Raw genomic sequence first — 66,430 nt, forward strand, 5'->3', positions numbered from 1 at the left:
ACGTAAATCCCCATTGGTATGTGCATAAACATTGCACGTAGGCATACACACAACGTGTAGTGTATTAGCGGTTCAGCAGAGTCACGCTCCAGTGATCATCCATAGAGCGCGAAAAAGCTTCATGAAGAATAGTCTTCGTTCAAGGCGGTTAACACATACATGCCCCTTACAGTCTTTTCTACAGTCGTCAATATTTCCTAAGTTCATATTTCCTAAACTACATAAGCTATTTTGACAATCTATACATCATATGAAAGGGCTTTACGTACTTTACAGAAATGGATATGTTTGTGAACTTTCGTTGACCTTTTGACCTGTTTAAACCGGAAGTGACTGTGAAATGATTTGAAAGGGCGTTGTTTGTTGCCTTTTAGGTTGAAATATACATCCTTTGATGCTTTACCACCACAGCATACATGTCTGGCAAAGGTCTGGTTTAAAACAAATATTACCGATGACGTAACCAAACATACAGTTTTACAAGATGACGTAATCATGTTGTTTTGACAGTTTTTGCAATTTGAATCATTTATTACAAATCTTGAGAACAAAGCAAGGTGTAATAATTGTTTTTTATTCCAAGCTTTTACTCCCGGAAACCGAACACCTTGAGTTTGTTCACAAACTCTCAATCTCTAGTTTTTAATAAAATAGCTGAGGTTTCGCGTTAAATTCAAGGCATCTGAAAGCACACAACTTGGGGTGTTTTTTCTTTCATTATTCCCTACCGCAATCGCAACTTCGACGACCAATTAAGTACATTTTCACAGCTTTGTTTTATGTTGAGATACACCAAGAGAGAAGACTGTGCCCAATTTCATAGAGCTGCTTAACGGTCGATGTTGTGCTTATCGGGCGCACCTAGCAATTTGTTCATTTCATAGCCTTGATTAAGCAATGTTATTTGCTTATAGCGGCAGGCAAACAAGCAAAAAGGGTCCTTAAAGCCCCATTTCTGCTTAAGCACTCTGTTTAAGCAGAGAGCCAAATTTCATAGAGCTGCCTGTAACGGTCGATTTTGTGCTTATTGGGCGCGGTTACACACCTATATTCTGACACCCCTATGTTCCGACACCCCTATGTTCCGACAACTCAGCCTATATTCCGACATCCCTATATTCCGACACCCCTATATTCCGACACCCCTATATTCCGACACCCCTATGTTCCGACAACTGAACCTATATTCCGACACCCCTATGTTCCGACACCCCTATGTTCCGACAACTGAACCTATATTCCGACACCCCTATGTTCCGACAACTCAGCCTATATTCCGACACCCTATGTTTCGACAACCCTATGTTCCGACACCCCTATGTTGGGACAACTGAACCTATATTCCGACACCCCTATGTTCCGACACCCCTATGTTCCGACAACTCAGCCTATATTCCGACACCCTATGTTTCGACACCCCTATGTTCCGACACCCCTATATTCCGACACCCCTATGTTCCGACAACTGAACCTATATTCCGACTCCCCTATGTTCCAACACCCCTATGTTCCAACACCCCTATATTCCGACACCCCTATGTTCCGACACCCCTATGTTCCGACAAGTTATATTCGCACATTATTACTCTGTTGACCAACAACAAAAACACCAGTTGTATTACATGTTTCCCGGCGTATTTCGGCCGGTAATAAGTTTGAACATTAATAAGTTGAATTTTTTTTAAAGTGATTGAATCAAATTAAGATGATTGAATCACACATGAATTTGGTGCTTTTGTTTTGTGGTTATAAACATGAGTTATGGCTCCCCGAGTAAGCTTACAAGAAAATGCTCGGTACTTTACAATTTACTTTAGAAGTTTCCTTGTTATGCGTGTCCGTGACCTTCAATTTATAAAAATTACAACTGTAATTTCTTGCATTTGCCCCCCCCCCCAAAAAAATAATAATAATAATAAAAGTAATAATGATGTTAACAATTAATAATAACAAATAATCAAGTCCTACCCCGCCCCGCCAGCCCCCCCCCCCCCCCCCCCATTTACTCAGCCCTTCTTACTAAACCAAAGTTGCAGAATAACACTTTTAATATAAATTATACTCGCACCGTTTTTCTTGAAAAATTGCTAACACGTTGGTGCAGGTTGTCGGAACATAGGGGTGTCGGAACATAGGGGTGTTTTGGTTGTCGGAATAAATGGGTGTCGGAACATAGGGGTGTCGGAATATAGGGGTGTCGGAACATAGGGGTGTCGGATTATAAGTTCAGTTGTCGGAACATAGGGGTGTCGGAACATAGGGGTGTCGGAACATAGGGGTGTCGGAACATAGGGATGTCGGAACATAGGGATGTCGGAATATAGAGCAGTCACCATTGGGCGCACCTAGCACATTTTTATTTCATAGCCTTGGTTAAGCAAGGTTTTTTGCCTAAAGCGGTAATCAAACAAAAAGGGTCCTTAAAGCCTCTATTTTGCTTGAACACCCCATTCACACAGCGCATAGTGCAACGATCATTGCAAACGTTGTTATTGTGCCGGCGCAGCGGTGTGTATTGTACGTGTTTGAATGGTAGGTGTAGCGACCAAAATGAGTGTCTAAAATGCTACAGAAATGTTCGTACAATGTATTATCTTCTTGTTTACTTTCAAGTTAGTGTGTAAAACCTTTCGAGGGGCACTTTAAACCATTAAACAATAATACATAATAATACATAATAACAGACACAGAAGGTAATGACTTGTTTTTATCGCCACTCCGCATTTATTTCGCCAGCCATTTTGTCATCACCTTCCTTCTTTTTGCTGAAGCAAACATCTAAAATGTTGCTTGCGCAGTTTGTTTACGTGTTGAAGATAGCAACCGCTCGTGTTGCTACGTTAAAATGTCCTTACCGTTAAGCAGCCCTATGCAAATCCTTCACAACATAATTGCAATACGTTGTTTAGTGTGGCGGTGTGTATTTCACGTGTGTTTGTATGGTAGGTGTAGCGAAGTAAGCGAGTCTCTGAAATGCTTCAGAAATGTTGTACAATGTATTACCTTCTTATTTACTCTCAAGTTAGTATGTAAACCTTTCAAGGGGCGCGCCCAGGCGCTTTGAACCATTACAAATAGTACTTGTAAAAGGCGATGTTTTTTTTTTCCGCCACTCTGCATTTGTATCGCCCGCCATTTTGTCAGTAGGGGGCCTACCTTCTTCTTTTTTGCTTAAGCAAACGATCTAAAATCTTGTGCGCGCTGTTTGTTTACGTGCTTAACCTCGTGAAATATATGTACATTCCTCCATGGTTTGAGCAATTAATTTTGCAACGTTAAGCCAAAAAAATTGCTAACCTTTAAGCAGCGCTATGAAATTTGGCCCTGGTCTTTGACAATTACCAGGTGTCTGGGGTGGGTTTCACAAAGAGTTAGGACTAGTCTTCTCTCGAGTTAGGACCAGTTACTCGTCCTAACTTAGGATTATCCATGCAATTTGTATGTCTCCTACTAGGACGAGTCCTAAGTTAGGACTGGTCCTAACTCTTTGTGAAATCGACCCCTATGCCTAACTGTGCGAGAGTTTTTAATGCAATCGTGGAGGTCGGGATTCCCACAGCCTCATCACACGCACAGCACCACATCACCTTCATGACAAAGGACGCACTGACCTGGTTTAAAGTTTGGTTCAGTGACAATTGTTCCCAGACTATTTTCAGTTGAATGAACTTGTTGGCCGAATTGGTTGAGCATAACACTGGTCTCCGCATTGGTCTTTGTTACCCGTAGGAGCACTGCATGACCGCTTTACTTAAATATGGCTTTATTTGCTTAAAGGCAGTGGAAACTATTACTCAAAATAATTATTAGTATAAAACATCACTTGGTAACGAGTAATGGGGAGAGGTTGGTAGTATAAAACATTGTGAGAAACGGCTCCCTCTTGAGTGACGTAGTGTTCGGGAGTATTTTTCCACGAATTTGATTTCGAGACCTCAGATTTAGAATTTGAGGTCTCGAAATCAAACATCTGAAAGCACACAACTTTGTGTGACCAAGGTGCGACAAGGGTGTTTTTCTTTCATTAATATCTCGTAACTTCGATGACCAATTGAGCTCAAATTTTCACAGGTTTGTTATTTTATGCATATGTTGAGATACACAAGCTGTGGAGACTAGTCTTTGACAATTACCAATAGTGTCCACTGCCTTTAATTCCCACAACACCGAACTCGTTCCCATACGTTCTGATAAATCCAATCGAAGGGGCTGCTAAACTGTATGTACACGGAGTGTGCGTTGTTGCAACCTTGTACGGTCTGTGTCTACGAAATGGACGGCCGCTCGGACAGGTTGGATCGGAATGGTGCTCCGGAACTTTTGAGCCTGCTCAACTTCTTCGAGCAACCACGTCCTGCAATTAGACGGAGTGGCAACGTACATTTAAAAACGAGGACGTACTGTACTGCGAAATGAACTGCCGTACTTGGATCATACTGGACGTCCTAAACATGGCACAGTTGATCGTCATTTAGATGTTTGTGTGCACAGGCCAGAACTCATTACCAGTATGTAAATGACCTTAGGGTGACATGAAGACATTTTTTCGGCCAAAGTTCCAGCCATACTAAAACCCGTATCATAATTATGTTTTAGGACTGGCTCTGACGTTTTGAGACATGGCTTGATGCGGCCCAGCCTTTACAAAAAGAAAGAACACAATCCAGCTTCCATATATTGGTGGTTTAGGAATAACGTATGTGTGCAGTGTTTCTGGTGAGGTTCTTTGCCTTTTAGCATGGATAAGACTGAAGAACAAGACGGTGGTTGGCCTGGAAGGATAGCAGTCGTATCGGTCTGGACCAAGGGTTTCATTTGGGTTGCTATTTTGAAAGGACTTGGAATACTTCTGCCTACATTTCAAGAGGAGTTTCTGGTACAAACTTGGATTCTTGGATGGATGAGCTCCTTGCTTCTGGCTACGATTGGACTCATTGGTAATGAATTTGTGTTGTTTTATTTTATCCTTCAGAGGCCTGCGCTAAACGTCGCACTTTTGCTGTGTCGAACTCAAATAGTTTTAATTTTTTTAGCGCAATCTTTTGAGTTCGACACTGCCGTGTAGCACAGCAAGCTCTGCCGTGCTACACGGCAGAGCTTGCTGTGCTACACGGTAGTTGCACGACGTGTTGACAAGCCGTGTCGAACTGATTTAAATTCTAAATTGGGCGACGCTATTTTAGAAATATTTTGAAACACGTTTTATGTGCAATATCTAATCAGTGAAGTGTATTCGGGATTGGATGGGATACTAATTCTTTAACGAACATTTTGTGAGAATTAAGTTGAATATCTTGTTCGAAACTCTTAAAAAACGATGATGAACGCCAGTCACCAGGCAATGGTAACAATAAAGCCAGTACTTGAGGTGACAAAACAATATTTATAAATGTGTCAATATTTCAGTGTCACAGCTCTAAATGCCACCTTGTCACTGCGCTAAACGTCGCTCTTTTGCAGGGTCGAACTCAAAATGATTTTGGCACTACAAAATTGCATAGACATTGAACCCGTATAATGCTGAGCATCTACACCGCCCATTGTGTCATCTGTGTAGGCGGCTTTTCGCACTTGGTGTATACCCCAACATATGCATAAAATAACAAACCTGTGAACATTTTAGCTCGATTGGTCGTCGGAGTTGCGAGATAACTATGAAAGAAAAGAAAAAACATTATCACACGATGTTGTGTACTTTTAGATGCTTGATTTTCGAGACCTCAAATTCTAAACTTGAGGCCTCGAAACCAAATTCGTGGAAAATTACTTCTTTCTCAAAAGCTACGACACTCAGAGGGAGCCGTTTCTCACACTGTTTTATATTATATAACACCCAAGTAGATCCTTGCCATTTAATTGGAGGATTGTCCGTCACGTGATTGCAAATAAAAGTACCATTGCACGCTGAGTCACTCATCGTGCTTTTTCGTTCCATCCGAAAAGTACCATTGCACGCTGGCAGCGTTTTTCATTCGTGCAATGGTGCGAACGCAAAAACGTTGGTCAAATCATTTGTTGGGCAAAGTAACTTCAACAATTATTGGTCGATAGTTGCCCAAAAAAACAAATAGTTGGTCTTGTTGGGCAAACATTTTGTTTGCCCATTCTTTGTTTAAAAAGCGGAACAAAAGTTGGGCAAGTGTTGGGAAAATATTTCGTAATCTGAATTCATCAAAACTGTTGGTTACACTTTTGCTTATTTATTGGGCAACTTTTTGGTAATTTTAATTAATCTCGATTGTTGGTTAAAATTATGCACATTAGTTGGTCAAAATCGTCCGATCATGCACACTACGATTAAAGAGTTGCCAAAAAGTTGTGCATTAAACAGTAGAACAAAGATATTTTCCAACATGGCGAGTGGAGGAGTGGCTGTGACGAGCGGGGTTGTCCAGTGGATATAGATCCAATTTGAAGGTGAGTTTTTAACTAAATATGAAGTTGTGTTTTCTATTCAGTCGTACATATAGTCGTGACAATTGCAGAGCGAGCAACACATTGACACTACTGTGATAGTTTCAGTTTTATCATGCCATTATGTGCAACGCCGGTTGTGGAATGTATGCGTGGTTGTTGTGTTGCTTTGTGTATGAAATACTACCAATTGAGCTCAAATTTTCGCAGGTTTGTTATTGTATGCATAAGTTGAGATACACCAAGTGATACGACTGGTCTTTGACAATTACCAATAGTGTACAGCGTATGTAAGGCAAGTATGTAGACATTGTGTTGTGTGTTTAAAAAGTAACCAAGACCCTTCTTCACAGTCATTTAAATTATTATGTGCATTAATCGTATTCAGCTCGTGGCAATCCTTAACTATATTATAAGCAACTCAGTGAAAATGACAGTTTTATTTCCTACACCACATTTATTTTGTAAAATGTAAGAAAATATAGTTTCCCATAATTTTATAAGTCAGCTCTTACAGCAAGCAATTAAAACAAATTACACCAAAACATGTCGAACAAAAAAAATATCTGCACTACTTACATGAGATTAAACATTGGTTAACAAACTCCAACATACAATAATCATTAAAAAGAATCCACCCCCCCCCCCCCCCCCAGAAAAAAAATATATATCCTACGGGGCAGAAACATGGACAACAACTAAGATATTGGAAAAGAAACTGAGAGTCACAGAAAAAGCAATGGAGAGGATCATGGTTGGAATTACAAGAAAGGACAGGGTCAGAAATGAGGACTTATGAAAGAAAACATGCCAGGGACATCATACAGGAAATAAAAATAAAAAATGGAGGTCGGCAGGCCACTTTGCAAGACGCCATGACAAAAAAAGGACACATTGCATTACGGAATGGACGTTGGATGGACGACATCATAGAATTCGGGAGAAGACACACAAACATGAATGAACCAGCAACACTAATTAAAATGTATAATACAAACAATATGTGTTCTACCAAACAATTTCCAAATCTAGGTGACAGGATATTTACATGCTTAGCTATTGTCTAACATTATTGGGGTGCTGTATTCTTTCTCTATTTAAGTATATCAAAACAATGCTTTTATTACATTATATTTACATACATTTATTATTCCTTTGATGTTCATATCCATCTATTTTATTTATAGTACATTACTTTTAAACACACTGTGACATGAAAATATGTCAATCCTAACATAAGATGGGAGCATATTATCCTACCATCTCAAGTTTGGATTGACAGGCTTTCAAGTCACTGTGTCCTAGGACACTTTTGTTAATCCTGTACTCAATCTACCCTCATCTCTCATCTATTCCCCACATGTTGCGTGTTGTATCCGAACCTTGCTGTCAGTCATCTTCATTCAAGACCCTGGCCCAGTTTAATAGAGCTGCTAAGCACAAAAATTTGCTTAGCATGAAATTTCTTCCTTGATAAAAACAGGATAACCAACCAATAATGTGTTGCATATTGCTTATTACTGGTATTCAGCTGTTGTATGCTTATCCTGAAAATCACATGAAAATTTGGTTGGTAATCCGGTTTTTATCAAGGAAGAAATTTCATGCTTAACCATTTTTTTCTGCTTAGCAGCTCTATGAGATTTAGGCCCTGTACTGTATTAGTTGATTAGTCTGTGCGACTAAATGTGTGACTACATGTAGTTCTTTACAACATGGTGTTTTTTTGTTCTGTAGCTAAACCTTTGTTTTGCAAATTGTGTTACTGCACTTTGGACAATGGTCGAATAAATAAATAATAATACAAATAATAATAATTTCCAAAGCTCAGCTCTAAGGGCGTGACAATCCCGACCCCCGACTATCCCGACGATCAAAAAGGCCAAAGTTTCATACAAACCATCCAATACAAATATATAAATTAAATATTTACTCTCTTTTTTTCTTTCTTCTTTACATCGAAGGTACTTTTTAACATACCCAACAATTATCTGGAATATCTGTTGAGTCAGTAATTGATATGAGTTATGTAAACTCCGACCGGCATGGCAACACCTAGACTTTGTACAACGCGCACAAGTTAAAGGAACACGTTGCCTTGGATCGCTCGAGTTGGTCTTTGAAAAGCGTTTGTAACCGTTTATTATAAAATGCACATGGTTAAAAAGATGTTTTAAAAGTAGAATACAATGATCAACACAAATATGCCTCGAAATTGCGTGGTTTTCCTTTTACTTTGCGAACTAACACGGTCGGCCATTTATGGGAGTCAAAAATTTGACTGCCATAAATGGCGACCGTGTTAGTCGACGAGGTAAAAAGAAAACCACGCAATTTCGAGTGATACTTGTGTGGATCATTATATTTTACTTTTAAAATATCTTACTAATCATAATTATTATGCGTTTTATAACAAACGGTTGCAAACGCTTTTCAAAGACCAACTCGACCGATCCAAGACAACGTGTTCCTTTAAAGTAAACTATACCAGACTTTCAAATTTATTTTGAAAAATTCTAATTATAAGTATGGATAAACTGGTACATCAACGGCCATACACAAACTTACACATCACTGGTGCTACAATCACACTGAGACGTTGTGAAAGTGAAGATGTAGGTAGAAAAAAAAAAAAAAAAAAAACTCGGCTTTTAATTCATGTCTATGTTTTAATCTGACATTTTCGGAGCAGCGCGTATTGCACGCGGTGGTTCGTACGTCAGCAGACCTTTTAGACAGAAGTCACGTGACAGTATTGTCAAGTTACCGGAGTGGCGCGTTCGCATTGGACTTCTTGTCCCTGTTAAGTTAAAGGCACCTGGAAATAGGATTTTTTTTCTGTTAAACATAAGAGTATATGTTTATTAACAATAAAACAATTTTTTGAGTAATTGTTTGTCACGATTTATATGTTAAAACAATTAATTAAGTGACTGGGGGTTGACTCCGCCTACCCCTTTTGTGACGTAGGAAAAGGAAGACTTTGCCTCGATCAAACATAGACCCCCCTCGATGCGTAGATAAACACACGTGCAAAAGTACATGTAGTTCTAAGACGTGAGTTTGTACGCTGCGAAAAAGGTTTTTTTCTGACATTTTTCCGGCAATGCCGACCAGGTGTATTGCTGCTGGATGCAGCAAAACAACTAAAGATGGGGTCAGTCTTCATCTGTTTCCTGCAGATCCCAAGTATAGGCGGTTGTGGGCTGCAAAAGTCAGATTAACTAGAGCAAAGTGGTCCGGTCCGACGTCTTTTTCAGCGCTGCAGCGAACACTTTGAGCCGTCGTGCTTCGAATCCTGGATACACAACTCATTTGACATGACGAGAAGAGCCATTCTTAAACACGACGCCGTCCCAACAATTTTTCTAGCTAGTAGGAAGTCGAAGAAGGTATTTGAAAGACGTGACGAACTCAGAGGAGCATTTGCTAAACGTGAAAAAATTCGGGTAAGTTTGAACTTTGAGGGTATGTTTTTAGCTTTTGCCAAGTGACACGATTCTTTGTTGGAACCGCATGCGATTCACCGTGCGTGCAGGTCCTAGACGACTTCGGCTACAGCTACGTCTAGATCAGCGCGTCTACCAGTGTTGAAGAATAGCAGACGCGCGCGATCTAGCCGTAGCTGTAGCCGAAGTCGCCGTTTCGGACACGGCCTAAATTTGTTTTGATGTGCCATGTTCCCAGACGTAATGTACGGGGGCCCGACTACAAATTTTTCTCTCCAAATATCGCGCCTTGAAATACGTCACGAACAGCGCCCTCTCGGGTCGGGGCCTACTCGTAAATTCAATCAAAACTAAGATTTTTAAACCTTAGTTAATTTTTTATTCACATTCCTCTCATAAAAACACATATTTTAGTGACAAAAGCTTTAATTAAAAAAAATACCACTTCCAGGTGACTTTAATGATAAGTAACCGCGGCTCAATTTCGGCCTGTTAAGTTAACAGCGCCGTGGCTGTAACTTACCAACAGTTTGTTGTCTGCGAAGATTTTGATCTCCCTTATACTTGTCTTCTTTTTGTTCAGACCACGCAATGTGTCTGACCGTGATTCACACTGAGTTTTATATGCAAGTTGTGTACGTCATTGGGGGGCTAGACTCAGTTCCGGGCTTGATGACGAAGTTGCTTTCATATACGGGGTCGATGTGATTTTCATATGCAAGTGGGTTGGAGTAATGGTTATCATCGTAATGACTACTGGTGTTGGTGGTGTTGGAACTTCGCGATCGCGACCTTTATTAAGAAGAAACAAAATACATTAATCAATATTATTGTTTGTACTGTTTTCATGAAGTATGAAAACAAATGTTTGAATTGAATAAGCACTCTATACAGTAGCCCCCTATTTCACACGTTTTTTTCCATGAACTTTTCAACAGATGAACATAACAGATCTTAATAGATGACAGATCTTGTTAATAATCAATAAGTTAATTCATTCATAAAGTATTGTTTGTCATTTTTTTCATGAGATATGAAAATAAATACATTAAGTTTAAATTGAATATTGAAGCACTATCCGTGTATATATCATGTTAGGGTAAGCACTGTGAGAGTCAAATACTTTGGAGCTTACAAAATTCACCGCAAGATGTCGGCTACCTATTCTTCAGTGAGCAGTGCTCACCAAGTATGAATTACTTTCGGACTTTTTGGTATCATATTAAAGTTGAATCCATAGGCTGTCCAAACATCTAAACCTTAATTTCCCACACAATCATATTTTTTTTTATTTGGCAGCCATGTCAAAAGTGTAGAGGTTTTTTTTAGACACACTGGTACAGTTTCGTCCTAAATCAAACGTTTTTCTGCTTGAACTTCTGAGCAGAAATGAAAAATCTTGTTAAAGTTACTGTCAGAAGCAAACTCGGGTCTGCTTTTAATGGGTGAATTGCGAGTTGTGTTACAAGTGTTTGTTTGCTGTACTCAACTTTAATAATTATTTGGCGTCAACAATAAATGCACGCAGCAGCTTAACCTTTTTGTGCATGAGTGTACTTCATGCCTACTTATATGAAGAACACTGTTAGGAGTGATGGTTTTTTAAGCTTACTTAGTGCAAAAACAACATCTTCATTTGCACACTAACTAAAATGTCCACATATTATGTGTACATCGGGTGCTTATGGGAACACGTTGACTTGGATCGGTCGAGTTGGTCGTTGAAAAGCGTTTGTAACCGTTTGTTATAAAATGCATATGGGTAGAAAGATGTTGTAAAAGTAGAATACAATGATCCACACAAACATGCCTCGAAATTGCACGGGTTTCCTTTTACCTCGTCGACTAACACGGTCGGCCATTTATGGGAGTCAAATTTTTGACTCCCAGAATGGACGACCGTGTTAGTTCGCAAAGTAAAAGGAAAACCACGCAATTTCGAGGCAAATTTGTGTGGAGCATTGTATTCTACTCGTAAAACATGTTTCCAACCATATTATGCATTTTATAACAAACGGTTACAAACGCTTTTTATAATATAGCAACTCGTCCGATCCAAGGCAACGTGTTCCTTTAAGGTACTAAGAGCCAAGATTGATCTTAACAGCAAATCAATTGGAGTTACTAAGTAAAGTATGATGTCACAATACACATCAATTTGATAATACTGAAAATACTGCTTTGTGAAATCAACCCCAGGTTAGGCCTACTCAATGTAAACACACCCAGTCAATAGAAATAGTGCATACTTCACTGGGCCCAAATTCATAGAGCTACTAAGCACACAAATTTGCTTAGCTTGAAAGTTCTTCCTTCGCTAAAAATAGAATAACCAACTAAATTTCCATTTGTTGCATATTGCTTGTTACTGGTATTCTGCTGTTGTTTGCTTATCCTGAAAATCTCTTGGAAATTTGATTGGTAATCCTGTTTTTATCAAGCAAGAAGTTTCATCCTAAGCAAATCTTTTATGCTTCGCAGATCTATGAATTTGGGCCCTGGTTTGTTTGTGCCAGAAACCATAAGGAACAATTTTAATTTACCTTTCCCGTAAATGCTGCCTGCCAAGCTAGCTATGTTCTTACAATTCCCAGTTTGTATTTTACACTATTAATTTGAAGCTTTTACGTACCTGCTTATACAAATGATGAAAACAACTATCAAGATGATGATGATGATGAACAACCCGGCACCTCCGCCGATAACGACAACCAAAGGAAATTCTAAAGAAACAATTTTAAAAGCAACAGCAGAAAGTTATAACTAGAATGCACAGAATCACTCTGGAGACTAGGTCTAACCAAACTAACGTTATTAATTGTTGGTTTTTACCCCTACACCGATGTGTGTTAGCACTGCATACTCAGTACTTTCCCAATCCTGTGGAAACAAATATGATAGGCATTGTTGTTTTCTTACAACAATTGGCCTAATTTGTCTATATCGTGACCCTATATAGACCGTATCGAGTATGACGTCACCATTCAAATACCTGCTCTACAACATGGGCACTTTTATAGCAACAAGGGGTTATTTATTCGACGGTCTATAGTCAGTTAAAATTCTGATAAGAGTTGGGTCGTCTGTGAACAAGACAACAATGCGCTACAAATGGACCTAGTCTAGTGTGCACCTCGTCTGTTTGTACACCGTCTATAGCACAGTACTTCCGTTTAGTACGTCCTCGTTTTAAGTACTTTCTATTTACTTCGAGTGCAATAGCAAGGCTGCATAGACCGTCGGGCTTATACATGCATTGTATACAGAAACAGATTGAGAGAAATAACATCAGTTTGTATCTTGAATAAAAAAAAGGATTATTAAAGGAACACGTTGCCTTGGATCGGTCGAGTTGGTCTTTGAAAAGCGTTTGTAACCGTTTGTTGTAAAATGCATAATATGGTTAAAAAGATGTAAAAGTAGAATACAATGATTCACACAAACATGCCTCGAAATTGCATGGTTTTCCTTTTACCTCGTCGACTAACACGGTCGGCCATTTATGGGAGTCAAATTTTGGACTCCCATAAATGGCCGACCGTGTTAGTTCGCAAAGTGAAAGGAAAACCACGCAATTTCGAGGCAAATTTGTGTGGATCATTGTATTCTACTTTTACAACATCTTTCCACCCATATGATTTTATAACAAACGATTACAAACGCTTTTTATGGACCAACTCGTCCGATCCAAGGCAACGTGTTCCTTTAAAATGGATATATTTTCCCAAATAAAGTGAGAATGCTTGCTCCATAGCTTTGAGGACAGATAGACATACATGTAACTTACCTTCACCTTCACTTTCTGGATCTACAACACAGTGTGGTTGTTCTCCAGACCATGTCGAGTTCGAAAGACAAATCTGTTCGGCTGATGAGCTAAGCAGAAACCCGTTGGGGCAGCTAAACTTAACACGGTCGCCTGTTAAGTAATTATCCTTATCTGGTATGACGTCAATATCGCTTGAATCGTCCCGAGGACGTGTACATCCAGATTCTGCAGAGCGGGAAACATGATTATGAACTACAAGTTTCATGGTAAATGTGCCACCAGTGTGTCCGACCTAGTTCCTCCTATCAGAAAGTTTGAGCGTGTAACGAAACTTTCTGCTTTTTCGCACCCAATAAACACAGAGAGAACAGGGAGCCATTCCAACAGTTTTACAATGTTGAAAATGTCCGATGGAGGGGAACATGCACCAGGCAAAGAGTTCCAAAGAGATGCAGTACGTGGAATAACGCCGTTAAAAAATGTCCGTAAATTTACGGATTCCGTGAAGTGAATTTTCGCCTTGATTATAATGTCTTTCCGGCAAATATAAATTGTGCTAATTAACGTAATTACACTCAACCACATTTTGCCCAAACTTCTACACATAAAAAAGTACATATTACTTCTTTGTTATTTCAGCCAAAACCGTCCGTGTACACCCATACAAACCCAAGTTGAAGAACTTTATACTTTTCCGGTAATTTTGCAGTAGAACTACGGGGTTTTGGGTTTTGTTTTTGTTTTTTTCGTGCAGCAAAGTTACTGTAAAGATTATTTCATTCCGTAAAAATGAAGTCCTTTAAAGACACTGGACACTTTTGTAAGTGTCAAAGACCAGTCGTCTCACTTGGTGTATCTCAACATATGCATAAAATAACAAACCTGTGAAAATTTGAGCTCAATCGTTCGTCGAAGTTGCGAGATAATAAAAGACTAAAACACCCTTGTCACACGAAGTTGTGTGCTTTCAGATGCTTGATTTCGAGACCTCAAATTCTAAATCTGAGGTCTCGAAATCAAATTCGTGGAAAATTACTTCTTTTTCGACAAGTTCAGAAAACGTCACTTCAGAGGGAGCCGTTTCTCACAATGTTTTATACCATCAACCTCTCCCCATTACTCGTTACCAAGTAAGGTTTTATGCTAATAATTATTTTGAGTAATTACCAATAGTGTACACTGCCCTCAACTTGGGTCTGTACATTATGTACACGGTCAAGCGACTGATAGTTGCAGCCGTCTGCGTCAGGTAAATGACGATTGCATTTTTCCAACGACATCTGCGGAATCAGAACACCTGTTTTTGCCGTCACAAAATTTCCAACACTTGTCGACGAACGGGTCTGATAATTTCGGCCGTCTGCGGTCGCTAGCGGGTTCGTTAGCGACAATTGACGGCAACGCACGATGGTTGGCGGTGATTCGAAATTGTTATTCGCAGCTTAACGTAGTTACCGTTCCCCATAACGTGGTCATAGTGTGAGCCAGCCCAGTGAGAAATCTTGCACTAGGAGCCCGATCCCGTTCCCAACTATCCACTGCCTTCTCTTCATTGTTTATTGTAGTCTACCTCCATCTTTTGAAGGCAGTGATGGACACTATTGGTAATTACTCAAAATAATTTTTAGCATAAAACTTAATTGGTAACAAACAACGGAGAGCTGTTGATAGTATAAAACATTGTGGGAAACGGCTCCCTCTGAAGTAACGTAGTTTTCGAGAAAGAAGTAATTTTCCACGAATTTGATTTCGAGACCTCAGAATTAGATTTTGAGGTCCCGAATTCAAGCGTCTGCCAGCACATAACTTCGTGTGACAATGGTGTTGTTTTCTTCCATTATCTCGCAACTTCGATGACCAATTGAGTTCAAATGTTCACAGGTTTGTTGTTTTATGCATATGTTGAGATACGCCAAGTAAATAATAATAATAATGAACCATTTTTGTAGAGCGGATATCACAATCAGAGAAGTCTCTATGCGCTTTGAGATGAAAACAAAAGAGAAGTAAAAGTTAATACACTCAGAAAAAGAATGGTAAAAAAAAGTTATGTTAAATGTGTTAAGTAAAAAAATACTTAACATAAGTAAAAATTAATGAAAAATTTAAACAAAATGTTTGTGTAAATAAAAAACTACTCAAAAAGTTAGTAAAACTAATAGTTTACATAACTTAGCAACTTTAAACACATATTATGTAAATTTTACTGAACTGGTTGTAAAAGTTTACATGGTGTTTAGTAAACCACAATGTTTTACTCAAGTGTTGTGCAAAATACGCAGCGTGTGACTTGTCTGCTGGGGTCGCGCTCTGCAGTACCACAGTGTAACCACACACACATTCAAATGGATCTCATGAAGGAAAAACTTCTTGAGTGGAACTTCCCTCATTTAGTTGAGACGTTTGAAGGTAAGTACTATAACAGATTTCTGTATTGATGTTATTATCTGTAGTGATAGACTATACACGACTCGTTAGCACAGATAAAGGGACAGTTGAACGTCATATTTAGACTGACAAAACTTTTGAACAGTGACTTGAATATCACAAATACATACGTAGGTCTGATCAATGGTCCCCGTATTGTGCACACATGCATCGTTGGAGACCATTGTACACATGTACATCGCCACTGTGTTAAAGCACCACCACTGCATACAGCCACGGTGCATCAGGCCAATGATTGGGCCAACTTTTTGTTCAGAAGTACAATCAAATAACTTTTCAACATTTTGTCTTTACAAGATACTGACAAATGATACAATTGACTTAAAATGCAAATTCTGGGAGAGGGGAATCGTACAAACACATCTACCCTTTGTTTATTTTAACCTTTTAAAGGAATTATTCAAGAAATCTCACACCCCCCCCCCCCCACACACACACAAAAAGAAAGAAAGAAAAAGAACAAAAAGAAAAATCAGATAAAGATCAAGAAAAATCAAAGTTTTCAGGTAGTCTACTGTTATGTGGGATTGAATATTCAGCACCAAAATTATCTCTCCTCCTTGGATCCTATCACCTTATTCCAGAACTGCAAGTATCCATCCTTGAACACTTTGTTAATTTGTTTAATTTTAGGCCCCTATGTGTTTGTTTATTTATTTTATTTTATTTCAATTTTTATTTGTACTTTTTTAAATTTATGTGCATGTACATCATGTACAACTTGTATTGCGCATACATTGCAGTACTGGAACATTGTCTCTATTGATCTCAAAGTGTTGTAATATGATAATTAAACCACTATTGATATCAAATAATGATTTAATCTGACATTGTGTGTACCCCATCCTTAAGACAATCAGATTAAATCATTATTTTACAGCAAAATTGGTTTAATTGTACAACACTTTGAGTTCATTACACACAATATACACGTGTAATACAATTTGTACTGCACCCCCATTGAAATTTAACCTATTGTGTTTAATATTATTCCCCTTTATGCAGGAAAACACAAGTTTGGACCAGTATTTGAAAGACATCAACAGGGACACCAGATCGCAGCCATATATGCTGATACTAGGTGGGTCTGCACTGGCTCCACAGCAAGTGTTCGTAATTTTTGAGCACAGTATGCATTTGAACAGTCATCTCTTGTGAAAGCACTGGATGTGTGTTTCAAAACACACTTTGTCTTCGACTTGAGCTACCAGGAGAAGTGTTCTGGCGTTTGGGAGTTCATTGAGTTGGTTGTGTTTGAACTCAAAGGCAGTGTGAAAGCAGCACTATTCGAGAGTTCAGGGCTTACTGTTCATCTCATGATTCATCTGCACAAAATGTTTGCAAATACGTATCAAAATCATAAGAGATGTGATAGTTGTGATAGTTTGGATTTATGGACCAACCTTACAGTTTAAAGAGGATCTCAAAGGTCAAATTTAAATGTGTATTCAATACCCTTCCAGTTTTGTCAAATTTGTGAAAATGTCAAATTCAACGCCGTTTTAATTGCTTAGCGACAATTAGGCTAAACCAACAATTCCCCATACAAATTGTTCAAACCCAAAATTGAATTTGACCTTGGAGTTCTTCTTTAAGCTGTGTTAGCCTGGAAGTATTTATTCTGACCTTGCCAATTAATGTTGACCATTCCAGAAGCATTGTAGTTAAAGAAGTTTTTGCACGTATTGTTTGCAAATAAGTATCAAAATCATAAGAGATGTGATAGTTGTAACAATGTTGATTTATGGAACAACCTTACAGTAGCTGTTTTAGCCTGGAAGTATTTATTCCGAACTTGCCAATTAGGTACATTTTTTTTTTATTTTTTAAATTCACTGAAATTGTTGATTGATTATGAAACATACAGAACACCCCATTTTGCACATGTGATGTTTTGGATTGTTAATGTTGTTACCATTAAATTTTTATTAAAAAGTTGTTATCTTGAAATTCATGTTGTGGTCGCCAAGTCTCAGTATTTATGATGTGTCCATTTATTACAGCCCCAAACTCCATGAAAGAACACTTTGCTAGTATTCAACCCAAGCATTGTGTATATTATTACCAGTTTTAAAGGCAAACAGTTTACATTAAAAATCGGTAAATATTTTACTTCAAAATTAAGTAATTATTTTACATGAGTGGGTTTATACCCAGCAATTCAGTAAAGAAAACTACCTAATATTTATGTAAACTTTTACACAGCTATTAAGCAAGATATTACCCAACGCCTGTTGGGTAAAGTTTTACCTAATAGTTATGGTGTTCGCCCACTACATCTAAAACAGGTAATATTTTTACTACCCAATATTGATGTAAAGTTTTACACAACTATTTACATTGTAAAGCGGTAAAGTCTTTACTTCAAAATTAAGTAATATTTTACATGAGTGGGTTTACCCAACAATTCAGTAAAGAAAACTACCCAATATTTATGTAAACTTTTACACAGCTATTAAGCAAGATATTACCCAACGCCTGTTGGGTAAAGTTTTACCTAATAGTTATGGTGTTCGCCCACTACATCTAAAACAGGTAATATTTTACACAAGTTGTGTAATCTTTTCTCTGTGTGTAGAGATGTGAATGTAAATACAAAAGCAAAATTAAGTAAAGTGAGAAGACTGGTCTTCGACAATTACCTATAATTCCAGGGGCGCACCGCGGGGTCGACACAGGGAGACTAATCGAACGCACCCCAAATTTTTAAAGAACAAATCTGTATCAGCCCAAAGATTAGTCTTGGCCCAAGACTATGGTGCTTGATATTGGATAGTGTACGCGCAGTTGTAAATCGCTTGCCAGTATAGTCTAGATAACAAGCCGTCCAATAAACTAAATCATACCGTGGCGGGCGCGCTTTGGCCTATTACAACTGCGCGCAGTACACTATTCAGTATCAAGCACCATAGTCTTGGGCCAAGACTACCCAAAGATACGCGTTTGGAGTTTCATTTTACATGACAGTTATTACTTTTATAGTGACACAGATTATCTGTGTTACAATATATTTGTTTTTGTATTGTAGCAATACCTTCAGCATTGCACATAGTTGCTTCTCCCGACCATGTCAAATCCGATCTGCAAATCCGTTCGATAGATCCACTGACTCTGTATCCACTTGGGCATGAGATCTGCACTTGGTCACCCGGTAGGTAGACATCTTTTTCCGGTACAACAGTTACAATACCTCGTTGGTCACTGATAAGTATACAACCAGAATCTGAAAGAAACAAATAAAACAATTGATTTGGAAAGTGTCGTGGCTGAGCGGTTAAGAGCACCGAAGTCTGGTGTGTTTGATCAGTAGAGTTTTGGTTCGAGTCCAAGTCGTGACACATGTGTCCTTAAGCCAGACACTATTGATTCGTCCTTCGGATGGGACGTAAAATCGTTGGTCCTTGTTTTGTGTAACGCGCGTAAATGAACCACGAGCACTTATCGAACAGAGAAGGGGGTTCACCCTGGTGTTTTTTGGCAGCATATTGCACCACAGCACCTTGCAAACAAATTATTACATGAACATCATGCAGAACAAAAGGAGTATATATCATAATCCAAACGTAGTCCTACCTACCTTGCGGGAAAATACTGAATGTCAAAGGCAGTGTACACTGTTGGCAATTACTCAAAATAATGAATGGTATAAAACCTTACTTTGTAACGAGTAATGGGGAGAGTTTAATGGTATAAAACATTGTGAGAAACGGCTCCCTCTGAAGTGACGTAGTTTTCGAGAAAGAAGTAATTTCCACGAATTTGATTTCGAGACCTCAGAATTAGATTTTGAGGTCTCGAAATCAAGCATATGAAAGCACCCAACTTCGTGTAACAAGGGTGTTGTTTTTTTTTCTTTCATAGTTATCCCGCAATTTCGACGACCAATTGAGCTCAAATTGTCACAGGTTTGTTATTTTATGCATATGTTGAGATACACCAAGTGACAAGATTGGTCTTTGACAATTACCAATAGTGTCCAACATTTTTAAAGCGCATTGAGCGTCACTGGGTGACGGCAGTGCGCGCTGCTTAAGAAGCTAGCCACTAATATTATCATAGTACTAGTATATCATATTACTCGTATATTGTAGCAATACCTTCGGCAATGCACATAGTTGCTTCTCCCGACCATGTCAAATCCGATCTGCAAATCCGTTCGATAGATCCACTGACTCTGTATCCACTTGGGCATGAGATCTCCACTTGTTCCCCGGGTTGGTAGATATCTTTATCCGGTACAATAGTTACGCTATCTTTTTGGTCACTGGTAAACATACAGCCAGCATCTGAAGGATCTGTGACAAATAATAAAAACCATGCATTGATTGCGGAAGTGTCGTGGCCGAGCGGTTAAGAGCACCGATTTCACAATACTGTGTTTCTGATCGGCAGAGTGTGGGTTCGAGTCCAAGTTGTGACACTTATGTCCTCAAGCAAATCACTGAACTTTTGCTTCGTCCTTCGGATGGGACAGAAAACCGTCAGACCCGTGTGTTGTGTAACGCACGTAAAAGAACTCAACTGTTGTTTCGTACCATTGGGGGAGGTTTTTCTGTCTGCTCTTCCTGGCAGGCTTCTGAAGGATGTTTCCCAAGCCTACATCGGTATGGACTTTGAAGGGGGTAACCCTGTTTCAGCCCTACTGTATGTGGCAATGGCCACAAAAAGTGATTGTTGCCAACACCTTGAAGTGACTTTCAGGCCTTGTGTGTTTGGCGACTTGTGAAAAAAGGTAAAAATAATTATCAACGTTTACATACCTTGAGAACATATTGCAGATCCGGGAGGACACAAACATTGAAACCCGTTGATGATGTCCACACATGTCGCTCCAGTCTCACACGGGGAACTTTCACAATAGTCGGGTTCTAGTTATCACAAAATGAATCATTATTTTGAAAAAGTGAAAACCAATTTATAACAGCAATTTTATCTTAGATAGGCAGCATCGGGCTAAGTGTGTTTTGTCAAATCACTGCAAGTCACTGACAAGATTTCAGTTATATCACTGCAAGATTTCAGCTAAATCACTGCAAGATTTCAGTCAAATCACTGCAAGTCTTCTGTCAAATCGCTGCAAGATTACTGCCAAATCATTGCAAGATTACTGCCAAATCATTGCAAGATTTCAGTCAAATCACTGCAAGATTTCAGCTAAATCACTGCAATATGTCAGTCAAATCACTGCGAGATTTCAGTCAAATCACTGCAAGATTTCTGCCAAATATCGCAAGAGTTCGTTCAAATCACTACAATATATCTGCCAAATTATTGTAAGATTTTGTTCAAATCACTGCAAGATTGCAGTCAAATCGGTGCAGTCAAAAATAAAGTTAAACCTCTGCAAAATTTCAGTCAAATCACTGCAAAATCTCCGTTAAACGACTGCAAGATTTCAGTTAAATCACTACAAGATGTCTGTCAAATCGTTGCAAGATTTCCGCCAATTTGTTGCAAGATTTTTCTGCAAAAAAATGTCAGAGGTTTGTTATTTTACACATTATGCTATGAAACTCCAAGTGAAAATACTGGTCTTTGACAGTTTCCAAGTGTGTCAATTGTGCCCCTAAAGAGTTGAACCAATGTTAACGGTCATCAAAACTCCTCGATAATTATGGGCAACTAACCTAATTGAATGTGTAGTCCTGCAGCCCGTTCGAATACGAGTGGCCCAAAGACCTGCTCCCCTAGACCATTTATGTTCACCCTAAGAAGAGCTACATAGTTCCAATCAGTCCAATATATTTCATCTTTGTAAACAGCCAAATCAAAAGGATGGAAAGGGAGATTAAGCTCCGTCAAATTTTTGACGAACTGCCGATTTTCTCCAAGAAGGTCACTTCGTTCTATCTTGTCGAGGCTGGCGTCGCACCAATACAACATGTTATCTGTAAGATGGCAAAGAAGAAACGAGGAACATTACAAAAGTGGTAATAAAAATCGTGTCTGTGGATCACAGATTTACATAAAACTTACACGGTCTATAGTTGATGTTAGTAGAAAACATCCCTTGAAGTATTGCTGTCTGGAACGTCATATTTGAGGAGCAGCGCTTTTTGTTTTTAATCGGTGTCATCCAAAATATGGAATCGTTTTTTTCACTATTTTCTCGTGACCCAGATGGCCGATCTCAAACTTCACCAGGTTTGTGAGTTTATATACATGTTGGACTACAGTAAGTGCTCACACTGCCAGCAACTGTTTTGTGAGCAAAGAAAAAAAATGTAATGTTTATATAATGAGATATCAAAGACGGGGTAAAAATCCTTACTTTCGTGATCGACTAATATTCCGTTTGGCCAGCCCAACTCTCCTTCAATCAGGGTTATCCTATTTCCCCCGTCTAGATCTGCCCTCTCAATCTTAGGGTAATCCCCCCAGTCGGTCCAGTAGATGAACCTGATGAGGACAAAACAATATACTGGTAGTTATTCTAATTGGTGTAAAACTTATACTTAAAGGGCGCAGTGAACACTATTGATAATAACTCAAAATATTTTTTGGGCATATTATATAAAACCTTACTTGATTACGAGTAATGGGAAGAGGTTGAAAGTAAAAAAAACATTGTGAGAAATAGCTCCCTCTGAGGTGACTTTTCGAGAAAGAAGTAATTTTCCACGAACTTGATTTCGAGACCTCAGACTTAGAACTAGTGAAGGAACACTATTGGTAATTGGTAAAGACCTGTCTTCTTACTTGGTGTATCCCATCATAGCATAACATTACAAACCTGTGAAAATTTGGGCTCATCAATCGGTCTTTTATTATTTTAATGTGGAATTACCTCTTTCTAAAAAACAACGTTACTTCAGAGGGAGTTGTTTCCCACAATGTTTTTACTATCAACAGCTCTCCAATGCTCGTTACAAAGTCAGTTTTTAAGTTAATATTTGTTTTAATATAATAATAATAATAATAATAATAATAATAATAATAATAATAATAATAATAATAATAATAATAATACTATTTAAAATTTATATTGCGCCCCTTACATACAAAATTATCAGAGGCGCAGAACACATTTTGAGTAACTACCAAACGTGTACCTTCCCTTTAAAGGCGATAGCTCAGTGTAAAGTAAACCCTTACCCCGATAGATGGTGAACAACGATGGCTCTAGGGGATCCAATATTTTCAACGATAACTTCTTTGTTTTCTCCATCCATAGTGGCTCGCATAATGTGCATATAAACCATATCCGTCCAGTACATCATGCGAGAAGTCAGGTCCAAACTCAAACCATCCGGTACTGTAAGGGGGAGGAGATACAGATTATTGTCATAGAAAACAACAAAGTACCACAAAGGCGCGGTCACACAGGCCTTGACAACGAGAACGAAAACGAAAACGTTAAAAAAATGCACGCCCTCGTATTCCGAATGGAGCAATTCAACCAATCGAATGCGTTCTCTTTGCGCAGTATCGTTATCGTTTTCGTTACCGCTGTATTTTCTGAGTTTTTTCTCAGAACAACGTGCAAACCAATTGTGTTCACTTTTAACCAATGCATAATATAGTCTCACCTCTAAGGCTTTCAACTAGTGTCATTTGATTGCTGCCGTTCAGATGAGCTCTAGCTATCTTTGAAGACGGCACACCTTGAACCTCAGTCCAGTAAACCATTTCCATCACTGGGTCGTAGTCAACGGCCAATGGACCCTTTAAGCCACTGAGAGGGAGCGGTGTCAAATCGACAAGGGCCTTGCCCATGCTTCCCGCATAAATGCTGTTATTAAAAAGATCAGCGATCAATGCAAAATCACCTGCAAGTATAAGCACAGGACAAAAAAAAGGGGGAAATGAAGAAATTAAAATTATGAGCTCCCATCATCGGGCCCTTTAACAAGCACAGTCAAAACCACAAAACAAACAAAAATATAATTGTGTTTTATGAAGTGCAGATATTGCGAGAATCATGTAAGTGCAGATGGCGTGTCATGGCTTAGTAGTTAAGAGCGCCGGATTCAAACTCGTGTGTTTCTGATCATCTGGAACCACTTTCATAGAGCTGCTAAGCACAACAATTTGCTTAGCATGAAATTTCTTCCTTGATTAAAACAGGATTACCAACCAAATTTCCATTTGTTGCATTAAGCTTGTTACTGGTATTCAGCTGTTGTTTGCTGATACTGAAAATCACGTGGAAGTTTGCTTGGTAATCCTTTTTTTTATCAAGGAAGACATTTCATGCTGAGCAAATTGTTTGCGCTTAGGCTGCAGCTCTATGAAATTAGGCATAGGTCTTTACGCTTTGAAGAAATGTATAGCTTTATATTGGTCTTTGGATGATTGCTTTATTGCAGAGTTATGGTCATCCAACGCCTTTGTTTGAGTGTGTACTGCTATCAGTACACGTTGTTAAGGCAAAGTTTATTATTTTTTAATTTCGGAACCATTCTACCGTTTTATTTCTATATGTATGCCATGAAGCTAATACCAGAAATTTGCGTTACAAAAGGTGGTCGCGTTTTTCCTAAAATCCGTAGCTAATATTTTCACGCAGGAAAAGTATCCCTACTATCAATGAATAATCTCAGAAACGTTGTGACAGTAACGCTTTTCACATTCTTTTTTGTTTTTTGTTTTATAAAGACTGATATCTTGTTAAATAACCACATAGTTTCGAAGTGAAATGTTTTCTCAGAGTTTGCTTTGTAGTTATCGAAAGCTGAATATCAGAACTTGTTTTTGCCATAACTTTTAAGGGGTGCTTTGGAGTCATGGTATTTCTCGGACGCATTGCGCGTGAAGGCAGGGTGGCCCGGGGTTTTATGACACAAGTAATAAAGCAAAGGTGTAAGTTTGGTAACCACCCCTTAAAAGTTATGGCAAAAAACTTATTTATTTACAACTATCTACAAGAAAACAATCACAATAACTTTCACTATAACCACTGGCATAAAAATTAAATCAATAAATGAGAAGTATTACACTATTACTAAATCCTTAATTATTTGATATATTGAGTCCTACCCGCCAACAATTAAGTTCCTTTGTTTCCGGCTGTGAGTAGAGTGGATTGGGACCGTCCGGTGTTGTGCCAGCGGAGGTATTATTGATATTAATATTGTTAATGTTAATATTGTTATTCTTATCATCGTTGCCTTTACCATTTCTGTCTTTGTTCTAATTGTCTGTCTGTGCGTTCTTGTTCCTGTTTAGGTTATGTTTGTCTGTCCCTAACTGTAAGCATATCAACACAGGCCTCGGCTTCAAAATTATGTTATTAATTTATTCCCAAAAGCAACAAAGGACATACATATACAACAAAAGATGATGCCTCCATACTTAAATAATCTCTGCCTTGTAAAATAGCGTTTGTTTAATGGGTACTCCTGTATAAATTATTGTTTGTACTGTTTTCATGAAGTATGGTAATAAATGTAAGTTTGAATGTGAATTTAAATACTTACCTGCTAATGTAAAATTGCAGGTAAAAAGCAAAATAACTAGCTTCATCACCTGGCACGTAGCCTGGTAGAGACCACTCATTGTGAACAGCGCTCTCTATCCTCGAGCAACAAATGAGATTCGAGTACACTAAAAAAAAATCATAACAAATAATGATTAGTTTACTTTAAGTGAACGTTGCCTGTGATCGGGCGAGTTGGTCTATGAAAAGTGTTTGAAACCGTTTGTTTTAAAATGCATATGGTTGGGAAGATGTTTTAAAGACACTGGACACTGTTGGTAATTGTCAAAGAATAGTCTTCACACATGGTGTATCTCAACATATGCACAAAATAACAAACCTTTAAAAATTTGAGCTCAATCGGTCCTCGAAGTTGCGAAATATAACGAAAGAAAAAACACCCTTGTGGCACCATGGTCACACGAAGTTGTGTGCTTTCAGATGCTTGATTTCGAAACCTCAAGTTCTAAATCTGAGGTCTCAAAATCAAATTCGTGGAAAATTTCTTCTTTCTCGAAAACTACGTTACTTCAGAGGGAGCCGTTTCTCACAATGTTTTATACTATCAACCTCTCCCCATTACTCGTAATCAAGAAAGGTTTTATGATCATATTTATTTTGAGTAACTACCAATAGTGTCCACTGCCTTTAAAAGTATAATATAATGGCCCACACAAATATGCCTCGAACTTGCACGGTTTTCCTTTTATTTTGCGAACTATTTTGTGTGGAATATTACATTCTATTTTTAAAACATCTTTCCAAACACATAATTTATAACAAATGGTTTCCAAACGCTTTTCATAGACCAACTCGCCCGATCAAAGGCAACGTTACCCTTTAACGTGTATCTTCTTTTTACAATGCGACCCTGAATGGGTCGCATGACAAGAGCTAGCGATGACTAGAGCAAGCTAGTCGAAACGTAGTCTTGGTTCAAGATTCTCCTGGATTTGTCACAACAGGGCGCGCTATCACCCCCAACGCGCTATCAACCACGAACCGCTATAACCCGAGAACCGCTATCACCCGAGAACCGCTATCACAGGAGAGTCTTGGCACATTCGTTAAATCTCCCCCCAAAAAGCGGCGGGCTCTGCGGGAAACCTACGCACACGCATTTTGGGGGGAGATTTAACGAATGTGCCAAAAATCTCCTGTGATAGCGGTTCTCGGGTGATAACGGTTCGTGGTTGATAGCGCGTTGGGGGTGATAGCGCGCTCTCTTGTGACAAATCCAGGAGAGTCTTGAACAAGACTAGTCGAAACGTTGAGACCAATAAATTGGAGAACTCACTTCGTAGTGCAGTTTATAACGATCAAAGCTAAAGTGGGGTGTCGTGGCCGAGTGGATAAGAGCACCGAACTCAAGCTCTGGCGCTTCTGTTCATCAGAGTTTGGGTTCGAATCCCGGTCGTGACACTTGTGTCCTTGATCAAGATACTTAACTATAATTGCTTCTCTCCACCCAGGGGTAAATGGGTTCATGTGAGGGCAGAGATGGTTCTTGTGATTGGATTAGCCGAGTAGCGCATATAATAATTATTGTCGCACAGGCTGTGTACTCCCCAGGGAGTTAAGATGGTTGAGGAATGATTTAAGACCTAGTGACCAGGGATAATAATGTCGGAAGCGCTTTGAGATGCCCTCGGGTGTGAAAAGCGCTATATAAAAACTCTGGTTTTTATTATTATTATTAAGTACTAAATAAGTAGTCGCCATTTTGTTTATACCTTCCGCCCAGGTAGCAGTTAAAAAGCAGGATAGTTCTTTTCAGAACTGAGAAGTCTCCCGAACATCCGATAAATCTACTCTAATCCGCGGTAATAATAATAATAATAATAATAATAATAATAATAATAATAATAATAATAAGACTTGTAATGCGCACATATCCACCCTGCTGGGTGTTCAAGGCGCAGTAAAACCAAAAACAAAACAAAAACAAAACACAACACAAAGAAAAACAGACACAACAAAATTAGTCATTGAAAACCTGTGACATAAGATAAGTTTTGAGAAGAGACTTGAATTTTGCGGTACAAAGACAAGATCGAAGATTAAGTGGTAGAGAGTTTCAGATGCGTGGCGCGGCTGAAGAAAAATACCTGTCACCCCATGAGTGTCGAGACTTAGGTTCAATGAGGAGAAGCAGTGAACTTGATCGAAGATTCCTTGATGGAGTGTAAACTTGAAGCAGTTCAGAAATATAGTGGGAGCCTTGCCATTTAGAGCTTTGTGGACAATGAGCATCAGCTTGAAGATGATTCGTTGAGAGATAGGGAGCCAGTGTAGTTGTTTCAGAATGGGGGTGATAAAACAGGATTTTCTAGACAGTGTCACAATGTGGGCAGCAGTATTTTGGAGCCGTTGAAGTCGGGAAATCTGGTTGTTAGGAAGACTGTAGAGAAGAGCATTGCCGTTGTCAAGACGAGAAGTAACAAATGCGTGAATGACCTTTTCAGTGGCACTTTTGTCCAAGTACTTGCGAATCTTACCTATATTCCTGATGTGATATGATGATAAACGAACAATATTGTTGATGTGTGGCTGAAGTGTCATCGATGAATCAAAAAAGTAGAATAAAGAAAGACAGTTCTCTATTAAAGAACAAACTCTACCTTGCAAGTAGCTACGCACATAGTGTTACCGCAAAGGGGTTAACAAATGAATGTGCACGGCTGGAACTTTGGTCATGAACATTCTATCCGACTAATGATTGTTGTAAAAACTTAATATTTTACTGTTTTATCTCCAAACAAAAATGCATGAATCAACACCTTTCAAATCGTGATTCGTGATTATGTATATTATTTTCAACGAAATGAAAACCTACTCTACCCGGGTTGACCAGGGTTAAGCTAATCGAACGCACCAGGGAGACCCAGGGTTGACCAGGGTTCAGCTTATCAAACGCACCAGGAAGACCCGGGTTGACAAGGGTTAAGCTAATAGAATGCAACAGGGAGACCCGGGTTGACCAGGGTTAAGCTACTCGGATGCACTGGGGAGACCCGGTTTAACCAGAGATGAGCTACTCGAACCGTATTGGAGACCCGGGTTGACCAGGGTTCAGCTAATCGGATGCACCAGGGAGACCCGGGTTGACCAGGGTTCAGCTAATCGGACGCACTAGGGACACCCGGGTTTCCCAGGGTTGAACTAATCGGATGCACCGGGGAGACCCGGGTTAACCAGAGATGAGCTAATGGTTTAGCTAATCGAACGCACATGGGAGACCCGGGTTGACCACCAGGGTTCAGCTAATCGAACGAATCAATTTACAGGATTTCGCAAGACGACTTAAGTAAAAACCAATACAAGTTTATTTGTTATATTGTCCCATCCTGGTTTAATACATCTTTGCTTTTACGAGACATCGCCTATTATTAAAAGGCCGGACGGCCACTTGAAGGTGCGGGCTTTACACAAACTATCACCAGGGGTACGTGCTCCTGGGGCTGAAACACTGCTCCCCCTTCCAGAAGGTGTAGGCATGGGTATCATCCACTTGGAGCCTTGCTGGTAGAGTGTAAGGATGTAGGCATGGGTATCATCCACTTGGAGCCTTGCTGGTAGAGTGTAAGGATGTAGGCATGGGTATCATCCACTTGGAGCCTTGCTGGTAGAGTGTAAGGATGTAGGCATGGGTGTCATCCACTTGGAGCCTTGCTGGTAGAGTGTAAGGATGTAGGCATGGGTATCATCCACTTGGAGCCTTGCTGGTAGAGTGTAAGGATGTAGACATGGGTATCATCCACTTGGAGCCTTGCTGGTAGAGTGTAAGGATGTAGGCATGGGTATCATCCACTTAGAGCCTTGCTGGTAGAGTGTAAGGATGTAGGCATGGGTATCATCCACTTGGAGCCTTGCTGGTAGAGTGTAAGGATGTAGGCATGGGTATCATCCACTTGGAGCCTTGCTGGTAGAGTGTAAGGATGTAGGCATGGGTATCATCCACTTGGAGCCTTGCTGGTGGAGTCTAAGGCTGTAGACATGGGTATCATCCACTTGGAACCTTGCTGGTAGAGTGTAGGGATGTAGGCATGGGTATCATCCACTTGGGGCCTTGCTGGTAGAGTGTAAGGATGTAGGCATGGGTATCATCCACTTGGGGCCTTGCTGGTAGAGTGTAAGGATGTAGGCATGGGTATCATCCACTTGGAGCCTTGCTGATAGAGTGTAAGGATGTAGGCATGGGTATCATCCACTTGGAGCCTTGCTGGTAGAGTGTAAGGATGTAGACATGGGTATCATCCACTTGGAGCCTTGCTGGTAGAGTGTAAGGATGTAGGCATGGGTATCATGCACTTGGAACCTTGCTGGTAGAGTGTAAGAATGTAGGCATGGGTATCATCCACTTGGAGCCTTGCTGGAAGAGTGTAAGGATGTAGGCATGGGTATCATCCACTTGGAGCCTTGCTGATTAAGTGTAAGGATGTAGGCATGGGTATCATCCACTTGGAGCCTTGCTGGTAGAGTGTAGGGATGTAGGCATGGGTATCATCCACTTGGAGCCTTGCTGGTAGAGTGTAAGGATGTAGGCATGGGTATCATCCACTTGGAGCCTTGCTGGTAGAGTGTAAGGATGTAGGCATGGGTATCATCCACTTGGAGCCTTGCTGGTAGAGTGTAAGGATGTAGGCATGGGTATCATCCACTTGGGGCCTTGGTGGTAGAGTGTAAGGATGTAGGCATGGGTATCATCCACTTGGAGCCTTGCTGGTAGAGTGTAGGGATGTAGGCATGGGTATCATCCACTTGGAGCCTTGCTGGTAGAGCAGAATGCACTATCGTAGGGTCATACGTTATCGACCCTTATAATATGTTTTCGCGAGACTGTGCAAGCTCCACCGGTGACAGAAGCTCGGCCAGCTTCTTCACGGTCTGTGTTTTCGTCAGGCTTAATCATGCTGAGATTTAAGTTTCTTGTTGTAGGTTATGCTCAAACATATAAAAAGAAGAATTTCGGTATAAATCACTCGTGCATTATTATGCCAACAATCAAAAGAGTCAAAGAAACAACATCCAACCTTAAAAGTTCAAAACAAAATTATCATCTGCTAGATTGAGTTTCATGTTCCTTCAGTCACTAGATATATCACGTGATGTGGTTGCTATTTGGGATTCTATGGTGTGGCAATACTTATGGGGACAAAACTAAAATATTTTAATTGAAAATGGGAAGAAAACAAAGGTCTAGTTAACTGCAGAACCGTGATAAATTCTCATAAACGTAACAAATAATATGTCTACAATAAATAGAAAATATAACATATTGGTTTCTTATGTCCTGAAACCAAACATTGACGGTCTGAAATGGAGGAAAAACGTATTGTTTTTTAAGTGTTTGTGCTTCAAGGGGGTTTGGGGTGTTTTACTGTCATGCCTTGTGATATCTCCGGATTATTATGTCTTAGGACAACAATGTAATTAAATTTGTTAAATATTAATTGAATAAAATACAAGTGTCATTGTTAAAGGAACACGTTGCCTTGGATCGGACGAGTTGGTCAAAACAAAAGCGTTTGTAACCGTTTTTTATAAAATGCATATGGTTGGAAAGATGTTTTAAAAGTAAATACAATGATCCACACAAGTTTGCCTCGAAATTGCGTGGTTTTCCTTCTACTGTGTAGCCTTGCTCAAGGCAGTCGCATTATTCGCTCCGAAAAGACGCAGCTGTAAACCCACCCGCCGTATACCCTGTGCATGGTGTGTGCGATCACACCGAATGACCCACCCGTATACACACTGTCACATCGCACGAATAATGTTCACACAAGTCATCGCACTCGTACACCACTAACCGCATGCGGAGGCCGTCAGGCCGACAGCCTTGTCGGGTCTGTATCTTCCCGTTTTAATGTGTTGTATTGAAAAAATTCCAATAGTGGACGAAATTGGGGGGGCTCTAGGATATGCTAGTATGCAGCTCATGAATATGTATATCGTTCGTCAGACCTATCAGACAACACAGGATGTGAGGCAAATGAATTATTCATTTTGACGTCCAATCACGCACTTCCCTTATCACGACCTTTGGACCCTATCATGCGTCCGTGGTGGTGGTGTGTGAGGTAAACATGTCTCGTCTTTCGCGGGCATTATGGTAATGAGCTGACCGTGGGAACTCTTCGCTTATTATAGTAATGAGGTCAGTGGCTTCCACACAGATCCTACAAGGCTGTCGGCCTGACGGCCTCCGCATGCGGATAGTGTACGGGGGCATCGTGTCGTGCGATGTTACGCACAGTGAATACAGGTGGGTTTTACGCACAGTGAATACCGGTGGGTTTTTATACAGCGGCGGTCTTTTTTCGGAGTGAATAATTCGACTGCCTTGAGCAAGGCTATCTACTGTGCGAACTAACATGGTCGGCCATTTATGGGAGTCAAAATTTTGAACCCCATAAATGGCCGACGTGTTAGTCGACAAGGTAAAAGGAAAACCACGCAATTTCGAGGCATGTTTGTGTGGATCATTGTATTCTACTTTCACAATATCTTTCTACCCATATGCATTTTAGAAAAAAACGGTTACAAACGCTTTTCAAAGACCAACTCGACCGATCCAAGGCAACGTGTTCCTTGAAAAGGTTGGATAGATGATTTAAACAAAAACCTTATTTAGTTTTTGATTGTGAACAATTTTCTTGATATCCTACTGAAAACCCATGACACCAGGATACCTCTCAACTTGTCACAAAGCATCATTGTGATTAAATCCATGCAACCAGACCAATTTCTGAGATAGGGTGACCCTGAACTGATTAAAAGTTGTATGTTTACCACGCACTACAGGATTTTTGCGTTAGTTTCTATTGGGAGCAAGTGTCTATATGGTTGTTAGAACGAGTCTGACACTAACGGTAAACCGTCACTACAATAGCCCTGTGTTATGATTATGCGGAGGGCATTCAGACCACTTATTCAAGGTTTTTTTTTGTTTAATTTATGTTTATTACGCTCCCGGACTACTTTGAATCAATTTATTGGCCTTCGCAAACACTTGATGTAGATCTATGAAGTGCGCCGGTGGTTCGGGCTTTCCATCCACTATTGCGAAACCGTCACCATCTGTAGTCATTTTTGAGTAATTATTTTGATGTGGATCGAGTTGCATTTGTGTTTATGTGGGAATTTGAGTCCGTCGCTGTATTCAAATCCAAATTTCTTAACTTAAAGGAACATTACAAAATTGGTAAGAAAACAAATCGTCTAAGACCACATACATTTACTTTAAAAATACACGGTCTAATTATGATGATGATGATAGAAGAAAACATCCATCGAAATATGTTTGTCTGAAATGTTATATTTGATGAGAAATAAATAAAGCTAATTTCCCAAGAGTTTTCGCTCAGTGAGCATTTAATTCATTTTTTTTAACCGATGTCATGCAAATAATGTGTAACAATCGTTTTTTTCACTCGTGACCTAGGTGGATGATCGATCTCCACAGGTTTGTCAGTTTGTGCATGGTTGATTATATAAAGTACTTATCCCTACACCTGGTTTTTGTTAGCAAAACAAATTAAATGTGGTTTTCCTGACCAATTTCAAACGAAAATCCATTCGTTTTTAAACATGGCTTATATCAATTTCGATTGAAAATTAATGCTCCTTTGAAACTTGAATCACCATTCAACAGTCACAATTAGTAATTCAATTTCACCTCTTCAACAATAAACGGTTTAAATATTCTTCAGTTCCACTAGGCCAACAGACTCATTCAATTTCGAGAGGCCAAACAGCAAAAGCTGTTCCACCAAATGTTAAAATATGTAGTAGAATGGTCAAAGTCTAAATTGCCAATAAATATAAAATGATGTCTGCAACTGTAGCATAGCGCCCTCTATTGACTTGTTGTCATACAGGTTTATTATTCAAAGGTTAAAGTTCAGAGGTGAATAAAGAACAAGGATCCATCTTGATTCACGTTGCAACTCAAACAACTACGTTTTATAGCTTCCATATTTTTCTACCTTTGTTTCGAAATATTATAATGGCGAAGAGGATGGGATCTGTTTCAACTCACAGCGTAATCATCATCTGTCGAGTGCTATAATTTCAAGGCGATCCCAACAAACACAAATGAGATTTCGGGACATTTTTCGGTCGCACTCCTGAACTGAATGCTGAACATTTATTCACAGTCATCACACAAGTGTTTATCTGGACACGTCGTAAGCTAATCGGTTAATCATGGCATCTAACATGCCAACCCTGGCTCCGTTCGACCCCTACAGTGAACCTACCGCTCTCAGTGTCAAATGAGAGAAATGGCTGAAACGTTTTGAAGGAGCTATGGTCGGATTCAACATCACTGGAGCTAAAAGAAAGCGAGCATTACTTCTACATTTCGGAGGTGAGCAACTTCAGACTGTTGTTGATACACTTTCTGACACGGGCGATGAGAATGATTATGAAAAGGCCCAAGAAGATTTGACAACTCATTTCGTTCCAAAACAGAACCCTATATATGAGACCATCCTTTTCAGGCGCCTGACTCAGAATCCAGAGGAAAGTGTAGATCAGTTTTGCACTCGACTTCGAAAAGCTGCAGAGAAATGTGACTTCTCTGATCTCAATCGTGAACTGCTCACACAAATCATTACGGGATGCTCTTCAAAAACACTTCGCCGACGAGCGCTTGAGAAGCTTTACACACTATCACAGTTGCTAGAGCTTGCTCGATCCCTTGAGTTGTCAGAAAAGAGGGCTGGCGACGTTGAAAATCACACCGAAAGCCATCAAACCGTTAACAAAATTTCAAAGCGACCGTCGAGTCAAACTCCCAGCAAGGGCAGATCTACCAATCGTGACAACGCAAACAAGCAGTGGAATGACAAGCCGAAACAATGCTTTTTCTGTGGGGGACAATACCCACATGATAAAGATTGTCCAGCCAAAGGAAAGGAATGCAACTCCTGTGGTAAGCTCAATCATTTTTCGTCGGTTTGTCGGTCCTCTCAAAGCCAACAAAAACCATATAACAACAAGCCACGTACGGTAAGGAATGTAGATGAACACAATGCATCATCATCATCCAATGATGAGTACGTTTTTGCAATCGATTCAACCTCGCGAAAGCCACACGTAACCATTTCCATTGAAGGTTCTAAAGTGACTGTCATTATCGACTCTGGATGCCCCCGCAACCTCATCGACAAATCCACATTCAGTCGTATCTCACGCCACAAGTCACTAACTCTCAGGAGAACACACATACACCTCTATCCATACGGCGTGAAAGAGCCACTGCCTATACTTGGTAGGTTTACAGCACTCCTTGAAACAGGAAACCACTTCATAACAACCGACGTTTTTGTTGTTGACAACCAAGCTGGATGTCTCCTTGGCCTCCAAACAGCCCGAGATTTAGGTCTTATTACCATCAATGATCCAGTTAACAACATCACTGATCATAACAATAACTACTTTGCCACTTCCTACCCAAACTTGTTTGCTCCACGCATTGGCAAACTAGCAGGAGTCCAGGTACAACTCCACATCAATGAATCTGTACCCCCTGTCGCTCAAAGACATCGCAAAGCACCTTTCCACCTGAGAAAACAAATTGAAAAACAACTGAAAGAACTTGAAGACCAAGACATCATCGAGGATGCAGTTGGTCCCACTCCATGGGTGTCCCCTATAATCGCAGTCCCAAAACCACACAGCCCTGACAGCATACGCTTGTGTGTAGATATGAGAGCTGCAAACAAGGCAATAATTCGCGAACGCCACCCAACACCAACTATGGATGAGCTTATCGCTGAACTCAATGGATCACGAGTATTCTCAAAATTGGATCTCCGCTCAGGATACCATCAGCTTGAACTATCACCCGAAAGTCGGTATATAACAACATTTGCTACACATGTTGGACTCAAGCGATACAAAAGACTAAACTTTGGCATTTCATCCGCTAGTGAAGTCTTCCAAAACACAATTCGGCAAACCATCGAAGGTATACAAGGTGTACTCAATGTCTCAGACGACATTCTTATCCATGCCCCTACCGTCGAGGATCATAACAAACAGCTCCACCTGCTTGTGGAGCGTTTACAACTAAAGGGCCTAACTGTTAACAACGAGAAGTGTCAGTTCGCTCAGCCACGTATTCACTTCTTTGGGCTCGTCTTCAGCGGCAAAGGTGTCTCCCCGGACCCCGCAAAGGTTGATGCTATCAAAAACGCCAGTGACCCACAAAGCCCGGCTGAGGTCCGCAGCCTACTCGGTATGGCAGGCTATAGTTCGCGCTTCATACCAAACCTGGCAACCATAACTGAACACCTTCGAGTGCTGACAGAGAAAAACACAAAATTCGAATGGAATGCAACACACCGCAATGCTCTTCAACTGCTTAAAGAATCACTCTCACAGGAAGCAGTCGGTGCATACTTTGACCCAACTAAAGATACTGCAATATGGGTTGATGCTAGTCCGGTTGGTCTTGGCGCAATGCTCACACAAACAAACAAACACGGACAAAGTAAAGTGGTGAGTTATGCAAGTCGTGCGCTCACTCCAACTGAACAACGATATAGCCAAATCGAAAGAGAGGCACTAGGCATAGCTTGGGGTGTTACTCGCTTCCACATGTATGTATTTGGACAAAAATTCACAATCGTCACCAATCATAAACCACTTGTACCAATATTCACAAAGCCACAGGCAAATACATCTCCAAGGATACAAAACTGGCTGTTAAAACTCCAGTCGTATGACATGTCCGTTATCCACTGTGCTGGGAAGGACAATCCAGCGGATTACATGTCAAGACATCCCATCGCAAACTCTGAATCCAACAACCTCTCTGTAGAAACTGAGGAGTTTGTCAACTTCATCGCACACCACTCCACCCCCAAAGCAATAACCCTTGAAGAAATCCGTCAAGAAACTGCCAAAGATCTATCACTCCAATCCTCCATCCAAGCATATCGCGATGGACAATGGTTCAAACTCAAAGAAAGCTACCCCGCCATATGGGCTGTTCGCGAGAACATCACAGTGACAGACTCCGGAATAATATTGCGCGAGCAACGTATCGTCATCCCCTCCACTCTGCAACAGCGTGTTCTCAGTCTTGCCCACTCTGGTCACCAGGGAATATCAAAAACAAAGTCGCTACTTTGTGAGAAGGTGTGGTTCCCAAATATTGATCAGAAAGTTGAAGAACTTGTTAAGCACTGTCTCGCATGCCAATCTTCCACTCGAGAGCACAAACGCGAACCCTTGTCAATGACGGATCTTCCCGCATATACATGGCAAAACGTCAGTGTTGATTTCTGTGGACCATTCATCTCCGGAGACTACCTTCTTGTGTACATAGATGATTACTCCAGATTCCCATGTGTTGAAATCTTACGCTCAACATCAGCTCGCGCTACGATTCCCATCCTTGACAAAATCTTTGCATCACATGGCATTCCCGAAGTCGTGAAAACCGATAATGGACCCCCATTCAACAGCGCAGAATTCAAAACCTTCTCAGAATATCTTGGTTTTCGCCACCGCAAAATAACTCCACACTGGCCTGAGGCAAATGGGCAGGCAGAAAATTTCATAAAAACGCTAAAAAAAGCTGTGCGCTGTGCTGAGGCAGAAGGTAAGCCATGGAAACAAGAACTTTGGACATTTCTCCGTGCATATCGTTCAACCCCGCACTGCAGCACAGGCACTGCTCCGGCGGCTGCACGCTTCGGCCGCAACATCAACACACTGATTCCGCAGATACACAACTCTTCTCACGACCAACAGCTCAACTTCCGCCAACGGGATGAGTTAGCAAAGCAGAAAATGAAACAATATGCTGACAAACGCCGTCACACAATACCATCGACTATTGCTGTTGGTGACACTGTTCTCGTCAAAAACTTTGACACGCTCCGCAAAACAACCCCTCCCTACCACCCTCGCCCTTATACGGTCACTGATAAAAAGGGCCCAATGATCACTGCTCAACATGACCACCATGTTGTAACTCGCAACGTCTCCCATTGCAAGAAATTCGTGGAAAGGAGGAACCTACACGTACGCCATCAGTTGAACAAGAACAAGCCCCATCAGCGAACTAAAATAGACCCTCTCGCGACAAACATGCTCCGATTCGGTTCAAAGACTATGTGTAACTCCCGAATAGTAAAGGACAACAAATAACAAAAATGACTCTGAACTGTTGTAGGATTCTGCTATGAAATTTTATTTCTTTTACTTCTTTTGCTCTGCTAAGCCTTAAGCCGTAATCTTCATGAGCAAAACAAAGCAACTGGAGAACCTTCCTTTTTACATTTTCTTTGCCCTCAACCTTTTTCTTTTAACAACTTTAGAAAGTTTGGCTATGCATTCTCCCAATTGATTTGGTTTAAATTTTTATCTAAAACAAAATCATTAACATTTTCTATCTTGAAAAAGGGGAGAGATGTAGCATAGCGCCCTCTATTGACTTGTTGTCATACAGGTTTATTATTCAAAGGTTAAAGTTCAGAGGTGAATAAAGAACAAGGATCCATCTTGATTCACGTTGCAACTCAAACAACTATGTTTTATAGCTTCCATATTTCTCTACCTTTGTTTCGAAATATTATAGCAACGATTCTGAATGAGAACAAAAAAAAACGAAAGTATGTATGCACGAAAATGAAAATGCAGCATCAGCACATAATAAACCCTAGCTAAATTGCGTGGATTTGGGGAAACGTTTGAGTTTGAATGCGTGTTAATGAAACTTTATGACTTTTGATGAATTTGACCGGGAAAGTTATATGTTTTAGTTCTTCATGTTCCGTATTTATTCGAGTGTTTAATTTTGTTTTCTCTCAACTTGTGATCTGTTTTAGTGTTGTACGTTTCTTGAAGTGTCTTCCGCTTTTTATCTTTGACATTCATAAATACATATCTCAGCTAAGTTCTTGTTCTGTATTTGTTTTTTTTTTTTTTTCTTTTTTTACTTCTTCTCATATCTTTTTTTCCGCGCCCCTACAACTACAACCTCTTCTATTTTATGACATGTTTGCTGCAATGCATGTTCTAGAATTCGTTGTACTTATTCTGTTGTTGGTTGTGAGGCGTTGTCTTCTTTTAATTATTTGTAGTATTATTATTATTAATTAACATGTGCTTCTATAACTTGTTGACGAAAGTTTCGATTTCAATTCAATGCATTAAATTCAAATACACATTTATGTCAATACTTCCATAGCAAAATATCAACAATTACGGAGTAATGCAAAAAAAATATATCATTAAAGGAAAACGTTACAGAATTGGTAAGAAACAAAAATCGTGAAGATCACAGATTTACATAAAACTTACATGATCAAATGATGATGATAGTAGAAAACATCCCTTGAAATATTACTGTCTGAAATTTCATATTTGACGAGAAATAAATAACCTAATTTCGCGTTTGGATTTTTTCTCTCAGGGAGTGTTTTAATATTATTTTTATCTTTTTTTTCATCGATGCAACGCAAAATTTGTGATCGGTTTTTCACTATTCTCTCGTGAGCCAGATGGCTGATCGATCTCCAACTTCTACAGGTTTGTCAATTTATGTATATAGTGGATTACATAAAGTGCTTACACTGCCAGCAATTTTTTTGCTAGCAAAACTAAATAGAGTATGGGCCGTTTTGAAAAGCAGAAGCTTGTAAAAAGAAAATCAACTCAGACAGACAAGGAAACAAAACACAGATATGCATGTTTTCAAGTTTTTATAGAACTTGTAATGTAATCATTTCTGCGAATGATGTTCCCCTAATTTAGATGTTTTTATAGTCGTTTAGTTCCTTTTAACGTATTCCATTGTCTGTATGCGACATTTATAAATACGTCACCAAGAACAACTGTTGATAATGTATAGCCGTCTTTGCTGCCGCTACAGGCACTGGACACATTTGGTAAAGACCAGTATTTTCACTTTGTGTGTGAACGTTTTGGTAATCGAATTTAAAAGAGAACAATAGAGAAAAACACCCGTGTGCACAACCTTGTGTGTTTTGGATGCATAATACAAATAAAACACTATTGTTGCACTTGCTCTGTATGCTTCTAGATGCATAATACAAATAAAACACTCTTGTTGCACTTGCTCTGTATGCCTCTAGATGCATAATACAAATAAAACACTCTTGTTGCACTTGCTCTGTATGCCTCTAGATGCATAATAAAAATAAAACACTCCTGTTGCACTTGCTCTGTATGCTTCTAGATGCATAATGAAAATAAAACACTCCTGTTGCACTTGCTCTGTATGCTTCTAGATGCATAATAAAAATAAAACACTCTTGTTGCACTTGCTCTGTATGCTTCTAGATGCATAATAAAAATAAAACACTCTTGTTGCACTTGCTCTGTATGCTTCTAGATGCATAATAAAGTGCTTCAGCTGAAGTATGTTATTCATTGGGTGATGATTTACCCCTTTATCAAAAGCTACGTTACTTCAGGACAAGCCATTTCTTAGAATGTTGTAACCAAGTCAGTTTCTTAGCTAACAACTTTTTTGAGTTATTACCAATAGTGTCAATTGTCTTTAAAATAAATAATGTAAATACCAATTGCAAACTAAGGGTGTTAAACGTGACACAATTTTTTTATTCGTATACGGATACCCAAACACCACAGGATATTAAGTTAACACCAAGGTAGTTGGATTTAAAGAAGGGTTCATTTTAACACACTCTTTATTTTGTTAACTCTGATGCTTTTTAACAACACACAGGTCGTCAATTTCAACACTCCAGTTTTTGCAGTGTGGTGATCCTATGACTATATATGTTCACAAACAAAAGTGCTGTTTGTTTAAAAATACTCTTACTGGTAGTTGCCTCCACACGAACAACCGAGAACCAATCGCAAGCACTAATAATAACCGTATTTATAACGCGCCTTTTGCCAAAGTATACAAAGCGCCAGGTATTACTACTGCAAGGAGTGGGGTGAATTTTGAGATATAGAAGACCTAATCCTTAGCACCATGTAATGGTTTTACAAGGTGCTGTGGCGCAATATGCAGCCAATCCAGCCAGGAACACCGGGGCGAAAATGGGACCAACGGCTTTACGTCCCATCCGAAGGACGAAGCAATGGTTATGTGTCTTGCTTAAGTACACAAGTGTCACGGCTGGGTTCGTATCCCCATGGGGATACGAACCCACACTCTGCTGATCGGAAACACCAGAGTTTGAATCCGGTGCTCTTAACCGCTCGGCCACGACACTCCCAAATCATAATATTATTAAAAAAAACTATAAAACATTGAACGACCGTCGAAAAGGGGTATTGTACATTGCCATAACTGACACCTCGACAATATATTTTAGAACTCGTTACACAAAACAAAAGCCAAGCATTCAAGGCAGTAGACACTAACATTATTGATAATTACTCAAAGTAATTATTAGCATCAAACCTAACTTGGTAACGAGTAATGGGGAGAGGTTGTGATAGTGTACAACATTGTGAGAAACAGCTCCCTCTGAAGTGACGTAGTTTTCGAGAAAGAACTAATTTCCCGCACGAATTTGATTTCGAGACCTCAGAATTAGGTTTTAAAGTCACCTGGAAGTGGTATTTAAGAGTAGAACCCGACCCGAGAGGGCGCTGTTCGTGACGTCAATCGAGGCAGACTTTGCCTGTAATGCGTAGAGTAAACACAATTGCAAAGGACATGTACGGACCAAATTATGTATTGCTGCTGAATGTAGGTGTATTGCTGCTGATTGCAGAAAAACACTTTTTGAAATGTACCAACTCACGACTTGGACGTACATGTACTTTGCACGTGTTTTTACTATACGCATTGCAGGCAAAGTCTGCCTCGATTGACGTCACAAAAGGGGTAGGCGGAGTCAGCCCCCCAAACAACTTTATATATTTTTTAAACATATAAATCGTGACAAAAATTACTAAAAAGTTGTTTTATTGTTCGTCAGCATATACTCTTATGTTTGAAATAAAAAAAATTATATTTCCAGGTGACTTTAAGGTCTCAAAATCAAGCATCTGAAAGCACACAACTTCCTGTGACAAGGGTGTTTTTTTCTTTCATATGTTATCTCGCAACATCGACGATCAATTGAGCTCAAATTTTCACAAGTTTGTTTATGCACATGTTGAGATACACCAAGTGGGACGAATGGTCTTTGACAAGTACCAAGTGCCCAGTGTCTTTAAGGAACCCCGGCTGAAGTAATCTCATCTGCAGCTATACGCGCACCCTTACATAACTCTAACTGCATCTGACAAAATATTCATGTTGTTTCAAGCCATCCAATTAATGCACACACGCAGTGCGTACATCTTCAATCATTCGAGGTACGCACTTAATTAAAAAATAATTTAATCAACAACAAAATATATAAGTAATTGTTTACCTTCTTAATCCCGATTGGGGAACAGTTACCGTCACGTATCGATAAAGCAAGTTCAAAACGTCAAAATAATGAAATATCTTCAGTTGTTGGTTGTTCAAACAAGGTGGTCATCAAGCAAACTTACTCTATGCTCCGTGGACGCCAAAATGTATAATTCCTTCCTCCTCTCAAATAAATATGACTCGTGCACAATGAGGTCACTAATACGGTTTTAGATGTATTGGTAAAGCTCAGGGAAATTCCCTTTCTCTCCTGCTTTGTAACACCATAGTAACACGTTCCAGTTGACTGCGTCTGCACGTGGTGTGTCTTTTGTTGTGGCGTAAGGTTGTGCACGTTTTGCACGTCGTTACAAATATTACGGTTAATATGGGCCCTTTTCGAATACACGGCTTCGGCTTTGGGTTCAGCTTCAGGCTCTATCCATTCTCTCTTCTGAAGCCCTGAGCACGTACGCAAAGCACGCGCAATATTATTGAAACATGATCACGGGTCCAAGCTAGCCCGACGCCGAGGTTTCGAAAAGGCCCGCAAAAATAATGCTCTTCCTTACTGACTCCGCTCTAACTCTCACCCCTAGACCAATGACATATCTGGGTGCACCACATGTACCCAAGGCTTGGAGTGCTAAGCATACGCCCCCCAAATAAAAGTCTAAAATATGTTTACAGTCTAGAGAAAACTGACCATTGACTCATTGTCATGCAGCCGATTTCACGAAACGCTTTGATTAATCCTATATCTCGAGTTAAGACGAGTAACTCGGTCTTTTAACTTACGATGGGTTTAATGCGTCCTAACGTCTATGGATACGAAAGATAAATCCAAGTTAGAAAGAGTTTGGTGAAATCGACGGTTAAACTGTTATCCCCTGCTCAGTTTGATATGGGGAATTCTAAAGGCCTGATGACGAGTTGTTCCATCCAAATAAAACACCCCATTTAAAAGTGTAAAGGGCTGTGAACTATGCTGTTTTGGACAGGTTGGGTATATACAAATTCACCATTCGATGAATATCCATATGAATCGATATGAGGTCAATACTTTGAGCTACACACAATGTATTTCCATTAGACAGTCTGGTGGGTTACCCGGGGACTTTGGAAGTTTGCTTCGTGGTTGATTGTTCTCGGTAATGTGCGCATGCCCAGAACTACGTAAACAATGGAAATTTACCTGGTAAGTCTACTGCCATCTAGCGCCTCAAAGTCTCCCATTATAGCTGTGTATCCTTATTATTTCTGCATGTATAGACAAATCCAGGCGCGCAACGGGTGAGGCGTGGGGTCCGGGCCCACTCAAGGGCTCGGGGAAATTTTGCATCTGGATGCTCTGGCAATCTTAAGCCAGTAACAGGCGCAATCTTAAGCCATTAACAGACATAATGAATGAAACAAAACATGAAGACTTTAAAATGTGAGCAGCAGTAGAACCTTTTTGAGGATGTTTATATGACACAAATTTTAGGGGGCAAAACTGTCAAAGAGTGAGTATGCGAGTGAGTTAAGCCTTTACGGCGTTGGTCCGGGCCCACTTAAGGGCCCGGGAACATTTTGCATTCTAGATGCTCTGTGGTGCAATAGGTCATTCAGAGGCCAAGTTGTCGTACGAAACAATACAATAAACTTTGAGCAGAACAATGTGGGCCCTTGTGGATTTTCGAAATTCTTGACTTTTTATTGAAAAGGGTGTGCGTAGTTGATTGCTTGCAGTGTTTGTATGCAAGGTTTACGAAAAAAGAAAACAATCTCTGAAACGTCTCAATGAATTTGATATTAAAGAAACAGAAATAGCAACATCGGGTGACCAATATCGCTCGAACTAGCCATGGAGATCAGACTCATGAATGCACTAGTCTTCAGCATTGCATTATGGGTCTGAGACATGGACATTGACACAGAATGAGAAAACAACAATTTTCTAGTTTCGAGCTTTGGTGCTAGAGGCGAATGCTAAACATCAAATGGCAAGACCACACCACTAACATCAGTGTGCTGGAGAGAGTCCATAACCCCAAAAGCCTAGTAAATACCATGCTACAGACAAAATATTTGTATTTTGGGCACATTGCAATTAGAAGAGAAGGAGATAACCTGGAGAAGCAATATATAGACGGACGTGTTGCTGGTCGCGCCAGAGGAAGTCCAAAGGCGAGGTGGACAGATAACATTCGTGCACCGCAGGAGACAGGTACGCGTAGAACGCATAGAATGAATTCACTTCTCGGATCACCACGGGACGGACGCCCTAATGGACTAAAGAAGAAGAAGCCATGCCGCAGAACAGCAATTGCAGACAGGGACAGCGCTTCACTCAGGAAAGTAAACATACCATTACTACAAGAGAACTAAAAAGTATGGAGATGACACGTACGTACGTGCCCTTATATTATAAGACACACGAGTTAAAAAAAATCCCCAACTCCCTCCGGATTGATGCTAATAATGGGAAACATGGTTTGGTTTCCTTTAACACAATGCAAAAGTTGAGCCTGATGATAAAGATGGTCAAAAACATGAAGGAACATTTGATATTGTGTCCCCGACCCATCAAAAAGTGGTCCCCGTCCCCTGACTACCGAGGCTCAGTACGTTGGACAAATGGTTTAGTCTTTTACACAGTGCAATATTTGAGTTTCATGATAAAGACGGTCAGACACATGGGGGACATTTTATATTGTGTCCCCCACCTTAAAAAAGGGACAGCACGTCCATCCCACTCTTTCGGGTGTTAAGCTTTTACGGCGTAAGGTCCAGGCCCGCCGAAGGGCCCAGGAATTTTTTTTATTTTAGATGCTTTGTGGTGCAATCTTAAGCCAATTTTGAGGGGGACACTTGATATAGTGTCCCCCACCCTTTAGAAAGTGGTGTCACCCGTCTCCCCAGGATTGATGCACATGGCGAGATACAGTGCATAGTTGAGCAGGTCAAATCATGTGGGGGGAACATTTGATATTGTGTTCCCCACCCTCCAAAAGTTGGGTGGAGGCAATGTCCCCCTGCCCCCCCCCCCCCCCCACTACCCCCCCCCCCATCCCCCCCCGACTGATTGACGCCCACGACGAGGATAATATCAATCAACAAATACACATCACACACACAGATAATTTTTTAGACCGAAAGTGTAACATGAGAATTGTAATTAGGTGTTCGGGCCAACAGCCCGGAACACCTCTTATTTTTGTTCGTTTTTTTTGTATTCATACTTCTTCTTCTTCTTCTTCTTCTTCTTCTTCTTCTCTACGTCCCTTGTCCCCTAACAAAAACATCTTTTCAAAATTCGTATAAACTTGAAACTTCACACATAGTTAGATGTTCATTAGGAGAAGAAAAATGTGTAGTTACGTCATGATGACGTCATCCATTCTTGAGTTATGAAAATTCAAAGTTTATTATTTCCAAAAATCATAACTTTTGATCTACATAACGAATTCTTACAATCGAAACATCATCGGAATTGTCATTGAAAACTCCGTAAACGCTCCACAGACATAACCCCATTTTGATGTTGTCTTCCGGCTCAAAAGAGAGGTTGAAAATTTCAAAATTCACGTCTAAAGAACAACGTAAATCCCCATTGGTATGTGCATAAACATTGCACGTAGGCATACACACAACGTGTAGTGTATTAGCGGTTCAGCAGAGTCACGCTCCAGTGATCATCCATAGAGCGCGAAAAAGCTTCATGAAGAATAGTCTTCGTTCAAGGCGGTTAACACATACATGCCCCTTACAGTCTTTTCTACAGTCGTCAATATTTCCTAAGTTCATATTTCCTAAACTACATAAGCTATTTTGACAATCTATACATCATATGAAAGGGCTTTACGTACTTTACAGAAATGGATATGTTTGTGAACTTTCGTTGACCTTTTGACCTGTTTAAACCGGAAGTGACTGTGAAATGATTTGAAAGGGCGTTGTTTGTTGCCTTTTAGGTTGAAATATACATCCTTTGATGCTTTACCACCACAGCATACATGTCTGGCAAAGGTCTGGTTTAAAACAAATATTACCGATGACGTAACCAAACATACAGTTTTACAAGATGACGTAATCATGTTGTTTTGACAGTTTTTGCAATTTGAATCATTTATTACAAATCTTGAGAACAAAGCAAGGTGTAATAATTGTTTTTTATTCCAGGCTTTTACTCCCGGAAACCGAACACCTTGAGTTTGTTCACAAACTCTCAATCTCTAGTTTTTAATAAAATAGCTGAGGTTTCGCGTTAAATTCAAGGCATCTGAAAGCACACAACTTGGGGTGTTTTTTCTTTCATTATTCCCTACCGCAATCGCAACTTCGACGACCAATTAAGTACATTTTCACAGCTTTGTTTTATGTTGAGATACACCAAGAGAGAAGACTGTGCCCAATTTCATAGAGCTGCTTAACGGTCGATGTTGTGCTTATCGGGCGCACCTAGCAATTTGTTCATTTCATAGCCTTGATTAAGCAATGTTATTTGCTTATAGCGGCAGGCAAACAAGCAAAAAGGGTCCTTAAAGCCCCATTTCTGCTTAAGCACTCTGTTTAAGCAGAGAGCCAAATTTCATAGAGCTGCCTGTAACGGTCGATTTTGTGCTTATTGGGCGCGGTTACACACCTATATTCTGACACCCCTATGTTCCGACACCCCTATGTTCCGACAACTCAGCCTATATTCCGACATCCCTATATTCCGACACCCCTATATTCCGACACCCCTATATTCCGACACCCCTATGTTCCGACAACTGAACCTATATTCCGACACCCCTATGTTCCGACACCCCTATGTTCCGACAACTGAACCTATATTCCGACACCCCTATGTTCCGACAACTCAGCCTATATTCCGACACCCTATGTTTCGACAACCCTATGTTCCGACACCCCTATGTTGGGACAACTGAACCTATATTCCGACACCCCTATGTTCCGACACCCCTATGTTCCGACAACTCAGCCTATATTCCGACACCCTATGTTTCGACACCCCTATGTTCCGACACCCCTATATTCCGACACCCCTATGTTCCGACAACTGAACCTATATTCCGACACCCCTATGTTCCAACACCCCTATGTTCCAACACCCCTATATTCCGACACCCCTATGTTCCGACACCCCTATGTTCCGACAAGTTATATTCGCACATTATTACTCTGTTGACCAACAACAAAAACACCAGTTGTATTACATGTTTCCCGGCGTATTTCGGCCGGTAATAAGTTTGAACATTAATAAGTTGAATTTTTTTTAAAGTGATTGAATCAAATTAAGATGATTGAATCACACATGAATTTGGTGCTTTTGTTTTGTGGTTATAAACATGAGTTATGGCTCCCCGAGTAAGCTCACAAGAAAATGCTCGGTACTTTACAATTTACTTTACAAGTTTCTTTGTTAGATGCGTGTCCGTGACCTTCAATTTATAAAAATTACAACTGTAATTTCTTGCATTTGCCCCCCCCCAAAAAAAATAATAATAATAATAAAAGTAATAATGATGTTAACAATTAATAATAACAAATAATCAAGTCCTACCCCGCCCCGCCCCCCCCCCCCCCCCATTTACTCAGCCCTTCTTACTAAACCAAAGTTGCAGAATAACACTTTTAATATAAATTATACTCGCACCGTTTTTCTTGAAAAATTGCTAACACGTTGGTGCAGGTTGTCGGAACATAGGGGTGTCGGAACATAGGGGTGTTTTGGTTGTCGGAATAAATGGGTGTCGGAACATAGGGGTGTCGGAATATAGGGGTGTCGGAACATAGGTGTGTCGGATTATAAGTTCAGTTGTCGGAACATAGGGGTGTCGGAACATAGGGGTGTCGGAACATAGGGGTGTCGGAACATAGGGATGTCGGAACATAGGGATGTCGGAATATAGAGCAGTCACCATTGGGCGCACCTAGCACATTTTTATTTCATAGCCTTGGTTAAGCAAGGTTTTTTGCCTAAAGCGGTAATCAAACAAAAAGGGTCCTTAAAGCCTCTATTTTGCTTGAACACCCCATTCACACAGCGCATAGTGCAACGATCATTGCAAACGTTATTGTGCCGGCGCAGCGGTGTGTATTGTACGTGTTTGAATGGTAGGTGTAGCGACCAAAATGAGTGTCTAAAATGCTGCAGAAATGTTCGTACAATGTATTATCTTCTTGTTTACTTTCAAGTTAGTGTGTAAAACCTTTCGAGGGGCACTTTAAACCATTAAACAATAATACATAATAATACATAATAACAGACACAGAAGGTAATGACTTGTTTTTATCGCCACTCCGCATTTATTTCGCCCGCCATTTTGTCATCACCTTCCTTCTTTTTGCTGAAGCAAACATCTAAAATGTTGCTTGCGCAGTTTGTTTACGTGTTGAAGATAGCAACCGCTCGTGTTGCTACGTTAAAATGTCCTTACCGTTAAGCAGCCCTATGCAAATCCTTCACAACATAATTGCAATACGTTGTTTAGTGTGGCGGTGTGTATTTCACGTGTGTTTGTATGGTAGGTGTAGCGAAGTAAGCGAGTCTCTGAAATGCTTCAGAAATGTTGTACAATGTATTATCTTCTTATTTACTCTCAAGTTAGTATGTAAACCTTTCAAGGGGCGCGCCCAGGCGCTTTGAACCATTACAAATAGTACTTGTAAAAGGCGATGATTTTTTTTTTCCGCCACTCTGCATTTGTATCGCCCGCCATTTTGTCAGTAGGGGGCCTACCTTCTTCTTTTTTGCTTAAGCAAACGATCTAAAATCTTGTGCGCGCTGTTTGTTTACGTGCTTAACCTCGTGAAATATATGTACATTCCTCCATGGTTTAAGCAATTAATTTTGCAACGTTAAGCCAAAAAAATTGCTAACCTTTAAGCAGCGCTATGAAATTTGGCCCTGGTCTTTGACAATTACCAGGTGTCTGGGGTGGGTTTCACAAAGAGTTAGGACTAGTCTTCTCTCGAGTTAGGACCAGTTACTCGTCCTAACTTAGGATTATCCATGCAATTTGTATGTCTCCTACTAGGACGAGTCCTAAGTTAGGACTGGTCCTAACTCTTTGTGAAATCGACCCCTATGCCTAACTGTGCGAGAGTTTTTAATGCAATCGTGGAGGTCAGGATTCCCACAGCCTCATCACACGCACAGCACCACATCACCTTCATGACAAAGGACGCACTGACCTGGTTTAAAATTTGGTTCAGTGACAATTGTTCCCAGACTATTTTCAGTTGAATGAACTTGTTGGCCGAATTGGTTGAGCATAACACTGGTCTCCGCATTGGTCTTTGTTACCCGTAGGAGCACTGCATGATTTTTACCGCTTTACTTAAATATGGCTTTATTTGCTTAAAGGCAGTGGAAACTATTACTCAAAATAATTATTAGTATAAAACATCACTTGGTAACGAGTAATGGGGAAAGGTTGGTAGTAAAAACATTGTGAGAAACGGCTCCCTCTTAAGTAACGTAGTGTTCAAGAAAGAAGTAATTTTCCACGAATTTGATTTCGAGACCTCAGATTTAGAATTTGAGGTCTCGAAATCAAACATCTGAAAGCACACAACTTTGTGTGACCAAGGTGCGACAAGGGTGTTTTTCTTTCATTAATATCTCGCAATAATATTAATATTGAGCTCAAATTTTCACAGGTTTGTTATTTTATGCATATGTTGAGATACACAAACTGTGGAGACTAGTCTTTGACAATTACCAACAGTGTCCACTGCCTTTAATTCCCACAACACCGAACTCGTTCCCATACGTTCTGATAAATCCAATCGAAGGGGCTGCTAAACTGTATGTACACGGAGTGTGCGTTGTTGCAACCTTGTACGGTCTGTGTCTACGAAATGGACGGCCGCTCGTACAGGTTGGATCGGAATGGTGCTCCGGAACTTTTGAGCCTGCTCAACTTCTTCGAGCAACCACGTCCTGCAATTAGACGGAGTGGCAACGTACATTTAAAAACGAGGACGTACTGTACTGCGAAATGAACTGCCGTACTTGGATCATACTGGACGTCCTAAACATGGCACAGTTGATCGTCATTTAGATGTTTGTGTGCACAGGCCAGAACTCATTACCAGTATGTAAATGACCTTAGGGTGACATGAAGACATTTTTCGGCCAAAGTTCCAGCCATAATAAAACCCGTATCATAATTATGTTTTAGGACTGGCTCTGACGTTTTGAGACATGGCTTGATGCGGCCCAGCCTTTACAAAAAGAAAGAACACAATCCAGCTTCCATATATTGGTATATGTGTGCAGTGTTTCTGGTGAGGTTCTTTGCCTTTTAGCATGGATAAGACTGGAGAACAAGACGGTGGTTGGCCTGGAAGGATAGCAGTCGTATCGGTCTGGACCAAGGGTTTCATTTGGGTTGCTATTTTGAAAGGACTTGGAATACTTCTGCCTACATTTCAAGAGGAGTTTCTGGTACAAACTTGGATTCTTGGATGGATGAGCTCCTTGCTTCTGGCTACGATTGGACTCATTGGTAATGAATTTGTGTTGTTTTATTTTATCCTTCAGAGGCCTGCGCTAAACGTCGCACTTTTGCTGTGTCGAACTCAAATAGTTTTAATTTTTTTAGTGCAATCTTTTGAGTTCGACACTGCCGTGTAGCACAGCAAGCTCTGCCGTGCTACACGGCAGAGCTTGCTGTGCTACACGATAGTTGCACGACGTGTTGACAAGCCGTGTCGAATTGATTTAAATTCTAAATTGGGCGACGCTATTTTAGAAATCTTTTGAAACACGTTTTATGTGCAATATCTAATCAGTGAAGTGTATTCGGGATTGGATGGGATACTAATTCTTTAACGAACATTTTGTGAGAATTAAGTTGAATATCTTGTTCGAAACTCTTAAAAAACGATGATGAACGCCAGTCACCAGGCAATGGTAACAATAAAGCCAGTACTTGAGGTGACAAAACAATATTTATAAATGTGTCAATATTTCAGTGTCACAGCTCTAAATGCCACCTTGTCACTGCGCTAAACGTCGCTCTTTTGCAGGGTCGAACTCAAAATGATTTTGGCACTACAAAATTGAATAGACATTGAACCCGTATAATGCTGAGCATCTACACCGCCCATTGTGTCATCTGTGTATGCGGCTTTTCGCACTTGGTGTATACCCCAACATATGCATAAAATAACAAACCTGTGAACATTTTAGCTCGATTGGTCGTCGGAGTTGCGAGATAACTATGAAAAAAAAGAAAAAACATTATCACACGATGTTGTGTACTTTTAGATGCTTGATTTTCGAGACCTCAAATTCTAAACTTGAGGCCTCGAAACCAAATTCGTGGAAAATTACTTCTTTCTCAAAAGTTACGTCACTCAGAGGGAGCCGTTTCTCACACTGTTTTATGTTATATAACACCCAAGCAGATCCTTGCCATTTAATTGGAGGATTGTCCGTCACGTGATTGCAAATAAAAGTACCATTGCACGCTGAGTCACTCATCGTGCTTTTTCGTTCCATCCGAAAAGTACCATTGCACGCTGGCAGCGTTTTTCATTCGTGCAATGGTGCGAACGCAAAAACGTTGGTCAAATCATTTGTTGGGCAAAGTAACTTCAACAATTATTGGTCGATAGTTGCCCAAAAAAACAAATAATTGGTCTTGTTGGGCAAACATTTTGTTTGCCCATTCTTTGTTTAAAAAGCGGAACAAAAGTTGGGCAAGTGTTGGGAAAATATTTCGTAATCTGAATTCATCAAAACTGTTGGTTACACTTTTGCTTATTTATTGGGCAACTTTTTGGTAATTTTAATTAATCTCGATTGTTGGTTAAAATTATGCACATTAGTTGGTCAAAATCGTCCGATCATGCACACTACGATTAAAGAGTTGCCAAAAAGTTGGGCATTAAACAGTAGAACAAAGATATTTTCCAACATGGCGAGTGGAGGAGTGGCTGTGACGAGCGGGGTTGTCCAGTGGATATAGATCCAATTTGAAGGTGAGTTTTTAACTAAATATGAAGTTGTGTTTTCTATTCAGTCGTACATATAGTCGTGACAATTGCAGAGCGAGCAACACATTGACACTACTGTGATAGTTTCAGTTTTATCATGCCATTATGTGCAACGCCGGTTGTGGAATGTATGCGTGGTTGTTGCGTTGCTTTGTGTATGAAATACTACCAATTGAGCTCAAATTTTCGCAGGTTTGTTATTGTATGCATAAGTTGAGATACACCAAGTGATACGACTGGTCTTTGACAATTACCAATAGTGTACAGCGTATGTAAGGCAAGTATGTAGACATTGTGTTGTGTGTTTAAAAAGTAACCAAGACCCTTCTTCACAGTCATTTAAATTATTATGTGCATTAATCGTATTCAGCTCGTGGCAATCCTTAACTATATTATAAGCAACTCAGTGAAAATGACAGTTTTATTTCCTACACCACATTTATTTTGTAAAATGTAAGAAAATATAGTTTCCCATAATTTTATAAGTCAGCTCTTACAGCAAGCAATTAAAACAAATTACACCAAAACATGTCGAACAAAAAAAATATCTGCACTACTTACATGAGATTAAACATTGGTTAACAAACTCCAACATACAATAATCATTAAAAAGAATCCACCCCCCCCCCCCCAGAAAAAAAATATATATCCTACGGGGCAGAAACATGGACAACAACTAAGATATTGGAAAAGAAACTGAGAGTCACAGAAAAAGCAATGGAGAGGATCATGGTTGGAATTACAAGAAAGGACAGGGTCAGAAATGAGGACTTATGAAAGAAAACATGCCAGGGACATCATACAGGAAATAAAAATAAAAAATGGAGGTGGGCAGGCCACTTTGCAAGACGCCATGACAAAAAAAGGACACATTGCATTACGGAATGGACGTTGGATGGACGACATCATAGAATTCGGGAGAAGACACACAAACATGAATGAACCAGCAACACTAATTAAAATGTATAATACAAACAATATGTGTTCTACCAAACAATTTCCAAATCTAGGTGACAGGATATTTACATGCTTAGCTATTGTCTAACATTATTGGGGTGCTGTATTCTTTCTCTATTTAAGTATATCAAAAAAATTGCTTTTATTACATTATATTTACATACATTTATCATTCCTTTGATGTTCATATCCATCTATTTTATTTATAGTACATTACTTTTAAACACACTGTGACATGAAAGTATGTCAATCCTAACATAAGATGGGAGCATATTATCCTACCATCTCAAGTTTGGATTGACAGGCTTTCAAGTCACTGTGTCCTAGGACACTTTTGTTAATCCTGTACTCAATCTACCCTCATCTCTCATCTATTCCCCACATGTTGCGTGTTGTATCCGAACCTTGCTGTCAGTCATCTTCATTCAAGACCCTGGCCCAGTTTAATAGAGCTGCTAAGCACAAAAATTTGCTTAGCATGAAATTTCTTCCTTGATAAAAACAGGATAACCAACCAATAATGTGTTGCATATTGCTTATTACTGGTATTCAGCTGTTGTATGCTTATCCTGAAAATCACATGAAAATTTGGTTGGTAATCCGGTTTTTATCAAGGAAGAAATTTCATGCTTAACCATTTTTTTCTGCTTAGCAGCTCTATGAGATTTAGGCCCTGTACTGTATTAGTTGATTAGTCTGTGCGACTAAATGTGTGACTACATGTAGTTCTTTACAACATGGTGTTTTTTTGTTCTGTAGCTAAACCTTTGTTTTGCAAATTGTGTTACTGCACTTTGGACAATGGTCGAATAAATAAATAATAATACAAATAATAATAATTTCCAAAGCTCAGCTCTAAGGGCGTGACAATCCCGACCCCCGACTATCCCGACGATCAAAAAGGCCAAAGTTTCATACAAACCATCCAATACAAATATATAAATTAAATATTTACTCTCTTTTTTTCTTTCTTCTTTACATCGAAGGTACTTTTTAACATACCCAACAATTATCTGGAATATCTGTTGAGTCAGTAATTGATATGAGTTATGTAAACTCCGACCGGCATGGCAACACCTAGACTTTGTACAACGCGCACAAGTTAAAGGAACACGTTGCCTTGGATCGCTCGAGTTGGTCTTTGAAAAGCGTTTGTAACCGTTTATTATAAAATGCACATGGTTAAAAAGATGTTTTAAAAGTAGAATACAATGATCAACACAAATATGCCTCGAAATTGCGTGGTTTTCCTTTTACTTTGCGAACTAACACGGTCGGCCATTTATGGGAGTCAAAAATTTGACTCCCATAAATGGCGACCGTGTTAGTCGACGAGGTAAAAAGAAAACCACGCAATTTCGAGTGATACTTGTGTGGATCATTATAATTTACTTTTAAAATATCTTACTAATCATAATTATTATGCGTTTTATAACAAACGGTTGCAAACGCTTTTCAAAGACCAACTCGACCGATCCAAGACAACGTGTTCCTTTAAAGTAAACTATACCAGACTTTCAAATTTATTTTGAAAAATTCTAATCATAAGTATGGATAAACTGGTACATCAACGGCCATACACAAACTTACACATCACTGGTGCTACAATCACACTGAGACGTTGTGAAAGTGAAGATGTAGGTAGAAAAAAAAAACAAAAAAAAAACTCGGCTTTTAATTCATGTCTATGTTTTAATCTGACATTTTCGGAGCAGCGCGTATTGCACGCGGTGGTTCGTACGTCAGCAGGGGTCGATTTCACAAAGAGTTGGGACTAGTCCTAACTTAGGACTAGTCCTAGGAGATATACAAATTGCATGGATAGTCCTAAGTTAGGACGAGTATATGGTCCTAACTCGAGATAAGACTAGTCCTAACTCTTTGTGAAATCCACCCCAGACCTTTTAGACAGAAGTCACGTGACAGTATTGTCAAGTTACCGGAGTGGCGCGTTCGCATTGGACTTCTTGTCCCTGTTAGGTTAAAGGCACCTGGAAATAGGATTTTTTTCTGTTAAACATAAGAGTATATGTTTATTAACAATAAAACAATTTTTTGAGTAATTGTTTGTCACGATTTATATGTTAAAACAATTAATTAAGTGACTGGGGGTTGACTCCGCCTACCCCTTTTGTGACGTAGGAAAAGGAAGACTTTGCCTCGATCAAACATAGACCCCCCTCGATGCGTAGATAAACACACGTGCAAAAGTACATGTAGTTCTAAGACGTGAGTTTGTACGCTGCGAAAAAGGTTTTTTTCTGACATTTTTCCGGCAATGCCGACCAGGTGTATTGCTGCTGGATGCAGCAAAACAACTAAAGATGGGGTCAGTCTTCATCTGTTTCCTGCAGATCCCAAGTATAGGCGGTTGTGGGCTGCAAAAGTCAGATTAACTAGAGCAAAGTGGTCCGGTCCGACGTCTTTTTCAGCGCTGCAGCGAACACTTTGAGCCGTCGTGCTTCGAATCCTGGATACACAACTCATTTGACATGACGAGAAGAGCCATTCTTAAACACGACGCCGTCCCAACAATTTTTCTAGCTAGTAGGAAGTCGAAGAAGGTATTTAAAAGACGTGACGAACTCAGAGGAGCATTTGCTAAACGTGAAAAAATTCGGGTAAGTTTGAACTTTGAGGGTATGTTTTTAGCTTTTGCCAAGTGACACGATTCTTTGTTGGAACCGCATGCGATTCACCGTGCGTGCAGGTCCTAGACGACTTCGGCTACAGCTACGTCTAGATCAGCGCGTCTACCAGTGTTGAAGAATAGCAGACGCGCGCGATCTAGCCGTAGCTGTAGCCGAAGTCGCCGTTTCGGACACGGCCTAAATTTGTTTTGATGTGCCATGTTCCCAGACGTAATGTACGGGGGCCCGACTACAAATTTTTCTCTCCAAATATCGCGCCTTGAAATACGTCACGAACAGCGCCCTCTCGGGTCGGGGCCTACTCGTAAATTCAATCAAAACTAAGATTTTTAAACCTTAGTTAATTTTTTATTCACATTCCTCTCATAAAAACACATATTTTAGTGACAAAAGCTTTAATTAAAAAAAATACCACTTCCAGGTGACTTTAATGATAAGTAACCGCGGCTCAATTTCGGCCTGTTAAGTTAACAGCGCCGTGGCTGTAACTTACCAACAGTTTGTTGTCTGCGAAGATTTTGATCTCCCTTATACTTGTCTTCTTTTTGTTCAGACCACGCAATGTGTCTGACCGTGATTCACACTGAGTTTTATATGCAAGTTGTGTACGTCATTGGGGGGCTAGACTCAGTTCCGGGCTTGATGACGAAGTTGCTTTCATATACGGGGTCGATGTGATTTTCATATGCAAGTGGGTTGGAGTAATGGTTATCATCGTAATGACTACTGGTGTTGGTGGTGTTGGAACTTCGCGATCGCGACCTTTATTAAGAAGAAACAAAATACATTAATCAATATTATTGTTTGTACTGTTTTCATGAAGTATGAAAACAAATGTTTGAATTGAATAAGCACTCTATACAGTAGCCCCCTATTTCACACGTTTTTTTCCATGAACTTTTCAACAGATGAACATAACAGATCTTAATAGATGACAGATCTTGTTAATAATCAATAAGTTAATTCATTCATAAAGTATTTTTTTTCATTTTTTTCATGAGATATGAAAATAAATACATTAAGTTTAAATTGAATATTGAAGCACTATCCGTGTATATATCATGTTAGGGTAAGCACTGTGAGAGTCAAATACTTTGGAGCTTACAAAATTCACCGCAAGATGTCGGCTACCTATTCTTCAGTGAGCAGTGCTCACCAAGTATGAATTACTTTCGGACTTTTTGGTATCATATTAAAGTTGAATCCATAGGCTGTCCAAACATCTAAACCTTAATTTCCCACACAATCATATTTTTTTTTATTTGGCAGCCATGTCAAAAGTGTAGAGGTTTTTTTTAGACACACTGGTACAGTTTCGTCCTAAATCAAACGTTTTTCTGCTTGAACTTCTGAGCAGAAATGAAAAATCTTGTTAAAGTTACTGTCAGAAGCAAACTCGGGTCTGCTTTTAATGGGTGAATTGCGAGTTGTGTTACAAGTGTTTGTTTGCTGTACTCAACTTTAATAATTATTTGGCGTCAACAATAAATGCACGCAGCAGCTTAACCTTTTTGTGCATGAGTGTACTTCATGCCTACTTATATGAAGAACACTGTTAGGAGTGATGGTTTTTTAAGCTTACTTAGTGCAAAAACAACATCTTCATTTGCACACTAACTAAAATGTCCACATATTATGTGTACATCGGGTGCTAATGGGAACACGTTGACTTGGATCGGTCGAGTTGGTCGTTGAAAAGCGTTTGTAACCGTTTGTTATAAAATGCATATGGGTAGAAAGATGTTGTAAAAGTAGAATACAATGATCCACACAAACATGCCTCGAAATTGCACGGGTTTCCTTTTACCTCGTCGACTAACACGGTCGGCCATTTATGGGAGTCAATTGACTCCCAGAATGGACGACCGTGCTAGTTCGCAAAGTAAAAAGAAAGCCACGCAATTTCGAGGCAAATTTGTGTGGAGCATTGTATTCTACTCGTAAAACATGTTTCCAACCATATTATGCATTTTATAACAAACGGTTACAAACGCTTTTTATAATATAGCAACTCGTCCGATCCAAGGCAACGTGTTCCTTTAAGGTACTAAGAGCCAAGATTGATCTTAACAGCAAATCAATTGGAGTTACTAAGTAAAGTATGATGTCACAATACACATCAATTTGATAATACTGAAAATACTGCTTTGTGAAATCAACCCCAGGTTAGGCCTACTCAATGTAAACACACCCAGTCAATAGAAATAGTGCATACTTCACTGGGCCCAAATTCATAGAGCTACTAAGCACACAAATTTGCTTAGCTTGAAAGTTCTTCCTTCGCTAAAAATAGAATAACCAACTAAATTTCCATTTGTTGCATATTGCTTGTTACTGGTATTCTGCTGTTGTTTGCTTATCCTGAAAATCTCTTGGAAATTTGATTGGTAATCCTGTTTTTATCAAGCAAGAAGTTTCATCCTAAGCAAATCTTTTATGCTTCGCAGATCTATGAATTTGGGCCCTGGTTTGTTTGTGCCAGAAACCATAAGGAACAATTTTAATTTACCTTTCCCGTAAATGCTGCCTGCCAAGCTAGCTATGTTCTTACAATTCCCAGTTTGTATTTTACACTATTAATTTGAAGCTTTTACGTACCTGCTTATACAAATGATGAAAACAACTATCAAGATGATGATGATGATGAACAACCCGGCACCTCCGCCGATAACGACAACCAAAGGAAATTCTAAAGAAACAATTTTAAAAGCAACAGCAGAAAGTTATAACTAGAATGCACAGAATCACTCTGGAGACTAGGTCTAACCAAACTAACGTTATTAATTGTTGGTTTTTACCCCTACACCGATGTGTGTTAGCACTGCATACTCAGTACTTTCCCAATCCTGTGGAAAAAAATATGATAGGCATTGTTGTTTTCTTACAACAATTGGCCTAATTTGTCTATATCGTGACCCTATATAGACCGTATCGAGTATGACGTCACCATTCAAATACCTGCTCTACAACATGGGCACTTTTATAGCAACAAGGGGTTATTTATTCGACGGTCTATAGTCAGTTAAAATTCTGATAAGAGTTGGGTCGTCTGTGAACAAGACAACAATGCGCTACAAATGGACCTAGTCTAGTGTGCACCTCGTCTGTTTGTACACCGTCTATAGCACAGTACTTCCGTTTAGTACGTCCTCGTTTTAAGTACTTTCTATTTACTTCGAGTGCAATAGCAAGGCTGCATAGACCGTCGGGCTTATACATGCATTGTATACAGAAACAGATTGAGAGAAATAACATCAGTTTGTATCTTGAATAAAAAAAAGGATTAGTAAAGGAACACGTTGCCTTGGATCGGTCGAGTTGGTCTTTGAAAAGCGTTTGTAACCGTTTGTTGTAAAATGCATAATATGGTTAAAAAGATGTAAAAGTAGAATACAATGATTCACACAAACATGCCTCGAAATTGCATGGTTTTCCTTTTACCTCGTCGACTAACACGGTCGGCCATTTATGGGAGTCAAATTTTGGACTCCCATAAATGGCCGACCGTGTTAGTTCGCAAAGTGAAAGGAAAACCACGCAATTTCGAGGCAAATTTGTGTGGATCATTGTATTCTACTTTTACAACATCTTTCCACCCATATGATTTTATAACAAACGATTACAAACGCTTTTTATGGACCAACTCGTCCGATCCAAGGCAACGTGTTCCTTTAAAATGGATAGATTTTCCCAAATAAAGTGAGAATGCTTGCTCCATAGCTTTGAGGACAGATAGACATACATGTAACTTACCTTCACCTTCACTTTCTGGATCTACAACACAGTGTGGTTGTTCTCCAGACCATGTCGAGTTCGAAAGACAAATCTGTTCGGCTGATGAGCTAAGCAGAAACCCGTTGGGGCAGCTAAACTTAACACGGTCGCCTGTTAAGTAATTATCCTTATCTGGTATGACGTCAATATCGCTTGAATCGTCCCGAGGACGTGTACATCCAGATTCTGCAGAGCGGGAAACATGATTATGAACTACAAGTTTCATGGTAAATGTGCCACCAGTGTGTCCGACCTAGTTCCTCCTATCAGAAAGTTTGAGCGTGTAACGAAACTTTCTGCTTTTTCGCACCCAATAAACACAGAGAGAACAGGGAGCCATTCCAACAGTTTTACAATGTTGAAAATGTCCGATGGAGGGGAACATGCACCAGGCAAAGAGTTCCAAAGAGATGCAGTACGTGGAATAACGCCGTTAAAAAATGTCCGTAAATTTACGGATTCCGTGAAGTGAATTTTCGCCTTGATTATAATGTCTTTCCGGCAAATATAAATTGTGCTAATTAACGTAATTACACTCAACCACATTTTGCCCAAACTTCTACACATAAAAAAGTACATATTACTTCTTTGTTATTTCAGCCAAAACCGTCCGTGTACACCCATACAAACCCAAGTTGAAGAACTTTATACTTTTCCGGTAATTTTGCAGTAGAAATACGGGGTTTTGGGTTTTGTTTTTGTTTTTTTCGTGCAGCAAAGTTACTGTAAAGATTATTTCATTCCGTAAAAATGAAGTCCTTTAAAGACACTGGACACTTTTGTAAGTGTCAAAGACCAGTCGTCTCACTTGGTGTATCTCAACATATGCATAAAATAACAAACCTGTGAAAATTTGAGCTCAATCGTTCGTCGAAGTTGCGAGATAATAAAAGACTAAAACACCCTTGTCACACGAAGTTGTGTGCTTTCAGATGCTTGATTTCGAGACCTCAAATTCTAAATCTGAGGTCTCGAAATCAAATTCGTGGAAAATTACTTCTTTTTCGACAAGTTCAGAAAACGTCACTTCAGAGGGAGCCGTTTCTCACAATGTTTTATACCATCAACCTCTCCCCATTACTCGTTACCAAGTAAGGTTTTATGCTAATAATTATTTTGAGTAATTACCAATAGTGTACACTGCCCTCAACTTGGGTCTGTACATTATGTACACGGTCAAGCGACTGATAGTTGCAGCCGTCTGCGTCAGGTAAATGACGATTGCATTTTTCCAACGACATCTGCGGAATCAGAACACCTGTTTTTGCCGTCACAAAATTTCCAACACTTGTCGACGAACGGGTCTGATAATTTCGGCCGTCTGCGGTCGCTAGCGGGTTCGTTAGCGACAATTGACGGCAACGCACGATGGTTGGCGGTGATTCAAAATTGTTATTCGCAGCTTAACGTAGTTACCGTTCCCCATAACGTGGTCATAGTGTGAGCCAGCCCAGTGAGAAATCTTGCACTAGGAGCCCGATCCCGTTCCCAACTATCCACTGCCTTCTCTTCATTGTTTATTGTAGTCTACCTCCATCTTTTGAAGGCAGTGATGGACACTATTGGTAATTACTCAAAATAATTTTTAGCATAAAACTTAATTGGTAACAAACAACGGAGAGCTGTTGATAGTATAAAACATTGTGGGAAACGGCTCCCTCTGAAGTAACGTAGTTTTCGAGAAAGAAGTAATTTTCCACGAATTTGATTTCGAGACCTCAGAATTAGATTTTGAGGTCCCGAATTCAAGCGTCTGCCAGCACATAACTTCGTGTGACAATGGTGTTGTTTTCTTCCATTATCTCGCAACTTCGATGACCAATTGAGTTCAAATGTTCACAGGTTTGTTGTTTTATGCATATGTTGAGATACGCCAAGTAAATAATAATAATAATGAACCATTTTTGTAGAGCGGATATCACAATCAGAGAAGTCTCTATGCGCTTTGAGATGAAAACAAAAGAGAAGTAAAAGTTAATAGAGATGTGAATGTAAATACAAAAGCAAAATTAAGTAAAGTGAGAAGACTGGTCTTCGACAATTACCTATAATTCCAGGGGCGCACCGCGGGGTCGACACAGGGAGACTAATCGAACGCACCCCAAATTTTTAAAGAACAAATCTGTATCAGCCCAAAGATTAGTCTTGGCCCAAGACTATGGTGCTTGATATTGGATAGTGTACGCGCAGTTGTAAATCGCTTGCCAGTATAGTCTAGATAACAAGCCGTCCAATAAACTAAATCATACCGTGGCGGGCGCGCTTTGGCCTATTACAACTGCGCGCAGTACACTATTCAGTATCAAGCACCATAGTCTTGGGCCAAGACTACCCAAAGATACGCGTTTGGAGTTTCATTTTACATGACAGTTATTACTTTTATAGTGACACAGATTATCTGTGTTACAATATATTTGTTTTTGTATTGTAGCAATACCTTCAGCATTGCACATAGTTGCTTCTCCCGACCATGTCAAATCCGATCTGCAAATCCGTTCGATAGATCCACTGACTCTGTATCCACTTGGGCATGAGATCTGCACTTGGTCACCCGGTAGGTAGACATCTTTTTCCGGTACAACAGTTACAATACCTCGTTGGTCACTGATAAGCATACAACCAGAATCTGAAAGAAACAAATAAAACAATTGATTTGGAAAGTGTCGTGGCTGAGCGGTTAAGAGCACCGAAGTCTGGTGTGTTTGATCAGTAGAGTTTTGGTTCGAGTCCAAGTCGTGACACATGTGTCCTTAAGCCAGACACTATTGATTCGTCCTTCGGATGGGACGTAAAATCGTTGGTCCTTGTTTTGTGTAACGCGCGTAAATGAACCACGAGCACTTATCGAACAGAGAAGGGGGTTCACCCTGGTGTTTTTTGGCAGCATATTGCACCACAGCACCTTGCAAACAAATTATTACATGAACATCATGCAGAACAAAAGGAGTAGATATCATAATCCAAAGTAGTCCTACCTACCTTGCGGGAAAATACTGAATGTCAAAGGCAGTGTACACTGTTGGCAATTACTCAAAATAATGAATGGTATAAAACCTTACTTTGTAACGAGTAATGGGGAGAGTTTAATGGTATAAAACATTGTGCGAAACGGCTCCCTCTGAAGTGACGTAGTTTTCGAGAAAGAAGTAATTTCCACGAATTTGGTTTCGAGACCTCAGAATTAGATTTTGAGGTCTCGAAATCAAGCATATGAAAGCACCCAACTTCGTGTAACAAGGGTGTTGTTTTTTTTTCTTTCATAGTTATCCCGCAATTTCGACGACCAATTGAGCTCAAATTGTCACAGGTTTGTTATTTTATGCATATGTTGAGATACACCAAGTGAGAAGATTGGTCTTTGACAATTACCAATAGTGTCCAATGTTTTTAAAGCGCATTGAGCGTCACTGGGTGACGGCAGTGCGCGCTGCTTAAGAAGCTAGCCACTAATATATCATAGTACTAGTATATCATATTACTCGTATATTGTAGCAATACCTTCGGCAATGCACATAGTTGCTTCTCCCGACCATGTCAAATCCGATCTGCAAATCCGTTCGATAGATCCACTGACTCTGTATCCACTTGGGCATGAGATCTCCACTTGTTCCCCGGGTTGGTAGATATCTTTATCCGGTACAATAGTTACGCTATCTTTTTGGTCACTGGTAAACATACAGCCAGCATCTGAAGGATCTGTGACAAATAATAAAAACCATGCATTGATTGCGGAAGTGTCGTGGCCGAGCGGTTAAGAGCACCGATTTCACAATACTGTGTTTCTGATCGGCAGAGTGTGGGTTCGAGTCCAAGTTGTGACACTTATGTCCTCAAGCAAATCACTGAACTTTTGCTTCGTCCTTCGGATGGGACAGAAAACCGTCAGACCCGTGTGTTGTGTAACGCACGTAAAAGAACTCAACTGTTGTTTCGTACCATTGGGGGAGGTTTTTCTGTCTGCTCTTCCTGGCAGGCTTCTGAAGGATGTTTCCCAAGCCTACATCGGTATGGACTTTGAAGGGGGTAACCCTGTTTCAGCCCTACTGTATGTGGCAATGGCCACAAAAAGTGATTGTTGCCAACACCTTGAAGTGACTTTCAGGCCTTGTGTGTTTGGCGACTTGTAAAAAAAGGTAAAAATAATTATCAACGTTTACATACCTTGAGAACATATTGCAGATCCGGGAGGACACAAACATTGAAACCCGTTGATGATGTCCACACATGTCGCTCCAGTCTCACACGGGGAACTTTCACAATAGTCGGGTTCTAGTTATCACAAAATGAATCATTATTTTGAAAAAGTGAAAACCAATTTATAACAGCAATTTTATCTTAGATAGGCAGCATCGGGCTAAGTGTGTTTTGTCAAATCACTGCAAGTCACTGACAAGATTTCAGTTATATCACTGCAAGATTTCAGCTAAATCACTGCAAGATTTCAGTCAAATCACTGCAAGTCTTCTGTCAAATCGCTGCAAGATTACTGCCAAATCATTGCAAGATTACTGCCAAATCATTGCAAGATTTCAGTCAAATCACTGCAAGATTTCAGCTAAATCACTGCAATATGTCAGTCAAATCACTGCGAGATTTCAGTCAAATCACTGCAAGATTTCTGCCAAATATCGCAAGAGTTCGTTCAAATCACTACAATATATCTGCCAAATTATTGTAAGATTTTGTTCAAATCACTGCAAGATTGCAGTCAAATTGGTGCAGTCAAAAATAAAGTTAAACCTCTGCAAAATTTCAGTCAAATTACTGCAAAATCTCCGTTAAACGACTGCAAGATTTCAGTTAAATCACTACAAGATGTCTGTCAAATCGTTGCAAGATTTCCGCCAATTTGTTGCAAGATTTTTCTGCAAAAAAATGTCAGAGGTTTGTTATTTTACACATTATGCTATGATACTCCAAGTGAAAATACTGGTCTTTGACAGTTTCCAAGTGTGTCAATTGTGCCCCTAAAGAGTTGAACCAATGTTAACGGTCATCAAAACTCCTCGATAATTATGGGCAACTAACCTAATTGAATGTGTAGTCCTGCAGCCCGTTCGAATACGAGTGGCCCAAAGACCTGCTCCCCTAGACCATTTATGTTCACCCTAAGAAGAGCTACATAGTTCCAATCAGTCCAATATATTTCATCTTTGTAAACAGCCAAATCAAAAGGATGGAAAGGGAGATTAAGCTCCGTCAAATTTTTGACGAACTGCCGATTTTCTCCAAGAAGGTCACTTCGTTCTATCTTGTCGAGGCTGGCGTCGCACCAATACAACATGTTATCTGTAAGATGGCAAAGAAGAAACGAGGAACATTACAAAAGTGGTAATAAAAATCGTGTCTGTGGGATCACAGATTTACATAAAACTTACACGGTCTATAGTTGATGTTAGTAGAAAACATCCCTTGAAGTATTGCTGTCTGGAACGTCATATTTGAGGAGCAGCGCTTTTTGTTTTTAATCGGTGTCATCCAAAATATGGAATCGTTTTTTTCACTATTTTCTCGTGACCCAGATGGGCGATCTCAAACTTCACCAGGTTTGTGAGTTTATGTACATGTTGGACTACATTAAGTGCTCACACTGCCAGCAACTGTTTTGTGAGCAAAGAAAAAAAAATGTAATGTTTATATAATGAGATATCAAAGACGGGGTAAAAATCCTTACTTTCGTGATCGACTAATATTCCGTTTGGCCAGCCCAACTCTCCTTCAATCAGGGTTATCCTATTTCCCCCGTCTAGATCTGCCCTCTCAATCTTAGGGTAATCCCCCCAGTCGGTCCAGTAGATGAACCTGATGAGGATAAAACAATATACTGGTAGTTATTCTAATTGGTGTAAAACTTATACTTAAAGGGCGCAGTGGACACTATTGATAATAACTCAAAATATTTGTTGGGCATATTATATAAAACCTTACTTGATTACGAGTAATGGGAAGAGGTTGAAAGTAAAAAAAACATTGTGAGAAATAGCTCCCTCTGAGGTGACTTTTCGAGAAAGAAGTAATTTTCCACGAACTTGATTTCGAGACCTCAGACTTAGAACTAGTGAAGGAACACTATTGGTAATTGGTAAAGACCTGTCTTCTTACTTGGTGATCCCATCATAGCATAACATTACAAACCTGTGAAAATTTGGGCTCATCAATCGGTCTTTTATTATTTTAATGTGGAATTACCTCTTTCTAAAAAACAACGTTACTTCAGAGGGAGTTGTTTCCCACAATGTTTTTACTATCAACAGCTCTCAAATGCTCGTTACAAAGTCAGTTTTTAAGTTAATATTTGTTTTAATATAATAATAATAATAATAATAATAATAATAATAATAATAATAATAATACTATTTAAAATTTATATTGCGCCCCTTACATACAAAATTATCAGAGGCGCAGAACACATTTTGAGTAACTACCAAACGTGTACCTTCCCTTTAAAGGCGATAGCTCAGTGTAAAGTAAACCCTTACCCCGATAGATGGTGAACAACGATGGCTCTAGGGGATCCAATATTTTCAACGATAACTTCTTTGTTTTCTCCATCCATAGTGGCTCGCATAATGTGCATAAAAACCATATCCGTCCAGTACATCATGCGAGAAGTCAGGTCCAAACTCAAACCATCCGGTACTGTAAGGGGGAGGAGATACAGATTATTGTCATAGAAAACAACAAAGTATCACAAAGGCGCGGTCACACAGGCCTTGATTAACGGGAACGAAAACGAAAACGTTAAAAAAATGCACGCCCTCGTATTCCGAATGGAGCAATTCACCAATCGAATGCGTTCTCTTTGCGCAGTATCGTTATCGTTTTCGTTACCGCTGTATTTTCTGAGTTTTTTCTTAGTGCAAATCAAGCAGGACAACGTGGCAAACCAATTGTGTTCACTTTTAACCAATGCATAATATAGTCTCACCTCTAAGGCTTTCAACGAGTGTCATTTGATTGCTGCCGTTCAGATGAGCTCTAGCTATCTTTGAAGACGGCACACCTTGAACCTCAGTCCAGTAAACCATTTCCATCACTGGGTCGTAGTCAACGGCCAATGGACCCTTTAAGCCACTGAGAGGGAGCGGTGTCAAATCGACAAGGGCCTTGCCCATGCTTCCCGCATAAATGCTGTTATTAGAAAGATCAGCGATCAATGCAAAATCACCTGCAAGCATAAGC

At 39.8% G+C, this 66,430-nt stretch overlaps 2 protein-coding genes across 2 annotated transcripts in view; both read right to left on the bottom strand.

Moving 5' to 3' along the window:
* Positions 1–8,866: 8,866 nt before the first annotated feature.
* On the bottom strand, positions 8,867–41,984 carry LOC139954027 (low-density lipoprotein receptor-like). The gene is made up of 11 exons (XM_071953672.1): positions 41,887–41,984; positions 25,500–25,626; positions 23,610–23,849; positions 23,176–23,335; positions 22,352–22,479; positions 21,708–21,968; positions 20,841–20,948; positions 20,178–20,375; positions 13,651–13,857; positions 12,496–12,586; positions 8,867–10,655 (listed from the first exon to the last, which is right to left on the bottom strand). Exons 2-11 carry the CDS (start codon positions 25,576–25,578, stop codon positions 10,484–10,486), a joined length of 1,644 nt encoding a protein of 547 aa, XP_071809773.1. The 5' UTR covers positions 25,579–25,626; positions 41,887–41,984; the 3' UTR covers positions 8,867–10,483.
* A 13,463-nt stretch (positions 41,985–55,447) lies between these two features.
* LOC139954021 (uncharacterized) overlaps positions 55,448–66,430 on the bottom strand; it is a 21,924-nt gene continuing 10,941 nt past the window's right edge. Inside the window, exons 3-12 of the mRNA XM_071953655.1 lie at positions 66,177–66,416; positions 65,728–65,887; positions 64,923–65,050; positions 64,277–64,537; positions 63,410–63,517; positions 62,747–62,944; positions 61,686–61,874; positions 59,228–59,434; positions 58,073–58,163; positions 55,448–56,236 (exon numbers count right to left, since the gene is read on the bottom strand). Of these exons, the coding sequence (XP_071809756.1) occupies positions 56,065–56,236; positions 58,073–58,163; positions 59,228–59,434; positions 61,686–61,874; positions 62,747–62,944; positions 63,410–63,517; positions 64,277–64,537; positions 64,923–65,050; positions 65,728–65,887; positions 66,177–66,416 (1,754 nt within the window). The 3' untranslated portion in view covers positions 55,448–56,064. The remainder of the gene's footprint in view (positions 56,237–58,072; positions 58,164–59,227; positions 59,435–61,685; positions 61,875–62,746; positions 62,945–63,409; positions 63,518–64,276; positions 64,538–64,922; positions 65,051–65,727; positions 65,888–66,176; positions 66,417–66,430) is intronic.

This window comes from Asterias amurensis, chromosome 22 (assembly GCF_032118995.1).
Source record: "Asterias amurensis chromosome 22, ASM3211899v1".
Lineage (NCBI taxonomy): Eukaryota > Metazoa > Echinodermata > Asteroidea > Forcipulatida > Asteriidae > Asterias > Asterias amurensis.

Bases quoted from the DNA above. Each gene is read 5' to 3' on its own strand.
- LOC139954027 (XM_071953672.1), bottom strand. From the start codon at position 25,578: ATGAGTGGTCTCTACCAGGCTACGTGCCAGGTGATGAAGCTAGTTATT. The intron at 22,480-23,175 runs GTAAGGGTTTAC...TGTCCTCATCAG, and splicing joins GTTGTTCACCATCTATCGGG to GTTCATCTACTGGACCGACT. The intron at 12,587-13,650 runs GTAAGTTACATG...TTGTTTCTTTAG, and splicing joins TCCAGAAAGTGAAGGTGAAG to AATTTCCTTTGGTTGTCGTT.